This window comes from Rattus norvegicus, chromosome 3, assembly GCF_021556685.1.
Source record: "Rattus norvegicus strain SHRSP/BbbUtx chromosome 3, alternate assembly SHRSP_T2T, whole genome shotgun sequence".
NCBI classification, from domain to species: domain Eukaryota; kingdom Metazoa; phylum Chordata; class Mammalia; order Rodentia; family Muridae; genus Rattus; species Rattus norvegicus.
The window spans coordinates 118675972-118748060 of record NC_141536.1 but is presented as its reverse complement, the minus strand read 5'-3'; positions in this window follow the sequence as shown (position 1 = coordinate 118748060).

Sequence of the window (72089 nt, the reverse complement as noted above, 5' to 3'; positions counted from 1 at the left end):
TCCTGATCTTTCCAAGACTTTTATCATGAAGGGGTGTTGAATTTTGTCAAATGCTTTCTCAACATCTAGTGAGATGATCATGAGGTTTTTTTTTTCTTTGAGTTTGTTTATATAGTGGAAGCAAATGTTCCTTTAGTGTCACTGTCCTAGGCTGTGAGAACCAGGTTTGAGGTGCCCTCTTAGGGCAAAAGAAAGTAACAGAATTCTTGGTCACATTCCCAGATTTCTTAAAACACACAAACTGAAAAACCAAAACAGAACACCTAATAAGAAGTAAAATATAACCCTAGTCAGACACATATTCTCTCTCTCATCTTCCCATGACCCCTCTCTCCATTCTGCCAACTGCCTTTCCCTTCCTCTCTCTTTCTGCAGACACTGATTACTAGCTCCCTGGAGGGTGGAGTAAAGACCTGGTTTCCACTTCCCTCTTCTGAAGCAAAGAATGACCAAACTGGCAAGTGAGAGCCGTGTCACTGAGCACGTTGACAGAGGACACACTTGGAAAACAAACCATGGGCGCTAAGAAGGGAAAAGATAATTACCGAGTTCTGGGTGGTATTTATGGTGACCTGAGAGGGCTGGATTTTGGGCTGCCAACAAACACTCAAAGGAACCATCTCGTGGAAGGCTGTCCCAAGAACTCCTTGCTTGGCCATTTTTCCCCTCTTTTTGTTTGGCTTATCTGTACCATACCAGTTTTTTCTGTGTGGGTCTAAAGATCTAGAAGTCAACTTAATCTCACCCTTACCTTCTGCTATTTCACAGCAATGTTCCTAATGCATTAAGTGAGGAGTTAGCTTGTTCTTCAGAACAGTTGAAAGACAGCGACAGCATGAGCGAACTGAGTACTGAGTGTTCCAGGAGGGGCGTAGTCAAAGCTGCTTCCAAGTCCTTGCTGGCCTTGCTAGGGCTCTTGTAGCCCTCCTGGCCACTGCTGATACCTGAATGAAGATGGTGACTGACTGCCCAGAGCAAATGCATTTTCCTCTGAACCATGTGTCTTGGGCTGTCCACAGTGACTTGTCAGAAGATCATTCCCAGCATTCGATAGTTAACGAGGAACTGTGCTTTGAAACAGTGGGATAGCATGGAAAGGAACAATATTAGGTACTGGACCTAAGAGTGTTGGGAATATCATTCCCGTGGCCAAACTGATTTAATAAGGGATGGGGATACTGTGAAGCATCATGGGTAAGGTTGCATTCACAAGCTGAACTGGCTGTGAAAGAGGAACACCATGCTGTGAAGATGCATGATAAGACCAGAGTATCTGCATGCTGTCAAAAGCCTTTTCTACAGGGTGCCATCTGACTGAGACCTGACAGATGAGGGGGAGCTATGCAAACAGGCAGGATGAGGCAAGGAGAACACTCCATAACACATCAAGTAGCAGAGAGCATTGACAAGCTCAAGGAATTACAAACATCTTGAGTGTCAACAGCAGTGAAGCATGGTTAAGCTCAGGTTGGACATTGTCATAGTACAGCCCCCTGACCCATTCTCCTAAATCTTCTTCAGTATCATGAGAAGGACAGCCTTCAAGATCCTTGTGGAGGGAAGTGATAGAAAACGCCACTGTTTCCATTAGGAATCTTCATAAGCATGGCCTGGGAATTCCAATCTGGAGCCCTGATAAAGCATAGGAAGTGTGGTGGTGAGCATAGCTGTCATTCTACTTGGAGCATTGGGATACGGCACACACAGACACAGCCCAGTGCCCTGGGACCCAAACCTTTGAGTGGGATAGAACCTTGATCAACTAGGGTTGGGTGTCATTGATTTGCATGGCCTCTGTTAGCATAGCAGAGACCACACATCTGTTAATTACGCCTGTAACAGCTCATGCTGACCTCTCTGAAATGTATACAAGGCAATCTGGGCTGTACTCATATTGACTTTGGTTGGGTCTGCTAGACTAGTAAGTGTACATTTGTCTTTCTTCTTGGGTATTCTGAATATACTGGTTTGTTTGTTTGTTTTGAATTCTTCGCTGCCCAAGGATTAACACATGCATGATTGTAGGCCTTAAGTGCATACAGAGTTCGAACTGTGGAAAGTTGAGTCAGTAAAGGGAAGTTAAGGGAATAAGAAGTGAGAAAAAGAGAGGAAAGAGGGGTGTGGTAAGAGAAAAGGAAGGCTTCCCATTAAAATGATTGTTGTCATTTCCACAGGTCTTATGTGGTGCTTACTAAGGCTGAGCCTGGAAGTTTGAGTTGAATTAGGGGCTTCCTGCAAGGACAGCTTGTATCGGGCACCATACCCTTGAGCTGGCTCTGGCCTGAATCTGGGGTTCTGGTTAGGGGAACCACCAGTCTTGATTTCACAACCTCAACAAGACCCTGGCTCTTTAGGGTCTGAGATTAGAGCCTGGTTAATTGTCATTTAGTATAGTTTATAACATAACTAAACATTTTATCTTGTACTAATTATGCTTATCTTAGAATTAAAATCTTTTAAAAGTATCCAAAACTTGGAAATAAGATGAAAGAATGACTGTTGTTCTTTCGGGACCCTTCTAGAGCTTCAAGTACCAAGGACTCTGTGTGGAAATGTAACATTGCTTGACTTGGTGATGGTGCATGACCCAACCTCCACAAAGGACATGCTGTCCTGTCCAGGTGGTCTGCCTTGCACATGTCTCAGGGTAGCATTTCACCGCCACTGAATGTCCTACACCCAGAGAATTTTACCCCCGTTAAACCTCTCTGAGGAAATCTGCCTTTTTATATTAGGCTCTGTTTCTAATTGAGGACTTGATGTCGACTTTAATTATTATTTGGACAAGTTACTGAACTTACTGGAGTTACTAAAAGAACCTGTCTCTTGTCCAACAGTAATTATGGGAACAAAATCAGCCTTAAGACATACTATTTACTTGAATCTCTTTATAGGGCTGCCACAGTGACACAAGACAGGGGCAATGTCGTTTTATGTGCAAAAAAGAATGGAAATATGGCACACCTCTCCCTCTTCCCATTTGCCTGCAGACGAGACTCATTCTAGCTTGTGTATTTGAAACATTCATTTGAAGAGAGCAGTGATTTCTCTCAGGCATGAGCAGGAGTCAGGAGTAAAATTCAATTTGAGTCCACTTTTTCCACCACATTGACTAATTTAGAAAATGAATTGTGTGTGAACTGGCCATTGGCCTAGGGGTTCTGGATACAACCTGCACCCTGGACCCTGATACCACAATTTCTGACAGCAAATAAATGCCATGACTTTTGTGCAAAATCAAGCCAGTCACATGGACTCCCTGCTACTGCTGTGGAGGGCTGACCTGGACCATTGCTGATTTCAGAGAATGAGGATGGGGGGGTGTATCATGCTCATGATGATGATTCAAAGTGATAATTTTGGTCCCCCTATAATTGAACTGACCAGATATTTCAGTATGATCTGGCCCAAATTACAGCATGGCTATAGTTCATCTCGGTGTAGTTTCTTATTGTAAACAGAGTGAGAGCAGTACTGTAGACTCTATGTGTCCCTCTCAGAATTCCTATGTTGAAACCCAGCCCTTAGTCTGATGATGTTAGGTGGAGCTTGAGCTCTAGGTTGGTGATTGGACTATGGAGTGATATCCCTCTGAATGGGATTGATGCTTAGAAGAGAGCATTTTCTACCTCTTGTCATGTGAAGATATAGGAAGATGCCCTCTGTGAACCTGACCACACACCATATATGCTGGCACCATAGTCTTCAACTTCCCAGCCTATGCTGCAGTGAACAGAAATTTCTGTTTTATATAATCACCTGGTCTATGGTATGTTGTTATAGTAACCCAAGAGGTCCAAGGCAGATACCCCTTTACTCCCCTCCAATGAGACACATGAAGAAGAATGTAAGTTAACACTACACAATCGGGCTGGAAAATCACTATAAAAGTCCTCACTTAAGGAGAAAGAAGACAGATTTTTCAGCAGCAGTGACAAGCCCAGCACAGACAAACCACAGACTCTGACCTGAAGCTGCAAGGATGCACTTCCTTGGTCATCTGAAGTGGATGCTGGGAACACACCATTCTTGGAAGTAGCAGAACGTCCACAGAACTTCCATTCGGGCCCATGTACCAGAAACACGCCTCTATATTCTTCCCCAGACATTTTTATTCTTTGTTTCCTAATCCCACGATTCACTGGGGCTGAGCATGCTGTGATTAGTTGTTCTCTGGATTTGGACCAGTTGTGGTTTTCTGTGATGGTTGCCATGTGCTTTGAAGAGGAGCTTCTTTGCTGAGATGTGAGAATTACACTTATCTGTGGGTATAAAAATAAGCATTTCAATCCAGTTAGGAACAATGCTGGTCCAGGGAAGTGGTGGTAGTACGCGCTCTTCTGAGACCCATGACTTCACTGACGCCAGGTAGTTGGCTGTATTTGCAGTATGAGGTATGATTTTCCACCTGTTGATCAGGCCAATTAGATCGCTGTTGGTTACCAAGATATGAGTGCCACCATTACAGGTTAGAAGTATCTTGCAGGGCTGGCCATTGTTGGGGTTCATATTGACACAGCTGGGTAGGACTATTGATTACATCCTTTGGCAGCTTGCACAGCACCGTGTGATGTTATGAAGGCTAGTTCCCAAGGAGGGAGTTTTTAATCAGATCTGTCTGAAGTACATGGTATCTTTAGTACACGGTGACTTCAGCAATAGGAGACAACCAACAGCGACAGCATTAGGAGCTTACTGTTTGGGAAGTCTCTTGAAATCAAAAAAGGTTTTACATGTCTGGCTCTGGATTTCTTGTTAGATGATTTGTGACTCTTTCTGGGAACAGTCAGCCCAAGTGACATATGTCATAACTTCATTTAATATCTGTCTGCCCATCAGTCAGTCTGTCTATCTATCTATCTATCTATCTATCTATCTATCTATCTATCTATCTATCTATCTATCTAACTGTTTATCTATGTATCTGTGCATGTGTGTATAATTATACTTATGGTACTATGTGTAATTCCAGGTAAACATCTTAAAGCTTTTCAAACATCCCTAGTTTTCTTTATTTCTCTGCCCTACATATCCTTCTGTATCGACCCCTTTCCTCTCCCAGTTAAAACTTCCTTTCTATTTCTCACCATCCCTGTCTTCATTACTAACATCACCTTGTTCCACTCATTGTGACACAGTTCTATATTGTAATATGGCCACATCCCAGTTCTGGTTACTGTTACTTAGGCTAGTGTACACCAAACCAACAAAAAGACTCAAATATCTAATGATTCTGCTCTTGGACACTTATTTCCAAGTGACAAAATAGTCCAAGGATATTTTACATCAGGAGGGAGGTGTGTGTGTGTGTGTGTGTGTGTGTGTGTGTGTGTGTGTGCGTGTGTGTGTGCATGCGTGTGTGTGTGTGTGTGTGTATACATGATTTTCACAGTCACTTTATGGGTGGGACATCACTGTCTTGGCTCGGTCAAAGAGGATCACATATAGGAGGTTTTGATGGACGAGTTTGAAGGTGGTAGATAGCAATGAAACTCACTCTCCATTAGCCAGAAATTAGTCATGTGGCCATAATAACAGTCAGAGAATCCTGGAAACATAGTCTACCTGTGCAACCAAGAACAAGTGGACTGTTGTAAACAATGAGCAGTGTCTGCTGTGTGCACATTTCTGAGCTCTCACAGCCTAACGTGTGGGGATTCTGACTGCACAGGTTTGTGTAGAGGATAAAGTGAGACTGAGCTAGGGGAAACACTTTGAAATGATATTGCATGGCTGAAACAGCTGATGGTTAGAGCATTGTAATATAGTTGAGCAGGGAAACTGTTTCCATTTGAACCATGTAACTATTTCTCTCTTTAGACTATTCCTTTATAGGAAAGAATACCTTGCCATCATCAGAAATAATCCCCAGATATATGTTTACACTCACCCACACACACTTTATACCCATAATAGAATTTCCTGCTGTCATGAGAAGGTGAGGTTTATACTGACATTGAGAGAGAATGTGTCAGCCTTTTGCAAGACAGCTTTGACAGTAATGTGATGGCTAAGTCATTGCCAGATACTCTGTCTACCATAAAAATACAAGCAAGAAAAATGAGTTGCATGCCCCATATCTATCCTGTGCCTCATAACAGAGACTCACGACAGAATCCAACTCCACAGGGAGCTGGTTTCAGTTTACCCCAGTGCTCTCCAGTTCCAGTGTGGGTCCAGGAAATATGGTGATGGAGGGATGTTAGATTTTGGGGGGATTAAAAAAAAGATGTGTCCCAGGGTTACTACTGCTGTAACAGAACACCATAACCAAAGCAACTTGTGGAGGAGAGGGCTTATTTTACTCACCATTCTATAAAACAGTTCATTGTCAAAAGTAATGAGAGTGGGAATTCAAGCAGGGCAGGAACCTAGAGGTAGGAGTCGATGCAGAGACCATGGATGGGTGCTGCTTACTGTTTTGTTCATCATGGCTTGCTCAGCCTGCTTTTTTATAGGACCCAGGACCACCAGTCCAGGGATGGCACCCTCCACAATGGGCTGGACCCTCCTCCATCATTCACTAATTAGGAAATGCCCTCAGCCACATCTTATGAAGGCATTATCTTAAATGAGGTCCCCTCAATTAAGAGGACAGACAGGCAGATCTTCTCCCAATAAAATTCATTATTTCCATCACTAATACACACTAATATACTCCTGAAGGATCTTCAAAGACCTGGATTGCCTCCTGTGCCAGCTAATCTTATGTCAACTTGACACAAGTTAAAATGCTCTGAGAGCCTCCTTTGATAAAGTCTCCTTTTTAAGGGACAAAAAGAGACTTGGTGACATGCAAAGTCATATGCAAAGGGTGGATCTTACTTCATTCTTTTAATTATGAAATAAAACTTTCACTCAGTCCTCTGGCCCATCCTGATTATAGTAACACAAACACCTGTGACTACCTTCCAAGATCAAAATGCTCTGTGTGTGTGTGTGTGTGTGTGTGTGTGTGTGTGTGTGTGTGTGTGTATGCAGCCATGGACATATGCATGTGTGAGTGAATATGTGTTCATGTATGCATATGCATGTGCATCTGTGCATGTATGTGCACATGTGTGTCTCTCAGTGTGTGTGTATATATGTATGGGACATGTGTGTACATGTGCGATTCTAAATAATCTGGAATTCTTCTCTATCTTTACCTTGAAGTCATTCCCAGGTGCAAGTAGTACCTATCTTATCTTTAGTTGATTCTTTCTCTCCTCCACCCCTTTGCTCTTTCCTTACCAGTCCAAGGTTTTCCTAGCTTCAAACTTGTTACAGCTTGTCATTCTCCTACCTCAGTTACCCCTGTGTGTGTGTGTGTGTGTGTGTGTGTGTGAGAGAGAGAGAGAGACAGAGACAGAGAGAGACAGAGAGAGAGAGGAGAGAGAGAGAGAGAGAGAGAGAGAGAGAGAGAGAGAGAGAGAATATTTGTTCAGGGTTTTTAAACCTGGGCTTCCTGGTGTAGTTGTATAGACTTGCACTAATGATAAACCTTTCCCTGGAAATGACTGTTCTCTGGCTTTCATAAGACTCTAAAAGGGAGTTCATAATCCTAGATGGTTAGGCTCATGATTTAACACTGGAGATGGACATAAACAAGTTCACCTTTGGTAATTCCACTGCAAAGCTCAAGTCCAAGTGATCAAGAACCTCTCTATAAAACCAGATACACTGAAACTAATAGAAGAGAAAGTGGGAGAGCCTCGAACACATCGGCACAGGGGGAGTTTGCTGAACAGAACACCAATGGCTTATGTTCTAAGATTAACAATTAACAAATGGGACCTCATAAAATTGAAAAGCTTCTGTAAGGCAAAGGACACTGTCAATAGGACAAATCGGCAACTAACTGGGAAAAAAATCTTTACCAACCCTACATCTTATAGGGGCTAATTTCTAAAATATATAAAGAACTCAAGAAATTAGACTCCAGAGAACCAAATAACCCTATTAAAATGGGGGTACAGAGCTAAACAAAGAATTTTCAACTGAGGAATATGGCCAAGCAGCACCTAAAGAAAAGTTCAACAACCTTAGTCATCAGGGAAATGCAAAACAAAACAACTCCAAGATTCCACCTCACACCAGTGAGAATGGCTAAGATCAAAATCTCAGGAGACAGAAGATGCTGACGAGGATGTGTAGAAAAGGAACACTCCTCCATTGTTGGTGGGATTGCAAGATGATAAAACCACGTTGGAAATGAATCTGGTGGTTCCTCAGAAAAATTGTAAATATTTCTTCCTGAAGACCCAACTATATCACTACTGGGCATACACCCAAAAGATGCTCCAAGATATATCAAGGACACATGCTCCACTGTGTTTATAACAGGCTTATTTATAATAGGCCGAAGCCAGAAACAACCCAGATGTCCCTCAACAGAAGAATGGATAAATTTACATAATGGAATACTACTCAGCTATTAAAAACAGTGACTTCATGAAATTCTCAGGCAAATGGATGGAACTGGAAAATATTATCCTGAGTGAGGTAATCCAGACACAAAAGGACACACATCGAGCACCGCACAGGCCCCGATGGACTCCCAAGAGGGAGAGCAAGGTGGAAACTAGAACCCCACCTGGGACTATGTTGGGGTTGGTTGAGCTTTGACAGAGGATTCTCACAGGCAATCATTCAGAGGAGCTAGGCAAAGAGAGAGCCCAAGATAGCTACCAGACTGGCACCATGGGGCCTGGACAGGGAGCTAGCCTGAGATGGCCACCAGTCCAGTGCTGTGTAGGCCTTGGGGAGCAGACCATGCCCAAGATGACCCCTGTCCATAATGCATGAGCAAGGCATAGCACTCCTGAGACCACTCCTGAGACGACACCAGACACTCTGAGACCCTGGGTGCCACTAAGAGGAACAAGTAAGTGGTGGAGAAATGGAAGAGAAAGAGAAACAGAAGGATGTAGGCACAACAAAGAGAGGCAGAACTGGAGACTGTGAGGAACAGCCTGAGCTGGTATTGCCACCTGGGACATAGTTGGGTCCTGGCCTGTGCTGTCACTGGGCGACCACATTTGTGTCCAGGACCTTGCAGCAGCAGAGTTCTGTTACAACCAAAGGCCAGGGGGATGTCCCTGGTCTGGGCTGCCACCCAGGGACATACTGATGCCTGAGCCAGACAAAACTGGCTCCCCCTTTATCTGAGCATCATGGGAAAGCTATCCCTGGATGTATGAAAGCAGGAGAACTGACACCATCCCTAGACAGCTGCATTACTCAGGAGAGTGGGCCCTGAACTCACTGGGGCAGCACAATGGAGCTGGCTCTGGGTATGGGGGTTGCAGGTAGGAGAGCTAACCCCAGGATCATGCCAGTGAGAGGACAGGCCATGTCTCTCATCAGATGCAACACTCAGGAGAGCATCTCGTACACCGTGTGTGTGTGTGTGTGTGTGTGTGTGTGTGTGTGTGTGTGTGTGTGTGTGTACAGAAAGACAGGTGGGGAGAGGGAGAGGAGTACCCTAAAAGTTCCTGATATACCTTCCAAGTGACTGATCTGATATGCTTCCAAGCCCATCTCCCTCTCCCCCTCACCCCTCCTCTCTCTCTGCCTTTCTTTCCTTCCTCTTTCTCTTGTCTCAAACATCTCAAACATGTGCATTGTCAGTCTCCGTGGTCCCTGACTGTGGACAGAGGGCTACAAAATTGTGAGAACTAAACCATCCATGTTCATTGTTTAGCCTGCATTCTATCTCTTCTTCATTTTCTCCAAGAATAAAATATTGACACATTAGGCTACTCTAGAATTCATGAGATTCCAAGCCTCTATATATGCTGCTGCAGTGATACCCCAGTTGCAATTTTACAAGTGTCCCAACCCATCGTGAGCAATCAGCATTAGTAATTAAAACACTCTGTTAGATGCACCATGTTGCTTCTCTGTGTTTCCTGAGGTGTCGTCCGAGCCTTGCCATACTGCTGAAGGCGTGCAGGAGAGGTCAGTCCCATAGTTCAGAGATGATACTATAGACCAGAACCTGAAGAGTTAAGTTCCTGATACACAGTCCAAAGTAAGTCAGAGGCACAGCCAAGAATAGAACAGAGGCTTAAATATCCCTCCCTGCTTCCTGCTACACTATACCTGTGTGTACATTTTTTGATGGCGAGTCAGATGTTATTTTAAGGCTCTCCAAGGCCCTTAACTGGCATTTAGTTTTAATTGTGCCTTTGGCAAACTAGATCTACTCTGTTTGCCAAAAGGAGATCTGACCATTTAAGGCACCACAGAGGAAAGTTCTGGAATTGGGTTTTTAATTAGATTGACTAAAGATCAATCAGACATAACTACATGTGAGTTTTTTAATTTCTATTTTATAGGCAAATGGAGTCAGATTTTACCCTTGCACACTGTGCTTACTAATCATTTTCTATTCTCAACCTTCTTCTTTTCTTCCCATTTTGATCATCTACTTAGCCCAGAGGACTAATGCTTTATGGAACAGAAACTTGGATTATTGCACTGATTTTATTATGCAAAAACCCTAGCACCAAAAGCAAGGGCACCTTTGTATCTTCTCCTGTTTCCTACTCCATGCGTGGCAAAGCCAGACCTCTGACACTGGACTGATCTAACGAGAGTATGAAATTTAAGAGCTATGGACCCAGAAGAGGAAGAAAAATAAACCCTAATATTAAAGTGTCCATGGCAGTGTGGAATGCATCTGGACTGATGAAAGGTTGTCTCAGTTTCTTTTCCTGTCAGTATTAGATGACCTGACTAAAGCAATTTAAGGGGAGGGGATTTATTTTAGCTCACAGTTCTGGGTTATAGAGCATTACAGCAGGGGAGTTACAGTAGCAGAAGCTTGAGAGAGCTGCTCACATCACATCCATAGTCAGGACCAGAGAGCAATGAATGCATATATGTGTACTTTTAGCTCACTTTCTCCATTTTATACAGTTCAGGATCCCAGTAGGGAATGGTACTACCCATAGTGGGCAAGTCTTCCCATTCAACCAATATAATAAGATAGCCACTCACAGATTCTCAGAGGCTTATCTCTCAGGTGATTCTAGATTTTTATCAAGTTAACCACACAATCACAGAGACCAAGAAAGCCCTACATTCACCATGATTATGGCAAACTATCTCCTGTGCTATCACTGTCTGCTGGTGCCATGCTGCCTGTTATATTAAACCAAGTGGGATCTCTCACGGTGAGTAACTGGGCAGAGAGTTAACAATTCTATGCATAGTTAATACCAAATATCCTACGGCCTGTGCTAGTTAATCTTCACTATCGACTTGACTAAATTTAGTAGGAAAGTGTTTCCTCTAGGAAGTGTGTGTGTGTGTGTGTGTGTGTGTGTGTGTGTGTGTGTGTGTGTGTGAGAGAGAGAGAGAGAGAGAGAGAGAGAGAGAGAGAGAGAGGTTTTCAGAGAGTTCCAGCTGAGAGGCAACACTCACCCTGAATATGGGGAGTGCCATCCCATAAGCGGAACTAAATAAAAAGAAGAAACTGACATGAGTGCAGCACTGTCCCTCTTTGCTTTTGGCACCTGGAACAGGTGGTACTGTGATACTGGGTTGCATACAAAACCAAACGAGTATGTAGCACTTCTCTGTAGTCTCTGTTTCAGTTCCTGCTTGAGATGGACAGTGACATGGGAATATAAGATTAAATAAATCCTCTCTGCCCCAGGTTTGCTTTAGCTAATGGTCTTTAGCACTGTAACTGTGAAACCAAACTAAGAGAGAAACTGGTACCAGGGAGTATGCACTGGTATGATGGATTTGATCATGTTGTTTGGGGGAAGGGCTATGGAAAGATTTTGGAGCTTTGGGTTAGGAAAGGCCACTGATACTCAGGGCTTACTGCCTTAATTTTCTGCCCCGACTTCCCTTTATGATGGACTGTAAAACACAAGATGAAATAAATCCTCTCCATGACGCTTTTGTTCAGTGTTTATCACAATAGAAAACAATCACTAAGAGATGTGGGCTAGAGACCCCGTAGAATGTTTATTGTGTGAACTTTTCCCAATGGTTTAAAATCACAACGACTCTATTAATCCAGATGGGACACCAAACACAGACCCACCCAGGATTCCACCCAAGTTCAACTTGGTAAACCAAGGAGTTAACTTGGATTACTAACAAAGAATGGGTGAAAGATCACTTGAAAGGAGCATGGGTGACCCTTAAACATCCACACCACAAACAACAAACAACAACAACGACGACAAAAACAACAACAACAACAGACCCGCGGATCCCGGCCCGCAGCAGCTCTCTGCTCCCAGACCCGGTGAGAGAGAGACCCAACCGCCTGGTCAGGTGGGCACTCCTGAGGCTGCAGAGCAGAAGAGACCACCAACACTGCTCACCCCTGCCCACATCCCTGGCCCAAGAGGAAACTGTATAAGGCTTCTGGGCTCCCGTGGGGGAGCGGCAGGACCCCTGCCAGAGACACCGCCGGACCCTGAAGGAAACAGACCGGATAAACAGTTCTCTGCACCCAAATCCCGTGGGAGGGAGAGCTAAACCTTCAGAGAGGCAGACAAGCCTGGGAAACCAGAAGAGACTGCTCCCTGCACACACATCTCGGACGCCAGAGGAAAAAGCCAAAGACCATCTGGAACCCTGGTGCACTGAAGCTCCCGGAAGGGGTGACACAGGTCTTCCTGGTTGCTGCCGCTGCAGAGAGCCCCTGGGCAGCACCCCACGAGCAAACCTGAGCCTCGGGACCACAGGTAAGACCAAATTTTCTGCTGCAAGAAAGCTGCCTGGTGAACTCAAGACACAGGCCCACAGGAACAGCTGAAGACCTGTAGAGAGGAAAAACTACACGCCCGAAAGCAGAACACTCTGTCCCCATAACTGACCGAAAGAGAGGAAAACAGGTCTACAGCACTCCTGACACACAGGCTTATAGGACAGTCTAGCCACTGTCAGAAATAGCAGAACAAAGTAACACTAGAGATAATCTGATGGCGAGAGGCAAGCGCAGGAACCCAAGCAACAGAAACCAAGACTACATGCCATCATCGGAGCCCAATTCTCCCACCAAAACAAACATGGAATATCCAAACACACCAGAAAAGCAAGATCTAGTTTCAAAATCATATTTGATCATGGTGCTGGAGGACTTCAAGAAAGACATGAACACACTTAGGGAAGCACAGGAAAACATTAATAAACAAGTAGAAGCCCATAGAGAGGAGACACAAAAATCCCTGAAAGAATCCCAGGAAAACACAATCAAACAGTTGAAGGAATTAAAAATGGAAATAGAAGCAATCAAGAAAGAACACATGGAAACAACCCTGGATATAGAAAACCAAAAGAAGAGACAAGGAGCTGTAGATACAAGCTTCACCAACAGAATACAAGAGATGGAAGAGAGAATCTCAGGAGCAGAAGATTCCATAGAAATCATTGACTCAACTGTCAAAGATAATGTAAAGCGGAAAAAGCTACTGGTCCAAAACATACAGGAAATCCAGGACTCAATGAGAAGATCAAACCTAAGGATAATAGGTATAGAAGAGAGTGAAGACTCCCAGCTCAAAGGACCAGTAAATATCTTCAACAAAATCATAGAAGAAAACTTCCCTAACCTAAAAAAAGATACCCATAGACATACAAGAAGCCTACAGAACTCCAAATAGATTGGACCAGAAAAGAAACACCTCCCGTCACATAATTGTCAAAACACCAAACGCACAAAATAAAGAAAGAATATTAAAAGCAGTAAGGGAAAAAGGTCAAGTAACATATAAAGGGAGACCTATCAGAATCACACCAGACTTCTCGCCAGAAACTATGAAGGCCAGAAGATCCTGGACTGATGTCATACAGACCCTAAGAGAACACAAATGCCAGCCCAGGTTACTGTATCCAGCAAAACTCTCAATTAACATTGATGGAGAAACCAAGATATTCCATGACAAAACCAAATTTACACAATATCTTTCTACAAATCCAGCACTACAAAGGATAATAAATGGTAAAGCCCAACATAAGGAGGCAAGCTATACCCTAGAAGAAGCAAGAAACTAATCGTCTTGGCAACAAAACAAAGAGAATGAAAGCACACAAACATAACCTCACATCCAAATATGAATATAACGGGAAGCAATAATCACTATTCCTTAATATCTCTCAATATCAATGGCCTCAACTCCCCAATAAAAAGACATAGATTAACAAACTGGATACGCAACGAGGACCCTGCATTCTGCTGCCTACAGGAAACACACCTCAGAGACAAAGACAGACACTACCTCAGAGTGAAAGGCTGGAAAACAACTTTCCAAGCAAATGGTCAGAAGAAGCAAGCTGGAGTAGCCATTCTAATATCAAATAAAATCAATTTCCAACTAAAAGTCATCAAAAAAGATAAGGAAGGACACTTCATATTCATCAAAGGAAAAATCAACCAAGATGAACTCTCAATCCTAAATATCTATGCCCCAAATACAAGGGCACCTATATACGTAAAAGAAACCTTACTAAAGCTCAAAACACACATTGCACCTCACACAATAATAGTGGGAGATTTCAACACCCCACTCTCATCAATGGACAGATCATGGAAACAGAAATTAAACAGTGATGTAGACAGACTAAGAGAAGTCATGAGCCAAATGGACTTAACGGATATTTATAGAACATTCTATCCTAAAGCAAAAGGATATACCTTCTTCTCAGCTCCTCATGGTACTTTCTCCAAAATTGACCATATAATTGGTCAAAAAACGGGCCTCAACAGGTATAGAAAGATAGAAATAATCCCATGCGTGCTATCGGACCACCACGGCCTAAAACTGGTCTTCAATAACAATAAGGGAAGAATGCCCACATATACGTGGAAATTGAACAATGCTCTACTCAATGATAACCTGGTCAAGGAAGAAATAAAGAAAGAAATTAAAAACTTTTTAGAATTTAATGAAAATGAAGATACAACATACTCAAACTTATGGGACACAATGAAAGCTGTGCTAAGAGGAAAACTCATAGCGCTGAGTGCCTGCAGAAAGAAACAGGAAAGAGCATATGTCAGCAGCTTGACAGCACACCTAAAAGCTCTAGAACAAAAAGAAGCAAATACACCCAGGAGGAGTAGAAGGCAGGAAATAATCAAACTCAGAGCTGAAATCAACCAAGTAGAAACAAAAAGGACCATAGAAAGAATCAACAGAACCAAAAGTTGGTTCTTTGAGAAAATCAACAAGATAGATAAACCCTTAGCCAGACTAACGAGAGGACACAGAGAGTGTGTCCAAATTAACAAAATCAGAAATGAAAAGGGAGACATAACTACAGATTCGGAGGAAATTCAAAAAATCATCAGATCTTACTATAAAAACCTATATTCAACAAAACTTGAAAATCTTCAGGAAATGGACAATTTCCTAGACAGATACCAGGTATCGAAGTTAAATCAGGAACAGATAAACCAGTTAAACAACCCCATAACTCCTAAGGAAATAGAAGCAGTCATTAAAGGTCTCCCAACCAAAAAGAGCCCAGGTCCAGACGGGTTTAGTGCAGAATTCTATCAAACCTTCATAGAAGACCTCATACCAATATTATCCAAACTATTCCACAAAATTGAAACAGATGGAGCACTACCGAATTCCTTCTACGAAGCCACAATTACTCTTATACCTAAACCACACAAAGACACAACAAAGAAAGAGAACTTCAGACCAATTTCCCTTATGAATATCGACGCAAAAATACTCAATAAAATTCTGGCAAACCGAATTCAAGAGCACATCAAAACAATCATCCACCATGATCAAGTAGGCTTCATCCCAGGCATGCAGGGATGGTTTAATATACGGAAAACCATCAACGTGATCCATTATATAAACAAACTGAAAGAACAAAACCACATGATCATTTCATTAGATGCTGAGAAAGCATTTGACAAAATTCAACACCCCTTCATGATAAAAGTCCTGGAAAGAATAGGAATTCAAGGCCCATACCTAAACATAGTAAAAGCCATATACAGCAAACCAGTCGCTAACATTAAACTAAATGGAGAGAAACTTGAAGCAATCCCACTAAAATCAGGGACTAGACAAGGCTGCCCACTCTCTCCCTACTTATTCAATATAGTTCTTGAAGTTCTAGCCAGAGCAATCAGACAACAAAAGGAGATCAAAGGGATACAGATCGGAAAAGAAGAGGTCAAAATATCACTATTTGCAGATGACATGATAGTATATTTAAGTGATCCCAAAAGTTCCACCAGAGAACTACTAAAGCTGATAAACAACTTCAGCAAAGTGGCTGGGTATAAAATTAACTCAAATAAATCAGTTGCCTTCCTCTATACAAAAGAGAAACAAGCCGAGAAAGAAATTAGGGAAACGACACCCTTCATAATAGACCCAAATAATATAAAGTACCTCGGTGTGACTTTAACCAAGCAAGTAAAAGATCTGTACAATAAGAACTTCAAGACACTGAGGAAAGAAATTGAAGAAGACCTCAGAAGATGGAAAGATCTCCCATGCTCATGGATTGGCAGGATTAATATAGTAAAAATGGCCATTTTACCAAAAGCAATCTACAGATTCAATGCAATCCCCATCAAAATACCAATCCAATTCTTCAAAGAGTTAGACAGAACAATTTGCAAATTCATCTGGAATAACAAAAAACCCAGGATAGCTAAAGCTATCCTCAACAATAAAAGGACTTCAGGGGGAATCACTATCCCTGAACTCAAGCAGTATTACAGAGCAATAGTGATAAAAACTGCATGGTATTGGTACAGAGACAGACAGATAGACCAATGGAATAGAATTGAAGACCCAGAAATGAACCCACACACCTATGGTCACTTGATTTTTGACAAAGGAGCCAAAACCATCCAATGGAAAAAAGATAGCATTTTCAGCAAATGGTGCTGGTTCAACTGGAGGGCAACATGTAGAAGAATGCAGATCGATCCATGCTTATCACCCTGTACAAAGCTTAAGTCCAAGTGGATCAAGGACCTCCACATCAAACCAGACACACTCAAACTAATAGAAGAAAAACTAGGGAAGCATCTGGAACACATGGGCACTGGAAAAAATTTCCTGAACAAAACACCAATGGCTTATGCTCTAAGATCAAGAATCGACAAATGGGATCTCATAAAACTGCAAAGCTTCTGTAAGGCAAAGGACACTGTGGTTAGGACAAAACGGCAACCAACAGATTGGGAAAAGATCTTTACCAATCCTACAACAGATAAAGGCCTTATATCCAAAATATACAAAGAACTCAAGAAGTTAGACCGCAGGGAAACAAATAACCCTATTAAAAATGGGGTTCAGAGCTAAACAAAGAATTCACAGCTGAGGAATGCCGAATGGCTGAGAAACACCTAAAGAAATGTTCAACATCTTTAGTCATAAGGGAAATGCAAATCAAAACAACCCTGAGATTTCACCTCACACCAGTGCGATTGGCTAAGATCAAAAACTCAGGTGACAGCAGATGCTGGCGAGGATGTGGAGAAAGAGGAACACTCCTCCATTGTTGGTGGGATTGCAGACTGGTAAAACCATTCTGGAAATCAGTCTGGAGGTTCCTCAGAAAATTGGACATTGAACTGCCTGAGGATCCAGCTATACCTCTCTTGGGCATATACCCAAAAGATGCCCCAACATATAAAAGAGACACGTGCTCCACTATGTTCATCGCAGCCTTATTTATAATAGCCAGAAAATGGAAAGAACCCAGATGCCCTTCAACAGAGGAATGGATACAGAAAATGTGGTACATCTACACAATGGAATATTACTCAGCTATCAAAAACAACGAGTTTATGAAATTCGTAGGCAAATGGTTGGAACTGGAAAATATCATCCTGAGTGAGCTAACCCAATCACAGAAAGACATACATGGTATGCACTCATTGATAAGTGGCTATTAGCCCAAATGCTTGAATTACCCTAGATCCCTAGAACAAACGAAACTCAAGACGGATGATCAAAATGTGAATGCTTCACTCCTTCTTTAAATGAGGAAAAAGAATACCCTTGGCAGGGAAGGGAGAGGCAAAGATTAAAACAGAGACTGAAGGAACACCCATTCAGAGCCTGCCCCACATGTGGCCCATACATATACAGCCACCCAATTAGACAAGATGGATGAAGCAAAGAAGTGCAGACCGACAGGAGCCGGATGTAGATCGCTCCTGAGAGACACAGCCAGAATACAGCAAATATAGAGGCGAATGCCAGCAGCAAACCACTGAACTGAGAATAGGTCCCCTATTGAAGGAATCAGAGAAAGAACTGGAAGAGCTTGAAGGGGCTCGAGACCCCAAACGTACAACAATGCCAAGCAACCAGAGCTTCCAGGGACTAAGCCACTACCTAAAGACTATACATGGACTGACCCTGGACTCTGACCCCATAGGTAGCAATGAATATCCTAGTAAGAGCACCAGTGGAAGGGGAAGCCCTGGGTCCTGCTAAGACTGAACCCCCAGTGAACTAGTCTATGGGGGGAGGGCGGCAATGGGGGGAGGGTTGGGAGGGGAACACCCATAAGGAAGGGGAGGGGGGAGGGGGATGCTTGCCCGGAAACCTGGAAAGGGAATAACACTCGAAATGTATATAAGAAATACTCAAGTTAATAAAAAAAAAAGAAAAAGAAAAAAAAAAGAAAAAAAAGAAAAAAAAAAAAACAACAACAACAAAACCCCAACCCTCTCGCCCCAGCATGATGCCGTAAATGAAGTCACATCCCTCTCCCCTTCCCATCAATTGGATTTCCATCCTCTATATCCTGGAGGGCCTCCTGAGACCATGAGGCCAGGTGTAATCAGGACAGAATCACATACAGATGATGGAAGGAAGGGGCTGCAGCAGGAATATTTGGCTGAGATGTGAATTGATGATCTGATGACCCGCCTCCACCCCTGCCTTCTAGAGAGAATGTCAACAGGCCCAAACTTCGGAATAGTTCATGGTTGTTCACAGCCTCTTCTGAAGACAGTAATGGCTGCTGTACCCTGAGGACACATTCTACAGTGCTCTAGGCAAAGTTTAAAGGGCCATTCTGGTGGGATTTGGTGACATCAAAATGTCAAAAAGTCTACAGATACTAGAGGGGACCCAGCTCACAGTTTCAGAGGAGAACAAAGACTCTACTGGCTAGAAGCCATTCATGTTACATGTTTGCATAGAAATTTGGCTGCTTTCTGCCTGTGTTCTGGGAATTTGAGAGTATTAATTTGAAAACAATGGGCTGGTGTGTTTAGCAAAGGAAATGTCAAGACAAGACAGCATTCAGGCTGTGGCATGGCTATCACTTGCTGCTCTTGTCCAGAACCTTTCTGACTTAAGAAGAAAATGCCCAAAGAGCCATGGGTGATCTTGCAGGTACATTTGAGACAGAAGATGAATGTAAGCTTAAGGACCTATTCATAGTTCCACTGATAGATCTATTTTGAAATTCTCCAAAATTCAAGTAACAATTGGCTTATAAAATAGATGATCACCACGTTTATGTGACAAATCCCAGAAGGGTGAAGCAAAGCACAAGTACATGCAGTGATGCAGTGACACAAACCATCATCAGGGAGCACTGCAGTGATGCAGTGACACAAACCATTATCAGGGAGCACTGCAGTGATGCAGTGACACAAGCCATCATTAGGGAGCACTGCAGTGATGCAGTGACACAAACCATTATCAGGGAGTACTGCAGTGATGCAGTGACACAAGCCATCATCAGGGAGCACTGCAGTGATGCAGTGACACAAGCCATCATCAGGGAGCACTGCAGTGATGCAGTGACACAAGCCATCCTCAGGGAGCACTGCAGTGATGCAGTGACACAAACCATTATCAGGGAGCACTGCAGTGATGCAGTGTCACAAGCCATCCTCAGGGAGCACTGCAGTGATGCAGTGACACAAACCATTATCAGGGAGCACTGCAGTGATGCAGTGTCACAAGCCATCCTCAGGGAGCACTGCAGTGATGCAGTGACACAAACCATCATCAGGGAGCACTGCAGTGATGCAGTGACACAAACCATCCTCAGGGAGCATGTGCAGTGTTGCAGTGTCACTAACAATCACCAGGGAGCATGTGGAGAGATGCAGTGTCGCTAACCATCATCAGTGAGAGTAAGAGGCTGAAGTGTCCTCTTTACCAGGCAGCTAAGCCAACTCTTCTGAGAGCATCACAAGCCAAGAACAAGGGGAATGATTGTGAGGACAACATTGAAAGGGCTCTTCTTTTTCTTCTGCCAGATGCTAGCCTCTTGTCACCATCACAGCCTGCCAGCTGTCCTCATTGTCCTTCCCTCCCACATTCCCTTAAAGTGTGAGCCTAAATAAACCTTCCCTATTCTATGTCATGTGACAGTCACAGATTTCAACTCTCATTGATAATGTGATATTTGTTTTTAGTTATTAAACACAAAGGAGACTTTCTGTGTTGCTCAGACACTTGCCAGTTTTGTCCAGGGGTCTCGCCTGCCTATGATGGATCCTCCTTCATTTGCTTGTGCTTTTCCAGCACTGTGCTATACATTAAATCCCAGCACTGAGAGATATAGTCAACATTTCCAGGAGAGACCCACACAGCACAGAAAACAGTCATTATTATTTCATGGGTTAAGGACCAAGATGTGAGAAAATAATCAGCAGTGTGGGAATCACAAAGCCCAGATGTGCATCTCAGGTAAAGCTTCCTGAAGAGAATCAAAGATCCCTATAACACTCTATTGTACTGGCTGTCACGATTGTTCCATTTGTAAATCGAGTTGCCGTCTCTCTGCAAAGATATATGACTATGATGCTAACAAGCACATCTGTGCGCACATACTAAAGCTGCCCACTCCGACAGCTTGTTTTCATACCTAGTTATCACGAGTTGGCTCTCCAAGTCATCCCTGCAGGAAGGGCTGTACGTTGACATTATGCACAGAGACAAGTGACTGGAGTGCTGCATATTAGCCTCGGCACGGTAGCTGACCACAGAGTCAGTATGCGCTAACTGGGCTCCAAGGATTCGCTCCAGCACATTTTTGTGGCCTGATCAAGCAGAGAAAGTATGATGAATGACTGTGGATACTCTCGAACCAGTCCTGCCTGACATTTTTGCCTGCACATTTTGCCTCTTCCCCTCCCAATAATGCTTGTTTACAAAGATCTTAATTAGACTTTGCCACTCGGGACAAAACTTCAAGTTCGGGTAGTACAGGGCCGAGGACATGAGCAGGGGACAGAGATGGAGCAAGAGCCAAAGCAGAGAGCAGTATTAGGATGACTCCCCACACACACACACCCGATTTCAAGTATACAGCAGTGCCTGGGGTTATCTCTCCTGCCCAGCCTACAGCCTCCTGTTAATAACACACAACACAGACTGGGGATATGGTCGAGGAAAGAGGCTCATTTTCAGTTCTAGAGGACCAAAGTTGAGAAACACAGTGTTTCTTTAGAACATTTATTTCTGCCAGACTAGTCATTTAAGCCTTTGCCCTGCTTGCCTCAGCCATGGCCCTTCTCCTTGCCCTCATAACACTGGCCAGAGCTTGGGCATGCTTTCCTGAGCACCTTTTCCCACCCTTTCTAAAGCACCTCCCCAGTCCTTCCCAGCATGTGACCGCTTGTCCTGTGGGCACTTAGACACCATGGCTCTTACTCTTACTCCTGTCCAACTTCCTTCTCTCAGTAGCTTCTGAGACTTACAGCTTGCCTACCTTCTGTTTTTTTCTTATAATAATCTTATTATAATCCTTCCTTTTGTCTTTGCTTAATTTTTTTATTACTGAAGCCTAGAACCCCAATTTCTCCAGGGACATGACCACATTGGATAATTTCTCTCTCTCTCTCTCTCTCTCTCTCTCTCTCTCTCTCTCTCTCTCTCTCTCTGACTTTTTGCCTTTTTGCTATTACGTGTTTAATTGGCCTAACAAGGATGGGTTGCCAAAATTGGGAGCTGTTGGGGTTCACTCAAGCTATGACCCTAATGATAAATGTAAGACCTAGGCTCTTTTAAATATAAGAGATTTCCTTGTAACAGTGCATGATGTCTTACACCTCAGTGGCTAACTTTGGTGTGTGGTGGTTTGAATGATAATGGCCCCCCCCCATAGACTTGGATATTTGAATATTTGGTCCCCAGTAGGTAAAGTTGTTTGGAAAGGATTAGAAAATGTAGCCTTGTTGGAGGAGATGTGTGAGGGTGGGATGGGGGGAAGGCTTTGGTTTCAAAGGACTTGTGTCTTTCCTATTGTCTCTCTGTCTCCTTGCAGATCAAGATGTGAGCTCTCAGCTACTGCTCCAGACCACGGCTACCAGCTATTATGCTCCTGCCATGACAGTCATGAACTCTGACCTCGCAAACCTTAGATCTCAAATAAACTCTCTTCTGTAAGTTGCCTTGGTCATGGCGCTTTGTCACAGAAATAGAAAAGTAATTACGACATGTGGGTTGCAAGTTCTCCTCTACCATCTCTGATCTGAGGAGTTTAACCATTGTCACATATTTTTAGGTTTTGGAGAGTTGATTGCTCAGACCAATTCACAGGTTCTTAGAGGATCCAGGTCTATTTTGTATTTCAGGATCATTTTAAAACTTGTCCTCACGTAACTTTTACACCTATCTTGTAAGATGTATAGTAGGTATTTATATCTTGTATTACTAATAAAAATGAAACTATTGTATTTTTATATTTATTGACTTTTGAAGTGTTTTTAACATGTAATATATATTTTGATCATATTCTTTTCCCCTCTAAACCCTCTTAGATTCTTCCCATTTTCCAGCCTACCCAGCTTCCTGTTCTTCCTCTTTTATACAAAAATAAAAATAAAAAACTAATAATCAAAATAAACTCTATCAACAACAATGAAAACAACAACGAGCATTCAGACAACCAAAGAGAAAAAGACAAAAACTACCAAAGCAAAGTACAAATGGTGGAGTGCATTCTGTGTTGGTCAACTACTCCCGAGCATGGGTCCTGCCGGAAGTGGGATAATACTCAGTGTCACTGCATTGGGGAAAAAACCTATTATTTCCTGACTCTCAAAGGGTATAAGTTGCAAATAGATTCTTAGTTAGGGAATGGGACATTGTGTCTACTTCCCCTTCTCCATCGGGGAATTTCTCTGGCTTGCCCTTGTACAGATTTTAACTATGCTGTCACAATACTGTGAGCTCACATGTGCATCAGGTCTGGGCGATGTTTCCTCAGAGTCATCTAGCGCCTTTTACAATCTTTCAGCTTTCTCTTCTGAATAGATAAGGGATTCTTCTAAGCCTTAAGAGGAGGGATTTGATAATAACGTTCTATTTAGGAATGAGTGTTCCAAAGTCTCTCATTCTATGTGTTTTCTGTTGTGGTCTCCATGCTAATTACCATCTACTATAAAAACAAGCTTCTCTGATGAGGGTGAGGGATAACTTGTAGTAACCTGTCACCAGGAGTCATTTTATCGCTGTGTTCACTTAAGAAGAGTACTGTAGGTTTTCCCCTAGGTTCATGAGCTCATGAGCTGTCTAGTCTCAGGTTCTTGGCTACTTTAGCAGTGTCAGGTCTGGGTACCATATCTTGGAGTGTTCCTTAAATATTAAAAAACAACAACAAACCCCAAAAAACCCACAAAACCAAAAACCAAACCAAACAAAAACCTCTCCCCCCAAAATACCCAAAAAACAAAAAAAGGGTTGGTTACTGCCATAACATCTGCACCATTATTGCACCAGCACAGTTTCCAGGCAGGTTGCTGTTACAGGTCACAGTGTTCATAACTAGTCAATATTGATGACTACTTTCCTCCTCTGGTAGTGTGCATAGTACTTACTACCTTCTAGCACCATGAATACTAGTCAATAGGAATGAAGCTTCTAGTTAGGCATTAATTCAATGTTTCCGTGTTCAGTGACAAGTGATGTCTTCAACAATAGGACCTTAAAATCAGGTTGTGGAAGGTCATCAATAGTATGGGCAATATTTTACAGAGTGTCTATGAGACCCCCTTTGTCCAACGACTCAATAATATTTAAAACTTCTTCATACTGAGAGTTTTATTTGGAAGCATAAGATATTTAGTTAAGACATTGTCTCTCTGATTATATGATGACTCCATTTAAATCCCATATAATATATATGTCATATATAAAAAATATTCCAAATACATTATATATAACATTACTCAGTGGTGTGTGTGTGTGTGTGTGTGTGTGTGTGTGTGTGTGTGTGTGTGTGTATGGAAACTTCTGCTACAGTAGGTTTCTTCATGGCTTTTCCAAAGATCTTAATGTTGGTTACCACTATTCCCTCCTTTACCCTCCTGTCCCATCTCCTGTCCCATTTAATCCTCCTACTCTAGTTTCCCCTTTATCTTTTTCTAACACTGTACTCTATTTTCCCTTCCTTAGAAGATTTTCCTCCTATACCCCAATCCCTTACAAGCTACTACCTAACCTCTGTGGTTACTCTAAATGAAACACACATACCTGATGCTTAAAAACTAGCATTGACATACAAGAAAAAAGAAACAATATTTGGGCATTAATTCAGTCAACATGGATGTTTCTAGTTCCCTCCATTTACCTGCAATTTTCATTTTCCTTCACAGCTGAATAATAATATCCCATTGTATAAATGTGCCCCATTTTCATGATCCACCATCAAGTGATGGACAATCTAGGCTGTTTCCAATCTCTGGCTCTTATAAATAGAGTGCTGTATTGCATTCCTTGGGGCCTAATAGGGTTGCTGTCATCTAGAGCGGATATCTTGTCTTGTTTGTGCTTGTGTTTTTGTGCTGGGATCTCAGCATCTGGAGTTATGATGTTTGTGGTGTTTCTTGATGGACATAACTGGTCTTGCCTTTGGGGGGCGCTCTGTTCTTTGGTTGCTGTTGCACCAATCTGACAGCTTGTGTACCAGAGAATGTTTTGTTTTCAGTATTGGAGTCTCTAAGCAGTCCCAGCTTGGGGCAGTGGGTGTGGTGGGTGTCAGGCTAGCAGGCAGAGGAAGAGGACTGACCCTGGAGGTCTGTTAAGTGGGACTTAGCATCCAGATTCATGGAGGGTGGTAGAAACAGAGCTAGTTGCACCCTGGCTCTGGCTACACATGACAGTGTGTCCAAAGGGATGGAGATGGGCTAGGAGGAGGAGTGAGGCAGGCAGGCAGCAGCTACTCTAGACAGGTTAGAGTGGAGGAGGGAAGGGAAGACTTGGTAGCCCACCTGGATCCTGGCCAGTGTGGCTGGTAGAGACCAATTCCGGGGTCATTAGGGAGTCACAAAAGTATAGATCTAGGCTAGGAGGAATGGCTGAAGAGGGCAGTGAAGAAGAATTGGGGAACCCTGTATCTACACCGTGAGCCCATGTTCCCAGAAGGTGGATGTGAGCTAGAAGGAGAGGCTCAGACAGGAAGCAAGAGGAAATCCAAGAGTACTTCAGAGAATCCAGAATGGAGCATTGGAAAGAAAACACAGATAACCTACCTGGGTCCCACTCAGCCAAGTGTGGCAGCTGTGAGGTCCCAAGTAGGGAGTGGTTTTGCAGTTCTGTGGGGAGTCACAAAGGAAGGGACATGGGTTAGGAGAAACCACATTGTATCTTTTAGTTCATTGTTACTGTGTTACATGAAAGTTGCACATTTATACAGAATAATATTTGGAGACCCAATTTTAATTACAATCACTTTTTGTTTATAAAAAATTTGGGTTATTTTTCCTAGTGTTCCCAGGTTATACACAAAGAGTCATCTCTTTCCCCTCATAGATACATGAAGTGCCATTGTTTAGTTCAGTGGAACTGGATTATATCTTAATTTTTAGCATAATGTTAAATGGAAGACACAACGTTGAGTGTACCCGAACACAAAGAACTCTGGCCAGAATTGAAGTGGATGATTTCCCATTCATCATTCCCCAAAAAGCTTGGAAATCTTAATCCCCCAATGGCCATTTTGAACTGAATGTCTATTGCTATTTACTTGATCTCTAACTTGAATAAATTGGTCTCATCCATCAATTTATGCTCCCAGGTTTTGTTAGAGGCAAGTGGTAGTATAATATTTCTGGAAAGAGTGAAGATATCTGAAAGTCAGACACTCCGGCTGTAAGACAGCTGAATCTGTGGGCTCTAAGCAATGTGGGGAGAGGGGAAGGATGAAGCCTGGTGCCTACCAGAGAAGGGGATGCCTGCTAGGAAGAGAAGTTGCACAGTGCTGAGAACTTGCATGATAGACTGGGACCCAGAACAGAAACAAGGGTGAGTCAATGATGTGTGGGAACATGTCATGACAAGGACAGTTTAGCTAAGCCTCTTCACCCTCCGAAAAAACCCTAAACGTCATGCCAATTCCTCTTAGACAGTCTTGGGAGTCACTAAACTTCTCTCTTCACCATTCTCCACAATGGGGCCATGTTGAATAAGTCTCAACTCTTTGCTTTTCACTCTTACCTGTCTCTTTAATTGGTCTATTGAGGATGTGTGGGTGACCCTCAATTGCTTAGGTTAGTAGGGCCCAGGATTTGACTTTTAAAACTCCAATAAGAATTTTGTCATGCCAAGTCAGGATACAAGGCTACACTTGGGACTAGTCATTCACAGCCAGTTGACTCCCAATAGAGAAACAATAAAACAGTCTCTGGGTGGTTTGAATAAGAGTGGCCCAATAGGCTTATTTGAGTCCTTAGTCAACAGGGAGTGGCACTACTTAAAAGGGATTAGGTGTGGCCTTGTTGGGGGAAATGTGTCACTGGGGGTGGGCTCTGAGGCTTCAAAAGTCCAATCCAGGTCCAGTGTCAGTCTTTCTTCCTGTTGCCTGTGGATCTGGATGTAAAACTCCCAACTTTTCCCCAACACCATGTCTGTCTGCATGCTGTCATGCTTCCTACCATGATGATACCGGGCAAAACTTCTGTAAGCAAGATCCAATTAAATGTTTTCTTTTATAAGAATTGCCGTGGTCCTGGTGTCTCTTCACGGCAGTGGAAACCCTAACACAGTTGATGTGGTCATTTCACTCCAGGGACTTTCCCGTAATTTCTAAACTTCAGCATCAGTTGCATTGTACTTGTTTGCTAAGTAAAGCGGTAAGTGTTGGGATTCGATGGGCTCTGAAGTCCAACCTTTGGTAAGCTTCCCCTGGACTGGATGTGTATTGACTACTTTTCTCATTGCACAGACAAAATACCTGAGAAAAGTGAAATGGATGGAAAGGGGGAAGGGTATCATTGAGTGTGACAGAGATTTTCTTGTTTAAGGTGAGATTAACCCAGGGGTTTATGGTCACAGAAAATCGATGGTCACCAGAACAATGGCTTCCAAGTCCTTTATCTATGAACTCAAAATAGATTTCATGGGCAGCAGAAAGACTTAAAAAGTTCTATCACAGGTCTGAGTCTAAGAGAAAGCAAGCAAGCAGAGCTCCACTTAACAGGAGTGGCTCACATCTGAAAGTTGCCACCAAGGGTTTCTGTTAATAAGGCTTTACTGGGTTGAGGCATGGGAAGTTAGTGTATCAGTCCAGTTGGCCCACCCATGAGCTGTTTCTATTCCTCTTCATGGTGTTCTGAATGAGAATGGCCTCAACAGTCTCCTGTATTTGAATGCATGAACTTTAGCTGGTAGAACTATTTGAGAAGGGTTAGGAGATGTGGCTTAGTTGGAGGAGGCGTGTCCCTGGGGGTGAGCTTGATGTTTCAAAAGCCCATTCCATTCCCAGTTAGCTCTTTCCACTTCCTGCTTGTGGATCAAGATGTGAACTCTCAACTACTGCTCCAGCATGATGCCGGCTTGCCTGCTGCCATGCTCCCCACATGCTGGTCATAGGCTCTAACCTCTGAAACCTCAACCCAAAATAAGCTCTTTCTTCAAGTAGGTGCCTTGGCCATGGTGTCTTAATATGGCAATAAAGAAGTAACTAAGAACTGCTCTATCCAAGTGTCATACACATACTCAAGACCCACTGAAGTGTGTGGTCATGCAGAGCTTACAGGTATGTTCTCGTTAGGGGGCTATATAAAAGGAGAGAGAATAACAAGAAACCAGAACATGAAGCTGTTCTAAATGTTTCTATCATTTCTGGCCTCCAACCAAAGCCGAACTGCTAATAGGGACAAGAACATTTTCAGCTTCTGGGAAAGACAAAACAAGTTGTCAAGGACAAGGAATAGAAATGCTTGTTTTGAAGTCCCTGCCCTTCACTGCCCGGCTGGTTTCTTTCTGCTGTTCTCATCAAAAGCAGCTGAGAGGGGGAGGGGCTTATTTTCCTCACAGTTTTAGGGTGCAGTCCATAGGTGGGGAAAGAAGGGTGGAAGCTGCCATTTATAAAAATAATACGGGGGTTATAGAGATGACACAGTGGCTAACAGGACACTGCTCTTGCAGAGGCCCCAAGTTTGGGTCTCAGCACTCACATCAGATAACTCACAATCCAGTTCCAGAGGAGTCAACGCCCTCCTCTGGCCCGATGGGCATCACCGTCACATGCACATTACACCACACCTCCACTCAACACACACACATATAATTTAAATGTGAAATTTTTATGGCAAAATTTTCTTTTATGCATTCTGGAATAGTAAAAATAGCTTTGTTATGACCAATTCTTTAGAAATTTACTAGGGATTGGAAGAGAAATCATCTGGCCGCTGCACATTTTCTGTATCAATGAAGGTTTATTTGTTAAAAGGTGTTACTGTTAGACAGAGAGACTTGTGTAGGACATTTGTATCGGATATTTTAGTCACCCCACTTCTGATCCCTTTCTTCCTCCCACTGGAGCGCTTCTTCACAAGTCTTTCTACCACACTCTTTCATGCCTTCCCTTTGTGTGTAGTCCACTAAGTGTAGTTAGAGTTTCTTGCCTACATAGGTAGGAGGCTCTTCACTGGCACCAGGGTGACTTGTCAGTAAGTATCCTACTGAAGAAGACATCTCCTTTCCTAACGGCTGTTGATTGTCAATAATCCCTTAAAGTGATGCAGGACCTCATGGGCCCCTCTTCCACTCTTAATGAAATGGTGACAGACTCAGTCTTGTATGGATCTTGCACAGATAGCCACAGATGCATGTGTTCATAAGTGCAATGATTATGTCAGAGCTACAAACAGCTTCCTTAAAGAGAAAAAAACTGAGACAAGGTTTCTCTACACAGCTCTGCGTATCCTGGAACTTGTTATGTAGACCAGGCTGGCCTCAAACTCAGAGCTATGCCTGCCTCTGCCTACCGGGCTTTGGACTTAAAGGCCTGCGCCATTATGCCCGGCTCAGGAACATTTTTTCTGCCCATTTCTTTGTACTCTTACATCCTTTCTTCTCCCCTTTCATGATGTTCCCTGTGCCCCCGGAGGGGTATTACATCTGTTTTATTTAAGGACAAGCGTCCCACTGTCATTTATTTTCAGCACTTTGACCAGTTGTTGGTTTCTGCATTAGTAGCCACCTGCTGTAGTAAGAAAGTTTCTCTTCTGGAGGCTGGCTACAGCATAAATCTATGGATTTAAGTATGGCTGTTCTTGAAGTAGTGCGACAATGTAGCAAAATGTAGTGTGGCAATGTAGCAAAATAATATCAGTAGGTTCCCCCTAGGATCCATGACTTCCTTAACTACAGGGTCTTGACTGTTGCAAGTAGTTTTAAAACACTACGGGGCCATGCTACCAGCCCCACTCAGCTTCCCTTTCTACCTTAAGCCCTGGGAGGTGACCGCTCCCCCAGCCCACTCCCGAGACCCTTGAATCCACAGATAAAAGACACATACACAGCTTGTCACTTTATAACTTGCCTTCCAGGCAGTATTGCTGGGCACAGATATCTCCTGCCTGGAAAAGTGTGCCCTTACCAATTTATTATCTCTGTCTCTTCATCTGCCCTAAACTCAGTGGCTAGTCCCACCCAGTCCCTACCAAACATTTTTGGCCACCCTCATGTAGAGGATGCCGCAGGTCATAGCACTCCCTGCCCCCAGGCCTTACATGATTGCTGCATTCTTCTTCCTCCAAAGCAAGGCAGCAAAAAGTCTCTCTTTCCTTTCCTGCGTCTCCTTTTCCTCCCGGGTCCTGGAAGAGAAACACTATCCATTCACAAAGTGTACCTCTATTTAAATTCATCTTTTAGATTCTATTCTAATGGGCTTATAAAATAATAAGCTTCCATTTGACCTTCCCACAGATTTATTTTGAGTATTCACCGATTCTTCCCTGAATTCCCACCTCCATCCTTATTAGACCTTTCTACCCCCAGTATTCTGACCTCCGTTTCCATCTCCGGTGTATTCTGCTACAGCCCTCCTCCCTCTAGTGACTCCTTTATATCTTTCTGGCTGTAATCACACTCAATGTTAACCACAATCATACCAAACGTCATAGCTAGGATCTGGATATAAGTAAGAACATATGTGTGCGGTTAGCTTTTATCAACTTGATGCAAACAGGTGCCTGGGAAGAGGGAAGCTCAACTAAGGAATTGCCTCCATCAGATTGGCCTGTGGGCATGCTTCTGAGGCTTTTTCTTGATTAATGGTTAGCACAGGATGGCCCAGCCCACTGACCCTGGTATCTCTTACGTTTTGGAAGTGAGATGAATAAATTGAGATCGAAAGTTGTAAAGATTTTGATTTTCAACATGTTACCGAGTTGTTTATGGAATCAAGCCCAAAATCTATACCAAAATTGATAATGAAAATTGAACAGAAATGAGTGAATGGAGTGAAAACGTTTGCTGGATTTAATGGCTCATTTAAATGAGACGAGCATTTGATATTAATGTGAAAATCAATTTATTTGTGCAATGTTCTCAATCAAAACAGCATGCCAAATGAAGCTGACATCAGGACAAGCTCACGTTTAGACAAACAATTCTATACATTTTAACACACTGGGTAAACACAGTCCCCTGAGCAGAGGTCGGGGGTGGATAACATGGCATTGCTTTTCTATTTGATAGGAGAGTTTACAAACAGATTTCAAGATTCCCGGGAGATCGATATTTGGTATACTGTATCTCTGACATTAGTTAGAGATAAATTTGATATTGTCAATTTTCATTTTGCTCCTGTCTCTTTGCCAGTCAGGTCCTGTCTTCTTAGAGACAAACAGCCCTCATTTTGCAATCATGTCACCCTGGTTTGCCAGTGCCTACATTTGGGAGCAGCTATTTTTTTTTAAGAATGAAGCACAATGAATAAAATTAAACCCAAAATATCTGATGAGTACTGTGAGAATTCACTGAGAACTCTGACAGTCCGTCCAGCCAGTACTGATGTCCTAGTGTCAGAAACTCAATGTCAAATGTCCCACTAGGTTTAGGTTGCCCCTTTCACTTTTACAATTTAAAATGCAAAAAATCCCCTAAAAGTTTTATTGCATGTACCCATTCACTCAAAAATAAAACCACTGTTTAAAAAAGAGAAAGAGACCATAAAGAAAATAAAAGGAGAATTACTTTATAAGCTCAGAATTGGGAAGAATGTCTGAAAATAGCAATGGTAAAATAAAATTTTGAACAAATGATACTGGGTTAACAATACAAAACTACCACATAGCCAAAATAGGGTATAAAAAAGTGAAGAGACAATTGAAAAACATCCACAAATTATAACTCAGACCAAGGCTTAGTCTTCCTGTTATGGAGAGTGCTACTGGAAATCAAGAAAGACAATTTCAACAAACCAGTACACAATTGATCAAAAGAGGGGTTGGAGAGATGGCTCATCAGTTAAGAACATCTGAAGCGGTGTTATGTGACAGAATGGAAAGCGCAAAGGCTGCCTGAGGCTGGGATCAGAGCTATTTGCCCCACAGTTGATTGATCTTTAGGAGATCTACTCAGGATACCATTTCAGTATCCTGAAGAAAAACAGAAGAAAACTCGGGAAGACAAGATAGCGTCTGACCATGATCCAGCTCTTAGTACCATATATCTAGCCTGTACCGAAAGGACCTGAAAGCTGAAATGTATGAACAGATGGATCTGGTCCTAGAATCTTCTTAAGAGTCCCAAATCGGAAAAAACATAAATCATAAATTCAAAGTCATTTGCTCTATTTGAGAAGTTCAAGGCCAGCCTAGACAATACAGAGACCCTATCTGAAACTAAAAACCGGCAAACAAACAAAGGACTGGGGACTTAGCAGAACCCTTCCTCACTACCATGCCTGAGGTCATAGGCTCAACCTGGAGAACACAGAAGAAAAACACACCTATAAAACTGTCTCCTTCAACCTGAAGGAAACAGACCGGATAAACAGTTCTCTGCACCCAAATCCCGTGGGAGGGAGAGCTAAACCTACAGAGAGGCAGACAAGCCTGGGAAACCAGAAGAGACTGCACTCTGCGCACATCCAGACGCCAGAGGAAAACACCAAACGCCATCTGGAACCCTGGTGCACGGAGGCTCCCGGAAAGAGTGGCGCAGATCTCCTCAGTTGCTGCCGCCGCGGAGAGGACTTAGGCAGTACCCCACGAGCACACTTGAGCCTCGGAACCTCAGGTAGGACCAACTTTTCCCCTGCAAGTGACCTGCCTGGTGAACTCAAGACACAGGCCCACAGGAACAGCTAAAGACCTGTAGAGAGGAAAAACTACAAGCCCGAAAGCAGAACACTCTGTCCCCATAACTGGCTGAAAGAAAACAGGAAAACAGGTCTACAGCACTCCTGACACACAGGCTTATAGGACAGTCTAGCTACTGTCAGAAATAGCAGAACAAAGTAACACTAGAGATAATCTGATGGCGAGAGGCAAGCGCAGGAACCCAAGCAACAGAAACCAAGACTACATGGCATCATCGGAGCCCAATTCTCCCACCAAAATAAACATGGAATATCCAAACACACCAGAAAAGCAAGATCTAGTTTCAAAATCATATTTGATCATGATGCTGGAGGACTTCAAGAAAGACGTGAAGAACTCCCTTAGAGAACAAGTAGAAGCCTACAGAGAAGAATCGCAAAAATGCCTGAAAGAATTCCAGGAAAACACAATCAAACAGTTGAAGGAATTAAAAATGGAAATAGAAGCAATCAAGAAAGAACACATGGAAACAACCCTGGATATAGAAAATCAAAAGAAGAGACAAGGAGCTGTAGATAGAAGCCTCACCAACAGAATACAAGAGATGGAAGAGAGAATCTCGGGAGCAGAAGATTCCATAGAAATCATTGACTCAACTGTCAAAGATAATGTAAAGCGGAAAAAGCTACTGGTCCAAAACATACAGGAAATCCAGGACTCAATGAGAAGATCAAACCTAAGGATAATAGGTATAGAAGAGAGTGAAGACTCCCAGCTCAAAGGACCAGTAAATATCTTCAACAAAATCATAGAAGAAAACTTCCCTAACCTAAAAAAAGAGATACCCATAGGCATACAAGAAGCCTAGAGAACTCCAAATAGATTGGACCAGAAAAGAAACACCTCCCGTCACATAATAGTCAAAACACCAAATGCACAAAATAAAGAAAGAATATTAAAAGCAGTAAGGGAAAAAGGTCAAGTAACATATAAAGGCAGACCTATCAGAATCACACCAGACTTCTCGCCAGAAACTATGAAGGCCAGAAGATCCTGGACAGATGTCATACAGACCCTAAGAGAACACAAATGCCAGCCCAGGTTACTGTATCCTGCAAATCTCTCAATTAACATAGATGGAGAAACCAAGATATTCCATGACAAAACCAAATTTACACAATATCTTTCTACAAATCCAGCACTACAAAGGATAATAAAGGGTAAAGCCCAACACAAGGAGGCAAGCTATACCCTAGAAGAAGCAAGAAACTAATCGTCTTGGCAACAAAACAAAGAGAAGAAAAGCACACAAACATAACCTCACATCCAAATATGAATATAACAGGAAGCAATAATCACTATTCCTTAATATCTCTCAACATCAATGGCCTCAACTCCCCAATAAAAAGACATAGATTAACAAACTGGATACGCAACGAGGACCCTGCATTCTGCTGCCTACAGGAAACACACCTCAGAGACAAAGACAGGCACTACCTCAGGGTGAAAGGCTGGAAAACAACTTTCCAAGCAAATGGTCAGAAGAAGCAAGCTGGAGTAGCCATTCTAATATCAAATAAAATCAATTTTCAATTAAAAGTCATCAAAAAAGATAAGGAAGGACACTTCATATTCATCAAAGGAAAAATCAACCAAGATGAACTCTCAATCCTAAATATCTATGCCCCAAATACAAGGGCACCTACATACGTAAAAGAAAACTTACTGAAGCTCAAAACACACATTGCACCTCACACAATAATAGTGGGAGATTTCAACACCCCACTCTCATCAATGGACAGATCATGGAAACAGAAATTAAACAGTGATGTAGACAGACTAAGAGAAGTCATGAGCCAAATGGACTTAACGGATATTTATAGAACATTCTATCCTAAAGCAAAAGGATATACCTTCTTCTCAGCTCCTCATGGTACTTTCTCCAAAATTGACCATATAGTTGGTCAAAAAACGGGCCTCAACAGGTACAGAAAGATAGAAATAATCCCATGCGTGCTATCAGACCACCACGGCCTAAAACTGGTATTCATTAACAATAAGGGAAGAATGCCCACATATACGTGGAAATTGAACAATGCTCTACTCAATGATAACCTAGTCAAGGAAGAAATAAAGAAAGAAATTAAAAACTTTTTAGAATTTAATGAAAATGAAGGTACAACATACCCAAACTTATGGGACACAATGAAAGCTGTGCTAAGAGGAAAACTCATAGCGCTGAGTGCCTGCAGAAAGAAACAGGAAAGAGCATATGTCAGCAGCTTGACAGCACACCTAAAAGCTCTAGAGCAAAAAGAAGCAAATACACCCAGGAGGAGTAGAAGGCAGGAAATAATCAAACTCAGAGCTGAAATCAACCAAGTAGAAACAAAAAGGACCATAGAAAGAATCAACAGAACCAAAAGTTGGTTCTTTGAGAAAATCAACAAGATAGATAAACCCTTAGCCAGACTAACGAGAGGACCCAGAGAGTGTGTCCAAATTAACAAAATCAGAAATGAAAAGGGAGACATAACTACAGATTCAGAGGAAATTCAAAAAATCATCAGATCTTACTATAAAAGCCTATATTCAACAAAACTTGAAAATCTACAGGAAATGGACAATTTCCTAGACAAATATCAGGTACCGAAGTTAAATCAGGAACAGATAAACCAGTTAAACAACCCCATAACTCCTAAGGAAATAGAAGCAGTCATTAAAGGTCTCCCAACCAAAAAGAGCCCAGGTCCAGACGGGTTTAGTGCAGAATTCTATCAAACCTTCATAGAAGACCTCATACCAATATTATCCAAACTATTCCACAAAATTGAAACAGATGGAGCACTACCGAATTCCTTCTATGAAGCCACAATTACCCTTATACCTAAACCACACAAAGACCCAACAAAGAAAGAGAACTTCAGACCAATTTCCCTTATGAATATCGACGCAAAAAAATAAAATTCTGGCAAACCGAATCCAAGAGCACATCAAAACAATCATCCACCATGATCAAGTAGGCTTCATCCCAGGCATGCAGGGATGGTTTAATATACGGAAAACCATCAACGTGATCCATTATATAAACAAACTGAAAGAACAAAACCACATGATCATTTCATTAGATGCTGAGAAAGCATTTGACAAAATTCAACACCCCTTCATGATAAAAGTCCTGGAAAGAATAGGAATTCAAGGCCCATACCTAAACATAGTAAAAGCCATATACAGCAAACCAGTTGCTAACATTAAACTAAATGGAGAGAAACTTGAAGCAATCCCACTAAAATCAGGGACTAGACAAGGCTGCCCACTCTCTCCCTACTTATTCAATATAGTTCTTGAAGTTCTAGCCACAGCAATCAAACAACAAAAGGAGGTCAAGGGGATACAGATCGGAAAAGAAGAAGTCAAAATATTTTTTGCAGATGATATGATAGTTTATTTAAGTGATCCCAAAAGTTCCACCAGAGAACTACTAAAGCTGATAAACAACTTCAGCAAAGTGGCTGGGTATAAAATTAACTCAAATAAATCAGTAGCCTTCCTCTACACAAAAGAGAAACAAGCCGAGAAAGAAATTAGGGAAACGACACCCTTCATAATAGACCCAAATAATATAAAGTACCTTGGTGTGACTTTAACCAAGCAAGTAAAAGATCTGTACAATAAGAACTTCAAGACACTGAAGAAGGAAATTGAAGAAGACCTCAGAAGATGGAAAGATCTCCCATGCTCATGGATTGGCAGGATTGATATAGTAAAAATGGCCATTTTACCAAAAGCGATCTACAGATTCAATGCAATCCCCATCAAAATACCAATCCAATTCTTCAAAGAGTTAGACAGAACAATTTGCAAATTCATCTGGAATAACAAAAAACCCAGGATAGCTAAAACTATCCTCAACAATAAAAGGACTTCAGGGGGAATCACTATCCCTGAACTCAAGCAGTATTACAGAGCAATAGTGATAAAAACTGCATGGTATTGGTACAGAGACAGACAGATAGACCAATGGAATAGAATTGAAGACCCAGAAATGAACCCACACACCTATGGTCACTTGATTTTTGACAAAGGAGCCAAAACCATCCAATGGAAAAAAGATAGCATTTTCAGCAAATGGTGCTGGTTCAACTGGAGGGCAACATGTAGAAGAATGCAGATCGATCCATGCTTATCACCCTGTACAAAGCTTAAGTCCAAGTGGATCAAGGACCTCCACATCAAACCTGATACACTCAAACTTATAGAAGAAAAACTAGGGAAGCATCTGGAACACATGGGCACTGGAAAAAATTTCCTGAACAAAACACCAATGGCTTATGCTCTGAGATCAAGAATCGACAAATGGGATCTCATAAAACTGCAAAGCTTCTGTAAGGCAAAGGACACCGTGGTTAGGACAAATCGGCAACCAACAGATTGGGAAAAGATCTTTACCAATCCTATAACAGATAGAGGCCTTATATCCAAAATATACAAAGAACTCAAGAAGTTAGACCGCAGGGAGACAAATAACCCTATTAAAAAATGGGGTTCAGAGCTAAGCAAAGAATTCACAGCTGAGGAATGCCGAATGGCTGAGAAACACCTAAAGAAATGTTCAACATCTTTAGTCATAAGGGAAATGCAAATCAAAACAACCCTGAGATTTCACCTCACACCAGTGAGAATGGCTAAGATCAAAAACTCAGGTGACAGCAGATGCTGGCGAGGATGCGGAGAAAGAGGAACACTCCTCCATTGTTGGTGGGATTGCAGACTGGTACAACCATTCTGGAAATCAGTCTGGAGGTTCCTCAGAAAATTGGACATTGAACTGCCTAAGGATCCAGCTATACCTCTCTTGGGCATATACCCAAAAGATGCCCCAACATATACAAAAGGCACGTGCTCCACTATGTTCATCGCAGCCTTATTTATAATAGCCAGAAGCTGGAAAGAACCCAGATGCCCTTCAACAGAGGAATGGATACAGAAAATATGGTACATCTACACAATGGAATATTACTCAGCTATCAAAAACAACGACTTTATGAAATTCGTAGGCACATGGTTGGAACTGGAAAATATCATCCTGAGTGAGCTAACCCAAACACAGAAAGACATACATGGTATGCACTCACTGATAAGTGGCTATTAGCCCAAATGCTTGAATTACCCTAGATGCCTGGAACAAATGAAACTCGAGACGGATGATCAAAATGTGAATGCTTCACTCCTTCTCTAAAAGGGGAACAAGAATACCCTTGGCAGGGAAGAGAGAGGCAAAGATTAAAACAGAGACTGAAGGAACTCCCATTCAGAGCCTGCCCCACATGTGGCCCATACATATACAGCCACCCAATTAGACAAGATGGATGAAGCAAAGAAGTGCAGACCGACAGGAGCCGGATGTAGATCTCTCCTGAGAGACACAGCCAGAATACAGCAAATACAGAGGCGAATGCCAGCAGCAAACCACTAAACTGAGAATAGGACCCCTTTTGAAGGAATCAGAGAAAGAACTGGAAGAGCTTGAAGGGGCTCGAGACCCCATATGTACAACAATGCCAAGCAACCAGAGCTTCCAGGGACTAAGCCACTACCTAAAGACTATGCATGGACTGATCCTGGACTCTGACCTCATAGGTAGCAATGAATATCCTAGTAAGAGCACCAGTGGAAGGGGAAGCCCTGGGTCCTGCTAAGACTGAACCCCCAGTGAACTAGACTGTTGGGGGGAGGGCGGCAATGGGGGGATGGTTGGGAGGGGAACACCCATAAGGAAGGGGAGGGGGGAGGGGGATGTTTACCCGGAAACCAAAGAATTATTATTACGTATTAAATAAATTAAAAAACAACAACAAAACAACAACAAAAAGAACATCTGAAGCTCTTCCAAAAGGCTCCTGGGTAGGTTTCTAGCAACCCCATTGGGTGGCTCACAACCATCTATAACTCAGGCTCCAGGAAATCCGAAGCCCACTTCTGGCCTTCATGAACATATGAGAACACAGTCACAAACATAATTAAAAATACATCTTTAAAAAACTGATCAGAAGAAGTGAAGAAAATCTGTTATGACATAAATGGTTCTTAAAATATGGAAAGATGCCCAGCTTTACTCACAGTACAGGAATCCACATGAAAGCTAAGCTGAGGTAACTTTGATGTTGCCCTCCCTGCTTCCTGTCCTTCCTGCAACCCATATGTTTTTACGCAGACTAAGTATTGTTCTGCTTTCACATGTTAACCTTATACAAACATTACATCACTTACAGTTGCATACTGCAGCATATTATTGTGACATTTCTCATTTTACTTTTTGTTTTTCTCCAAAGTTAATAATTGCCTTGCTTTTTATTAGTTTAGAATTATTAACTTTTAATTTTTCTAACAACTTTCCCCATAGCTTCCAATAGCATCTCAGTGTATTTGTCCACAAAGTTAATAACATTAAATAACTGATCATTCCTACTCTTCTTAGAGACATGATCTCTGGGAATCCCAGTCTTTTTTTTTTCCTGAATTAGGGGTAACTGTATCCCAAGGCTTCTCCTTATTATCACTTGCAAGCTCCACTCCTCTGCTGGATTGTGTGTTACTAGGATCTCATGCTTTGTTGGAGCAGAGACGAGGGACTTGATCAAGAGGATGAGAATAGAGTCCCACTTCAGGGGTTGTGAACTGTTCACATGAGATTGCATCTCTAATCTACAGCAGCGACTAACACCTCTGCATAAGGGGATGTGGTGACTGCAATATCTGAAAAAGGTGATGTGAAAACGCAAAAATATTTGGAAAAGAATATTGTGGTCGTAGATGGTTTTTATCTTGGACTTTGCCACTTCCAGAGTCAACTTTGTCACCTTTAGTGTGTTCAGTACAAAGCATCGGTCCATCATAGCTGGATGTTCTGGGCTATGGCAGATCTGTCAAGAGTCTCAGGCTGAAGAGGCTCTAGAGGGAACCAGGGGTGATATAAGTGAGATAGGTCTTTGGAGTGCTACTAAAGTCTGTCATTGGGTCCCTGTAAGCAGTCGTCTTTAAAAGTTGACAAAAGGAACAAATATCTTCCTCCATTGACAGACTTCTTCTCTAAACAAATTCCTTGATAGCTGTTTTGACAATATTACCCTCAGATTAAAAAGAGGATCAATCACTATTCCAAGAAAGTTGATTCCACCTTTGAATTCAGCTTGGTCAAACCAAGGCTCAGGAGGGAAGCATCAATGTGGTAAAAGGAAAGGAAATGCCAGAGACAATTTCCTAGGAAGAAATGAAGGACAGATGTAAGAACACACTGAGTTCCGTAGACTATTCAGGGGTTGTTCAACAGGCCAGGGCTAGACCCTTCTGCAGTAAACACTCACTCGTGTCAAAATGAAATGTAGGCTGGCTTTCCCCTCTGGAATGACCTTGAAATGTGGGGTGGGTTGACCTTGTTAGCAGGCATTCGGATGGAATGCGACCCATGGCGTTTTTGTACAAGCACTCGCTGTTGGAGCAGAAGGCTAAAGGGCACATTTTCTTCTCTCAGAGAATTCACAATTTAGGAGATAAAGATAAGTTAGCAACATAAAATCAGATGAAACCAGGACTGTGTGACAGAACCAGAGGAATGCCTTCTGCCTGGGAGACAGGGACGAATTCCCAACAGACCTGGAATCTGTTACTGGGCAGCTCTGAAGTGTGTCCCAAAGGCTCATATGCTAAAGCAATGGTTCTCAACCCTCCTAATGCCTCAACCCTGAATAGGCTTCCTCATGCTGTGGTGAATAAAATTATTTTCATGCTACATTATAACTGTGATTTTGCTACTGTTATGAATCATAACATAAATATTTGTGTTTTCCAATGGTCTTATGTGACTCCTGTGTAAGGGTCATTCAATCCCCAGAGGGATCACGAACCATGGGTTGAGAACGACTGTACTAAAGGCTGTACCATGTCACCAGGACAACTACCTTAAGGAGGTAGAGACCGATGGAAGGAAAGTAGATACTAGGACTCTACTTACTCTCATTCTTGCCCCACCCCGCCCCTGCCTGCTCCTTTCCTCTGGGTTCTGTTTCTCTGGAGACTTCTTACTTCTGTACTTTGCACTTCTGTATAGTTCTCAAAATTGAGAAACTTAGTTAAATAAAAAACTCCAACCTCTATGAATTTCCATCTCTTGGTGCTAGAAAACAGTCATAATAAAAAATTAGCATTTATTCTTTTGTGTGAAGTTTGATATTTAGGCACAGATACCAGGGTGACTTTTTCTCCAAGAGTATTGGGCAAGAAATCTTCAGTTGGGGATGTTTTCCTTTAATGTGCCTGTGGTGATTTGGGTATTATTAGGAGGTATGACCCTGTTGGAGTACATATAGCCTTGTGGAGGAAGTGTGTCACTGTGTGTGGGGTGGGAGGGGTTGAGTTCTCCTATGGTCAGGCTCTGTTCAGTGTGGAAGAAAGCCTCCTCCTGGCTGCCTTTGGATCAAGATGTAGAGCTCTCAGCTCCTTCTCTAACACCATGCTTCCTGCCATGATGATAATGGACTGAACCTCTGAAACTAAAATTGTAAGCCAGCCCAACTAAATGTTTGCCTTTAAAAGAGTTGCCTTAGTAATTGTGTCTCTTCACAGCAATAAAATTCAAACTATAATGGAAATTGGTACCAAGGGCTGGGGTATTGTTGTGATAGGTTTGGAGGAATATGGATTTTTTTTTTTTGGACTTTGGATTTGGAAAGTGTTATGCTTTAAATGGGGCTCAATTGGCCAGCATAGAAGGAATATGGAAGAAATTGGTGCTTAGGGTGATTTGAACTTTGAAGGCCCAACTCAGAGGTTTCAGAGGAGAAGAATTTTAGTATGTTGCCTAGAGATCATTATTGTGATATTTTGGTGAAGACTGTGGCTGCTTTTTGCCCATGTCTGAAGTGTCTGCCTAAGGCTGAGGTAATAAGATTTAGATTAATTGCACTGACAAAGAAAGTCTCAAAAATAAACAAACAAAAAACCAAAACCCTAGTTTAGACTTTATCCTGTTGTTCACTTTTATGAGAAACACTTTGATCAAACATAGCAAGCTTAGAAAGGAAAAATACAAAATGTGTGGTTTAAGTATTAAAGGGGCACCAGAAAATGGAATAGAACTAAATCCTGAGTTCAAGGATATTAAATGTAATTAAGAGAGTGGTGTGCTCGCTTCGGCAGCACATATACTAAAATTGGAAAGAGAGTGGTGACTTCAGGGCAAGATCCCACCCAGCTAAGCTTATTGCTTATGCATTTGCAGTTCAATGAGGGATAATTAAATCATGTTATGTGCTATTATTACCTAGCTATTGTTTTTATTTGGACAGAAGAAGATATGATTATGTTTCAAGTTGAAAAGGGAGGGATAGATTGCGATGGTTATTCTCAGTTGTCAACTTGACTACATCTGGAATGAACTACAATCCAGAACTTATAAAGATCTGTGGAAAGGTAAAGAAAGGCTTAGGTCTAGGCATGGTAGTACACATCTTTACTTCCAGCACTCAGGAGACAGAAACATGCAAATCTTTGAGTTCAAGATCAGTCTACAGAGCAAGTTCCAGGGCAACAAAGCTTAGGCAGTGAAGGAGTTGGAATTTTGTAAAGGTAATGTATATCTTGTGATGTTGAAAGTATGTGATCTACCTTTTTAATTTTGATTTTATAGGAATTACAGTTAAGAGACTGCATGAATCTCAGAAGAGACTTTGAATTTTTAAACATTGTTGAAACTGTGATAGACTATGGGGACTTTTGAAGTTGGACTAAATATTGTTGCATTATGCTATGGCTAGATATGGCCTCCATGGACTCATATGTTTGAAAAAGCCAATGGAGGCCAGAGAGTATAAATGGTCATATGACTATGCATAGCTCATGGGAAGTAGCAATACTAGGAGGTATAGACTTATTGGAGGAAGTATGTCACTGTGTAGGTAGGCTTTGGGTTCTCTTAGTTCTCAAGCCCCACCCAGTGAAAAAGAGAACCTCCTTCTGGTTTCCTGTGGAAGGAAGTCTTCTGGCTGCCTTCAGATCAAGATGTAGAGCTCTTAGCTCCTTCTCTAGTACCATGTCTGTCTGCCTACTGCCATGCTTTCCACCATGGTGATAATGGACTGAAACTGTAAACCAGCCGCAGTTAAATGTTTGCCTTTATAAGAGTTGCCTTGGTCATGGTGTCTCTTCACAGCAACCCAAACTAAGGTAGTACCCAAGTGAGACATTTTAATCTGGTGATATCCCAACTGAACTATTGTGGTCTGCTTGCTCAAGTGAGCCTTTTCAAAATATAAAACCTGAGTCATTCTTTAAGGGGAAGTTTCTTGTTCCATTGACTTGTTTCCAATATTGTCATCAATTTTAACAGTATACTACTGCCTAAGAATGGAGGAAAGACAGGCCTATTTTTAAGGTATAAAATATATTCCATATAGTGATTGCATGTAGAATTTTGCTTAGTTATAAATCTATGTTAAAATCACTGAACAACTTGTTAAAAAAGAATTGCTGATAGTCTAAGAAAAGAGAGAAAACGGGATAAGATAAAATGTTTAATTAAAGCCATAAATGAAATAACAAGAAGATAAAAACAGAAAAAAGAAAATAATAACCAATATGAAATAGTAATAATATGACAGATCTCACACTTCTATATCAACAATTACCTTACTATCATGTCTCGTGTATGCTGGTGCTATATTGCTAGGTTCACATACCAAGAGCTGGCATGTAGATGCTGACAATATTTATCATACAATGATCATTGTCTTACTCAGTCTTCCATTGCTGTGAAGAGACACCATGACCACAGCAACTCTTATAAGAGAAAGCATTTAACTGGGGCTTGTTTATGATTTCAGAGATTTAGTCCATTGTCATCATAGCAGGGAACGTGGATGCATGCAGGCAGACATGGTGCTGGAGAAGTTTGAGAGTTCTACATCACTTGATTTGAACTTTTGGAAACCCAAAGCCCATCCCCAGTGACACACTTGCCCCAACAATACCACACCTACCCCCAAAAAGCCATCTCTACTCAAAAAAGCCTCATCTCCTAATCTCTCCAGTAGTGCCACTCCCTGATAACTAAGCATTCGAATACATGAGCCTATAAGGGTCATCGTAATTTAAGCCACCACACTTCTCTTTAATTCCTAATAACTTTCTGTGTTCTAAAGCTCACTTATATGAAGTTAGCACAGTTTATTCCACTTCTTTTGATTGGTGTCAGTGTAGTATATATTATTAGCCCTTTTATTTGTAATCTATATGTGTTTTTAATACTTAAAACGTGTTTCTTACATCCAACCTAGAGTTGGATCTAGTGTTTTTATTCATTCTGATAATTTCTGTCTTTTAATTGATATGTTTAGACTAATTTTTAAACACAAAGGAAGGACCAAGGTATGAAAAGGAGAAACTTTAGAGGCATTTACTTTAAAAAAAGACATAGACCTAAAAGGTCACTTACTGTGTGCTTCTAACTACATAGCACTCTGGAAAGGAAATATCATGAAGGTAGTAAATGGGTCAAGAGATGTCAGAGATGAGAGAGAAAGCAGGGCAAAAGAGAAAGAGCTTTTAGGACAGCGAAAGCTACTCTATGTTAATACTGGTCAGAGTCACGTGTGTTATATATCTGCCCAAACTCACAGAATATGTAACCCTGATTTAAACTAAAGACTCTGGAGATTATTGTATGCCGATAAATGCTCATTAATTGCAACAAACAGACCTCTCTGGTATGGAGTTCAGATAGTGTAGGAGAGATGGATATACTGGAGTATGGAATATGTGGGAAATCTCTGTGCCTTCTACTCAAAATTTTTTGTGAACCTTCCATTATGTTTAAAATATAGTTTATTAAGTGTATGAACACATGAACACATGCCCACACATATGCATGTACACACACACACACACACACACACACACACACACACACACACACACCAAACAACAAACTTTGCCTAAGAGTATCTCACATTCCCTGAATATCTGCTGGGATAAGTTGGCCTCTAGAAGGAAGCAAGATGGGGAAAGAAACAAAGACAACTCTACCGGAAAGTATCCCAGTGACTCCAGTGAACCCCTGGCTAATCAAGGCTGTCCCAGGTCTCGGCTCATCACCGCTCTCAGATCTGGCATTGTCTCTCTGGGTCTCGGATATTCTAGTGCATGGAGGCTTTCTGTGGAAATGCTTCATACTTATCAGGAAACCACAGGCTGCATGGTGACCAGAGAGCAGAGCCAAGCGGGGGGGTGCAGACGTCCCTTCCAAATGCTAAAGACACGCTCCATAATGGATGCTTACTTTGCCCATATGTAGCTGGTTCTAAATATGAATCCCACCCAGAACTCCCTGCATTATCAGTCACAGAATGAAGGGAGAGGTCGGGAATTGAAGATACAAAGGGACAAACAAAGCAAAACAAAACAGATATTGGTCTTTCCTGTTGTAAATACCACTAGAAGAGAAACGAGGACTGAATGCAAAAATCAATGGAGGGCATTGTACATCATTCAGACGAGACCTGCGGCCACCTCTGCTTCTCCCTCCTGCTTTGGCCCTGCGTGTTTGTTTGTATTGGCTTAGATTCCCCCATCCCATTTTGCCAGCTGCCCCCAAGTATGAACTTACACAGCGGAGCTGAGGCACTAGTTCTATCTTTGGAAGTCCTTCCTCTCTCACCACTAAATATAACTCACCCCAGCTGTCCAATGCGATTTGTGATAGACCCTCACAGTGACCCACTCGTGCAACCAAGGAAAACAGAGATGATCTATTGAATGTGACTGTGCTCTCCCAAGCATTGAGTCATTCTTTTGCTATCACAACCCACTTCTCTGTAAAGATTTCTTGAACACATTTGGTTCCAGTGAGAGTCTTTAGGTTTTTAAGTCAGGTGTAGTTGGTATCTCGAATGTTCTACTGTTAGGATACTCAAGACTAAGATAATGTATCATGTTCAGACATGTGTTTCTTGTAGTTCTTGAACAGAGAAGCTCAAGATAAAGATGCTGTGTCTGGTAAGGGCCTTTTTGCTATATCATCATCTCATGCCAGAAAAACACAGACAAGCAGATAAAGGGTCTGACGTGTCTTGTTAGAACACTGGTATTCTCACCATAAGGGTGGAACCCTGATACTTAATTATCTTTGAAAGGTGCCATAGTACTGTGCCAATTAAATACCATGAATTTTGGAGAAGATAGATATTCAAATCACAGCACACCATTGGTGTTGCCTGGGATTTGGGGTTCACACTCAAAATTCAGGGAAGAATAGAAAAGCTATTAAGCAAATACCAATACACTCTTTCCTCTGGCAACAAGGCCCATTATCAATGGGACAGCACAGTGACCTTGAACTGTGCTCATACATGGTTGCTTTTCCTCTGGCCAGCCATCCTAAGCAAGAGCCATTTGAGAACATGTGATTCATTTGCGCACATTATTCTAACCTGAGCTTTTAATTTTAGACCAGGGATCCAAGTTAAATATTTCATGTGAACAGACCAAGAATAGAAAATGAGGTGAAAAGAAAAATAGAAAAGCCGCCATTAGCCAAATTACAACCTTCAGTGGAGCACTGGTGACAGATCAGGCGCTGTGCAGCACATGTCTTCCGCACCTGCTAGTCCCCAGCCCACCTCAGTATTCAAACCCTTGCCTTCTTGGGTTCTACTTCCTTCACAAGAAGACTACTCGTGCCAACATGCTCTCAAAGCTGTTCTGAGTGAGTTACAACCCTTAGGTGGCATTTCGTCCTTACTATAGCTAAGTCCAAAGAAAATCACTTCCAATAGTGATGAAGTCCTCCATAATATGGATAAGAGCAGCCTCCAGGGCTTTCATTTCATCTGGCTAGTTGTGATCCCTGACCAGGAAGATGATATCAACCAACAGAACAATGATATCAACCAACCAGACCCCCCAGAGCTTCCAGGGACTAAACCACCAACTAAAGAGTACACATGGAGCCACCCATGGCTCCAGCTGCATATGTATCAGGGGATGGACCTTGTTAGGCATCAATGGAAGGAAAGGCCCTTGGTCCTATGAAGGCTCAGTGCCTCAGTGTAGGGGAATGCCAGGGCAGAGAGGTGGGTAGGGGTGGAGGGATGGGTGGATGGGGGAACACTCTCATAGAAGCAGGGGAAGGGGGAATGGGATGAGGGTTTCCTGAGAGAAAACCAGGAAAGGTGATAGATAACATTTGAAATGTAAATAAATAAAATATTCAACTTTTTTTTTAAAGAAGAAAGAACATGGTGGTCAGTTTTAGCCTGTCTCCCTTGGGAGTTTGTTTAAAGCCCTATCATCATCAATGATCTTGAAGTATTCTATCTTCTGGTTGGTCCCTCTGTCGGTGGATAAATTTGTAGGTCATTCTTCCTCTTGGTCCTGGCTCAAATAACAGCCTGAAGTATGATTTAGGTATCTATGGGCACCTCGTAGTGGTGGAGATGGACTGTTGCCTTTCTCCAAACTTCCTCTCATGATGTGTGTGTATTGAAATCTATTACCACGGTGACACAGAAGGTAGAGCCGCTAGGAAGTGCTTAGGTCATGAGGGCTGTAATCAGGATTGAGATTCATGTTCTTTTAAATGAACAGCAGAGAGATGTTCCCAGTCCCTCTCATCTGTCATGTAAAGGGACAGCATTCATTCATCAGGAGGATGCAGGAGCACAGACCCATGCTGGACATGAAACATTGAGCCGGCCACTTCCTTGATCTTGGTGTTCTCCGCCCCCCAGAAGTAAGCCCTTGATTGTGAATGATGGAGTGTGAGGTATCTCATGTGGCAACAGGGATGGATTACTTCCTGGTTCCATACCCACACTGGGATGATAATTTCCCACAGTTTCTTCTTGTTGAGGAGTCCGAGGGTTCAGGTGTTCTGGTGCTAACTTCTGGACTTTAATGAATGAGTTTTATGTTATGCTCATAAGATTTAACTTAGAATAGAATTTGCCATACCTTAGTCACATTCAATCTTTCCAAATTTGCAGTTTGGGAGACCTCTGGGCTAGAAGCCTCTATAACACGAAAACCTCATACTTCTTTGCCCACCCAGGCTGAGAGAATCTGATTGCTGAAGAATGCCATTCCCACCCCTGGCTCTCCACTGATACCAGTCCCAGCTCAGCCTCCAGGAAAATGCTAGACAAGGCTCCAGCATGCTGATTAATGTTTCCTAGACCAGACATGGACAAATTCTACGGTAAGACCAGTCCTATTACAGTCTATCACCACAGGACTTTATAAATCCCACCACTGAAATGCATGTCCTATTTATAGAGTGAGCTAAATCCTGTGGCATAGTTATTCATCAAACCCCATGTGGATCTCCCATTCCCCGAGTGAGGTCAGTGAGCAGGAAACACAAGTGGCAGAAATAGTTTAGTTGGAGGGCTTCAGCTGCAGAGACTTCCTCCCACACTGCCTTCTAGGACGTTAGAGATGTGGACTGAAGCTTTTGGGTAATAATCCAAGACAAGATTCGGTAGCTGCTTAATGCTTCATAGACAGGCTATATTTAGATAACAAGGGAAGGGCATAAGGAAAAAGAATTCTTATAGTCTGATGGAAATAACAAAAGCTCTTTTATACTTAGAAGCAAGGTCATGTTATATGCATATAAAAACTGAATGTCAAAAAGTTAGGATATGCTTACCAGAGCCAGGCATTGTGGTGTATACCTTTAATCCCAGAGTTTAGAGGCAGAAGCAGGTGAGTTCAAGGCTAGCCTGGTCTACATAAAAGGTTCTAGGGCAATCAGAGCTCCAAAACCTTGTCTCATTTTTTTTCTCACAGTAAGAAGTTCACAAGTTCTAAGTCCTGATCCCTACGTGCCGTGCCACAGTGTCTAGAATGCATGAGATCATGGTCAAGTTTCAGTAAAACTGTGGACTAGTCAAACTTTGTCTCCTGGTCCCTAAACATCCTTTTCCTCACCTTGGGCACTAACTTCTGCTGAGTTTCACACCTAACAGCCATTATCCCTCAACAACTTAAGCTGTGGAGCATATATATATATAAGAGAGAGAGAGAGAGAGAGAGAGAGAGAGAGAGAGAGAGAGAGAGAGAGAGAGAGAGCATTTCAGACCCATGCACCAGTGGGACTGGTTAGAACCTCCACTGCTGCCTCATAGTCTGAGAGTTTAATAATCCACCCTTAGGCTTCCAACAACTAGAACCAAACTGTCTTTGCTAGAGCCCACATTTGTACTTTCTGGTTATGTGTCTGTAGAACCCAATTAGTGCTACTCAAATCTATCCTGGCAGAGGTGGCTGCATACGTTCCTGACTGCCCTCAATGTTCTGGTTCCCAAATGAAAGGTGTACACACACACACACACACACACACACACACACACACACACACACACACACACACAGAGAGAGAGAGAGGTTTTATATTTAGACATGCCTTAAACAGTTCAATGGCTAGGCCACCTCCTAACCTCCACATGGCTGATGTGCATTTCTTCAATATTCCCGAGTTATTACTTACTAAAATCTATTTTCCATCTTTGCTGCCCTGGTCTCAGACCTGTGGCCCCCTGGCTGCATTCCCTGGCACCTACATGATGACTATCTCTGTCTTCTGTACCTCTCAGGTCTGGTGTCTCTTTTCCTTTCCCAGCATGGCGGCTCTATCTTTCCTTCTTCCTAGGTCCCTTGCCTGGGAATCCTAAAAGTCCCACCTCTGTCTCCCTGTCCATCCATTGGTGTACAGCAACTTTATCAATCAAAGCCAACTGGGGGCAGGGTCCCGCAAACATGTAGATTCTTTTGCAATTTGGGGGACCAGATGAACGTAATACAAGTGGCATTAGGTCAAATCCACAACACGTGTCTTATCCCTATTGTGGTGGTTTGAATGAAAAATGGCCCCCATAGATCCATAGGAAGTGGCACTATTAGGAGGTGTACCCTTGTTGGAGTAAATATGGCTTTGTTGGAGGAACTGTGTCACCAAGTTTGGGCTTTAAGGTCTCAGATGCTCAAATCAAGCTCCCAGTTCTCTCTTTCTTCCTGCCAATCCGGATGTAGAACTCTCAGCTACCTCTCTAGCACCATGTCTACCCATGTGCTACCACGATGGCAATGGACTTAACCTCTGAACTGTAAGTCAGTCCCAACTAAATGGTTTCCTTGGAAAGAGTTGCCATGGTGACTCTTCACAGCAATAGAATACTGACTAACACACCTATAAAGCTTGGGGTCCAGAAATAGACAACTTTTTCTCTAATCACTCTAGGCTCCTTCATTCTCTACAGATCTTACCTTAATCCTTTTCCTGGGTCCCCTCAATAAGAGTCTTACCTAACCCTATTACCTGTCTAGCATCTGGCCTTCTGCCTCCCCTTTCATGCAAAAATGATCATTTAGGGTCAATAAGACAAAACTCCTTTCTCTGCTTCCACAGCTAAAAGTTACAGGAAACACTCAGGTCATCACAAATACAAACACTCTCAACTAGGTGCATCCTTGGTGCCTCCGCTAGGAAATGCTGCTTCTTACTCTTCAGTGTGTTGGGGGAAGGCGTGTTACCTTCCACTACCATTGTTCTATCGCTATGTTAAGACATTTTAACCAAAGAACTTAAAGGTGGAAAGGGTTGAGTTGGTTTCTGTTTTCTACATCATAGTCCATCACTGGGGGATGTTAGTGCAGGAACTTGAAATAATACTTTTATTGCTTGAGAATTTCACACATGTATCTAATGTGCTCTTTATCAAATCTATCCCCATTCCCTCTCCCCTCCAACTCCCCTCCTATCTTTCACCACTTTTCCGTCCCAACTTCAAATACTCTCGTTTTCAAAACCTACCGAGTCCACCTAGTCTGTATGTGCGCGGGTCCAGGATCATTTGCTGAGCAAGGATGGTCCCTCAGGGGCCACATTCCCAAAGAACACTGACTCCCTGGGAAGCTGCCATTTGCCAATGGCTCCTCAGACAGGTGTAGGATTTCGAGAGCTGGGATCTAGGCTGGCTGGATCTTGCGCAGACCTTGTCACAGCTGCTGTTTGTTCCTTTGTCCAGCGGCCCTGCCACGTCCAGAAAATATAGTTCCCTGCAGCCATTCATTGCTTTTGGGTCCTGCAATCTTTCTGCTCCCTCTTCCATGATGATCTCTGAGCCCTGGAGAAGGAGGTATGATGTAGACATTTTACTTAGAGTTTCTTACTCTCTGTATACTGTCCAGTTGTAACCTCTGTATAAATCTGCCTCTTTCAAAATGAAGCTCTTCTGATAAGGGTGGAGAAATATACTAATCCATGGCTATAAAAATAAGAATGTAAGGCCAGTTTATTACTAAGAACCTTGAGCAGAAGAGTAGTATTAGGTTATGACCTATGACCTAGACAGCCACAGGTTTGGGCACAGTGAACAGTACCAGGCCTGCATTTCAAAATGTGGAACAGGATTTAAATCTAATCAAAAAGTGGTTGGTTTGTTCTATAATATTCCCTCCGGTATTGTACCAGCAGGTACAGGAACTTGAAACCGAAACCGTAACCGTGCAAGAACACTGCTGGCTGGCATACTCTCGGACTAGCTCACAGGTTCACGATTAGCATTCTTATATAGGCCAGAATTACCTGCGCAGAAAATAGTATGGTCCACAGTGGGCGGGACCCTCTGCATTAGTTAAGCTAGTCAGGACAGGTCCTCACAGACCAACCTGATAAAGATGATTACTCAAGTGAGACTTTTCCTGGTGATTCTGTGCCAAGCTGACAGTCAATGCTATCTAGGGCATCCATCAAAACAATTCTAGTCTCAAACCCATGTCTGTCTCCTCCCTGCCTCTTACCATCAGCAGGTGGCTTCGTCTACTCTGTGAAGAAAACCTGACTTAGTAGTCAGGAATGCCAACTTCCTGCCATCACGGTTATCTACTTCACAGCCAGCCAACCATCCCTTTCCCCCAGTACTTCCTCCTCCTCATTCTCTTCCAGCAGCTTCCTCTTGGCTCTGAGCAGCTGGCATCCTAAGCAATAACACGTATTTCAGGTCGCTCCTTTCCTGTTCTGTCTCCTTCCTGTCTGACTCATCTCCCTCCCAGAAGACTTGATCTTATTCTAACTTGTGAAGTCACACCTTGTCTTGACCAGCTTACTCTCACCCCTTCCTGCAGAAGACGTACCTTGCCTCTGTTTGTTGCCTCTGTACTCTTTTTAGCCATCAACTTGCTGGATTTCTTTGCATCTTTAATGCACTGTGTCTATTAGGGCCAACGTTTGGAAATACCAGATTGTGTATCTTAAATGAACAGAAATTTGTTTCTTGTAGTGGTCAATGCTTGGAAGTTTTAAGATCTAGGTATCAGGGCTGGAGAGATGGCTCAGTGGTTAAGAGCACTGGCTGCTCTTCCGAAGGTTCTGAGTTCAATTCCCAGCAACCACATGGTGGCTCACAACCATCTGTAATGGGATCTGATACCCTCTTCTGATGTGTCTGAAGCTACAGTGAAGATAAATATATATTTTAAAAAATCTAGGTATCAGTCACTTGGTGTTTAGGACTTTAACAGATGTGTTTGGAGGACACAGTCAGCGCTTAAGATGCTCCTTCTCCCTTGAAAATTCTCTTCCCACTCTTTTGACTGTCTCTCCTGAGAGAGCCAAATGGCTCTTTCCCCACTGTGGGTCACTTTGCCTTTGCATGACCCTTGAATAGTACCCATCCTTGACTACTTGTGTGTGTGTGTGTGTGTGTGTGTGTGTGTGTGTGTGTATGTGTGTGTGTGGTGTGTGTGTGTGTGTGGTGTGTGTGTGGTGTGTGTGTGTGTGTGTGTGTGTGTGTGTGTGTGTTTTATGCACACAAGGAGGTTCGGTTGAGATCAGAGGTCTCATTGGGGTCCTTCTCTATCACTCTGTGCCTTATTCCTTTGAGAAAGGATCTTTTATTGAAACTGGAGTCAGGCTGAGAGCCAGCAAACCCCAGCTATACCCTCCTTAACCCCTAGTGCCAGGGTTACAGGTACATGGTTACACGTGTACACATGTAACACTTCACACTTGCCCAGCGTGAGTCCTTATCATCTTGCAGTGTTAGCTACCTTGTGCTGATCACTTAGCATCTACCCCTCCAGGTCTGACCCTCACTCATTCACAGGGCAGTCACCAGGTACTCAGGTGGATGCCCTATGACTGCCTGGTACCAAGAGATCAGTCATGAATTTCATTTCTTTCCCATCTCTAGATTGCTACGTGCTCTGGATTCTCTCTGATGGGGTGGCCCCAATATATTCCAGTCAGCAGAGTAGAAGCTCTGTGGCCACCCAGAGCCCTTACTATTCTCGACAAGCTGCATTCTTTTGCTGAATTCAACAAATCTGACCTCAAAACCATTGCTAGGCAGTGGTGTGACAGATGGAGTACCTGTGGCATTTTAAAGTTATCACAGCCATCCTTAATAAACTAAAGTAGTTTTGTGTCTCCAACTAATTTTAACTTTCTTATACTTTGGCCTACATTTTAATTTCTGTATTTGCTTTTATTGGTTTTTTAAGTTAGCATACAAAAATGGGTTTCACTAAGACATCTTCATGAATATGTGCTCCTATTTGTCCCCAACCCCAGTGCTCTCCCAAAACCTCCTCTGCTCCCTCTTGTTGGTCTCCTTCCTCCTTCTATCCCACAGATAGTTTCTCCTGCTTTTACTCCACATACATTCCTGGGCTCTCTCCCAGACCTGGTCCTCTCCTTTCATAATGCTTTCTACTTTCATACCCAAAACTCATACATATTTGTACATACAAACTCATGCACACACAGATACTCATACATGTGCACACAGTACCTATACACATGCACACATTTGTATACACACATATATACACAGGCAAACACATATGCATTTAAGTCTAGATTATATATATGAGGGAAAAATGTTTTCCTGCCTTCAACAGCTTTCTTTTCATTACAAACATAATGTTTTCCTACAAACATATTTATAGCAAAGAAAATCAAACCTACAGTCTCAATATTTAAAGTTGCATTCCTGTGCAAAACAAATTTAAGACAATGCCAAGAAACTAACCTTTGCAGAGGTTCCCAGACAAGGAGTAGCGTGAGTCGTGCATCATTGTGTTGATGTGAAAGGGAAACTTCTCTTACCTGTGAGAGCACTACCTGTACCTGTTCTATCCAATGGGGCCATGGTTCAGAACAGAATAAGAGCAGCAAATGTTGTGGTTATACAGAGGATGACATATAGCTTCCCTCAAGAACAGTTGACTCAACTGTCCTTGTGCCGGAAGGAGTGGTACATTAGGGTCCTCCAGTCTGCATTCCTCAGATCCCCCAGCAGAGCTGTTTTGCCTGCACCACAATGAGTTACAGCACTGTGTAGCTGCTCTTTCTATAGATGATACACTGGTGGACACCAAGGTCAGTTCAGTGTCTGGAACACAGAAGGTTCTCAGTTTATAACTACTGAATGCATACAAGAAGTGAACCAATCAGGATTCAGGGAACTGGCAAAGAAATAGGGCTGCTTCTTCAGAAACAAACTAGAGGCATTTTGCACACTTCCCTGGGTAGCACTCTATGTCCTCTCCAAAAGAGAATTAGAATTTCAAGGCCTTGGAGGAAAGCTGATAGTCCAAGTAGGTGGACTCTGGTCTGAGCACAAATCATTCACAGGAGATAGCTCTGCCAGGTAGCTCCCTTCTTGAACAGGGCAGTGGCAAAAAGAAAGAAAGGACAGATCCCTAGGCATTCTCTTTCTAACCCCTCTTCTCTTTCCCCCTCTTCTCTTCTTGCCCCTCCCCCTCCCCATCTCCCTCTCTTTCCCCACCCTGCTCCTGAAAATTTCTTGATCAAAGGAGGAAGAATGCAGTCTATCTTCAATGTCACTGCTAACATTCACCAATGCTGCAATTCTACCCTGACCCCAAAGCCACCTCTCTGATTAGCACTTAAACCCCAGGAGATTCGCTCTGCCCTTCCATTGCCTTTTACCTTCACAGCAACCAGTGCCAGCTCGTCGCAGGCTTCTGGTGACACACACGGGTGGGTAAAATGAGGCTAGAGCACCTTGCTATTGCTTTTCTTAGTGGCACTGCCAGGGTCAGGTCTTTCTGCAGACAAGTGCATGCAACAGGAATTTTCTTGTCTTCCCAGTTTGCACACTGGGAGCAGGAATCCTAGGTACATTCTCCAGATTCTTCCTCTGAGGCTGCAATATAGGAACAAATGCTGTGTTTGCTGACTGCTGCCCTACAAAAGCAGAAAACGGAAGTGGAAGGCACCACACATGGATCCAGTCTCTGGAGAGTTCCCCAGCCTTGGTGTGAATTTGGCTGCAGATTCCATTTCAGAGCAAATAGCTTCCAGACATTCACTCGTCACTGGCTACAGGAGGATGTCAATTTCCAGGCACTTTCAATTCTTACCAAGACTAGGTGAATAGGTCCCAAAGTTTGATTCAACCCTCTGAGAAGGCCCAGGCCGTTAGGAGCAAAGTAAATTTGTAAGTAGATCCACTGAGGAAGCTTGACTGGAACTGTGACAGCATCCTTCGTGACAGGACACAGCACAGCCATGTATTAGCTGCACGCCACGTCACTGATTAAACTTTCATTGGGGAGATTTATGGATGGCTAATGAGTTCTTAATATCCGTGGTTTGGCCTTTTGAAGACAGTGTCAGAACCCAAGCTTTCATTAGGGTTGACTCTACTGGAGAAGGTCCTGAGAAAATGGAATCCCATTCGTTTGGTTTAAATAGCTCCTAAGTTCTCTGAGCTTCTTTGTCAACTCTGACAAAACATAGCACAAGAAGTCACCCATGCCCCGATAGACCAGGCTCTGTGATGTCAGCCAGCTTATGTCTTGAAAGAACTGGGTAGGGAAGATAAAACGTGATAGGAAATAGGTATATATCCATCTCCTATCCTGCTGCAGATACTGGGACTCCTGGAGGAATAGTCTCATTGCATCTGTAAGAACATAGCACACCAGGGCTAAAGATCGGCGTCCCCAGCCTCTGTGTAAAGCTATACGCAAGGGATAGGCTGGACCCCAGGACTCAGCCCCATGCCCCTCTGCCTGTCTCTGATGGCCAGCATTGCTGTGAGTGTCTGAAAGATTAACAAGCCTCTAACTGTCATGATAATACACTCATTTCCACATTTCTTCTCTGACAAGATCAATTTCGTTTCCTCAAAAAGTTATACTGCTTCCTAGAGTCAAAAATGGTGAGAGAGAGAAGGCAGCTGTGATCTGAGAGGAACATGGAATTAGCTGAGTTCAAAAGCTTGTCAAATGCCTCTAACTCAAACACTTTGTTTTTAATGATGAGCTCAGGAAGAAAAAAAAAAGAAAGAAAGAAAACCCTACTTGTTTTTTGCCTCCAGGCTCTGACTTACTTCTTTTAGAAACCCCATCTGGCTTTGAAGGGGAATATAATCCATATGTTTGAATTCCTATTAATCTAACTCATCCCCATCATGTTTATGAGAAGGATTTACTGCCTGTGAACACTTAGCCTCTTGAATAAGGCTGTCCGCTATTTCTCTCCTCTGCTCTCTGTCTCCAGCGTCTCTTTTCTTCCTTATTTGTCTCTCCTTTCTGTTCTTTTGCTTTATTGCTTCATGATTCATTCTCTCTCTCTCTCTCTCTCTCTCTCTCTCTCTCTCTCTCTCTCTCTCTCTCTCTCCTTCTCCCTCTCCTTTTTCAATTAAAAAATCTTCTAATATCTTTTGGTGACACAATATCATATGTATTTCATATGCTCAAGCCATGCTTTGAAGTCCAAGCTATGCATTGTGGGATGGCCACATCTATGGTTGTACATTCTTTGACTGACTATCGCTCCTGCCACACTACCCACACCAGCCCACAGCAAGGACCATCTGTTCTCTGCTTCTCCTCCTGATCACCTCCTGATCCAACATTTGACTGAGATCATGCAACCTTCCTTTCTACAGTAATGCTCCCTGCAAGAGCCATAGACTAAGAAAACCCAGGTGCCAGACACAGGAAAACTTCTCGAGTTTTTGATTTAGGGAGTCTAGGACACCCTCCCCCCAAAAACCACAGGCTGTTGCTTTGCCCTTTGTTGCCTCCCAGAACCTGAAGGTAAGTCTTGATTGCTGAAGACACCACACACTTAGGTATATTAATTAGAAGAATAAAGGTGAAGTTGACCCAGTAGCCTTCCCCTAACTCTCACAGTACCTGAGGGGCTATGCAAACTGCCAAGGTTAAAAGGCAGTGGAAATATATTCACCTGTAAAGGCTGCACACCACCACAGCAAAGCATGATATTATCAATGGTACAATAGTGGCATTTATATCTTAGGGGTAACCAACAGCTACCTAGCTGGATTTAAGGCCAACCCTGAGAGAATTCATGCCTGGTGCAGTAAACCTAGCCATCTAGGCATGGCGGGTAAGGTCAGGACCACTGAGGAGAACCTACTACTGCCCTGGTCTGAAACCAATATAACCCCAGCTTCATTCTAAATGTCTATCCTCATCTCCACAGGTAGCTGTATTTCCAACCCCTTACCAAAGAAACTTCTGTTTTACAACACAATCACAGAGATTCACAACTGTCCAAAATGTAAAGAATATGTAACCGTGGGGATCTTAACCCCAACTGATACATACATTTACAACACAGCCTCTACACCCAAACCTCAGGGGACATGGTGGAGGGCTGTAAGAGACAGAGGACCAGGGCATCTGCTGTGAGGTTGTATCTTAAGCTACATTTATAAAATGTTAACAACACGGTCACCTGAACAAGACCTGCACAATGAAAACACCAGGTGCTTAGTATGACCTATAGATAGAAACCCACTGTTTGTTCAATTACCAAATTTGAGCAATGTAGAATCAATAAAAAAATAACAATCCTTTAGCCTATGGTAAAAATGTAAATCCTGTGAATCCCCAGTGAACATTCCAAGTACAAAACAAGGTACACATACATTTAGTGGAAACATAGATGTCTATTTAAATAGGGCTAAAATGGGCTTGTTATGGGCAGCATGGTAAAGCATTAAAACATCTAAAAGGGAACAAGAAAAAATGATAGAAAACAGAGCATTTGTTACCCTAAGGATATCTGCCTATCTCATTTCACAGTCTAGATTCCTTTGTCATACTAAATAAAACAAAACAGCACATAACACATGGGGAATGTAAAATACACTGAAATGCTCTTCTTAAAACAAAGCAGCTGGTCAGGTGGGCACTCCTGAGGCTGCAGAGCGGAAGAGACCACCAACACTGCCCACCCCTGCCCACATCCCTGGCCCAAGAGGAAACTGTATAAGGCCTCTGGGCTCCCGTGGGGGAGGGCCCAGGAGCAGCAGGACCCCTGCCTGAGACACCTCCAGAACCTGAAGGAAACAGACCGGATAAACAGTTCTCTGCACCCAAATCCCATGGGAGGGAGAGCTGAACCTTCAGAGAGGCAGACAAGCCTGGGAAACCAGAAGAGACTGCTCTCTGTGCACACATCTCAGACGCCAGAGGAAAACACCAAAGGCCATCTGGAACCCTGGTGCACTGAAGCTCCTGGAAGGGGCGGCACAGGTCTTCCTGGTTGCTGCCGCTGCAGAGAGCCCGTGGGCAGCACCCCACGAGCGAACTTGAGCCTCGGGACCACAGGTAAGACCAACTTTTCTGCTGCAAGAAAGCTGCCTGGTGAACTCAGACACAGGCCCACAGGAACAGCTGAAGACCTGTAGAGAGGAAAAACTACACGCCCGAAAGCAGAACACTCTGTCCCCATAACTGACTGAAAGAGAGGAAAACAGGTCTACAGCACTCCTGACACACAGGCTTATAGGACAGTCTAGCCACTGTCAGAAATAGCAGAACAAAGTAACACTAGAGATAAGCTGATGGCGAGAGGCAAGCGCAGGAACCCAAGCAACAGAAACCAAGACTACATGGCATGATCAGAGCCCAATTCTCCCACCAAAACAAACATGGAATATCCAAACACACCAGAAAAGCAAGATCTAGTTTCAAAATCATATTTGATCATGATGCTGGAGGACTTCAAGAAAGACGTGAAGAACTCCCTTAGAGAACAAGTAGAAGCCTACAGAGAGGAATCGCAAAAATCCCTGAAAGAATTCCAGGAAAACACAATCAAACAGTTGAAGGAATTAAAAATGGAAATAGAAGCAATCAAGAAAGAACACATGGAAACAACCCTGGATATAGAAAACCAAAAGAAGAGATAGGAGCTGTAGATACAAGCTTCCCCAACAGAATACAAGAGATGGAAGAGAGAATCTCAGGAGCAGAAGATTCCATAGAAATCATTGACTCAACTGTAAAAGATAATGTAAAGCGGAAAAAGCTACTGGTCCAAAACATACAGGAAATCCAGGACTCAATGAGAAGATCAAACCTAAGGATAATAGGTATAGAAGAGAGTGAAGACTCCCAGCTCAAAGGACCAGTAAATATCTTCAACAAAATCATAGAAGAAAACTTCCCTAACCTAAAAAAAGAGATACCCATAGGCATACAAGAAGCCTACAGAACTCCAAATAGATTGGACCAGAAAAGAAACACATCCCGTCACATAATAGTCAAAACACCAAATGCACAAAATAAAGAAAGAATATTAAAAGCAGTAAGGGAAAAAGGTCAAGTAACATATAAAGGCAGACCTATCAGAATCACACCAGACTTCTCGCCAGAAACTATGAAGGCCAGAAGATCCTGGACTGATGTCATACAGACCCTAAGAGAACACAAATGCCAGCCCAGGTTACTGTATCCTGCAAAACTCTCAATTAACATAGATGGAGAAACCAAGATATTCCATGACAAAACCAAATTTACACAATATCTTTCTACAAATCCAGCACTACAAAGGGTAATAAATGGTAAAGCCCAACCTAAGGAGGCAAGCTATACCCTAGAAGAAGCAAGAAACTAATCGTCTTGGCAACAAAACAAAGAGAATGAAAGCACACAAACATAACCTCACATCCAAATATGAATATAACGGGAAGCAATAATCACTATTCCTTAATATCTCTCAACATCAATGGCCTCAACTCCCCAATAAAAAGACATAGATTAACAAACTGGATACGCAATGAGGACCCTGCATTCTGCTGCCTACAGGAAACACACCTCAGAGACAAAGACAGACATTACCTCAGAGTGAAAGGCTGGAAAACAATTTTCCAAGCAAATGGTCAGAAGAAGCAAGCTGGAGTGGCCATTCTAATATCAAATAAAATCAATTTTCAACTAAAAGTCATCAAAAAAGATAAGGAAGGACACTTCATATTCATCAAAGGAAAAATCCATCAAGATGAACTCTCAATCCTAAATATCTATGCCCCAAATACAAGGGCACCTACATATGTAAAAGAAACCTTACTAAAGCTCAAATCACACATTGCACCTCACACAATAATAGTGGGAGATTTCAACACCCCACTCTCATCAATGGACAGATCATGGAAACAGAAATTAAACAGAGATGTAGACAGACTAAGAGAAGTCATGAGCCAAATGGACTTAACGGATATTTATAGAACATTCTATCCTAAAGCAAAAGGATATACCTTCTTCTCAGCTCCTCATGGTACTTTCTCCAAAATTGACCATATAATTGGTCAAAAAACGGGCCTCAACAGGTATAGAAAGATAGAAATAATCCCATGCGTGGTATCGGACCACCATGGCCTAAAACTGGTCTTCAATAACAATCAAGGAAGAATGCCCACATATACTTGGAAATTGAACAATGCTCTACTCAATGATAACCTGGTCAAGGAAGAAATAAAGAAAGAAATTAAAAACTTTTTAGAATTTAATGAAAATAAAGGTACAACATACCCAAACTTATGGGACACAATGAAAGCTGTGCTAAGAGGAAAACTCATAGCGCTGAGTGCCTGCAGAAAGAAACAGGAAAGAGCATATGTCAGCAGCTTGACAGCACACCTAAAAGCTCTAGAACAAAAAGAAGCAAATACACCCAGGAGGAGTAGAAGGCCGGAAATAATCAAACTCAGAGCAGAAATCAACCAAGTAGAAACAAAAAGGACCATAGAAAGAATCAACAGAACCAAAAGTTGGTTCTTTGAGAAAATCAACAAGATAGATAAACCCTTAGCCAGACTAACGAGAGGACACAGAGAGTGCGTCCAAATTAACAAAATCAGAAATGAAAAGGGAGACATAACAACAGATTCAGAGGAAATTCAAAAAATCATCAGATCTTACTATAAAAGCCTATATTCAACAAAACTTGAAAATCTTCAGGAAATGGACAATTTCCTAGACAGATACCAGGTACCGAAGTTAAATCATGAACAGATAAACCAGTTAAACAACCCCATAACTCCTAAGGAAATAGAAGCAGTCATTAAAGGTCTCCCAACCAAAAAGAGCCCAGGTCCAGACGGGTTTAGTGCAGAATTCTATCAAACCTTCATAGAAGACCTCATACCAATATTATCCAAACTATTCCACAAAATTGAAACAGATGGAGCACTACCGAATTCCTTCTATGAAGCCACAATTATTCTATAATTAAACCACACAAAGACCCAACAAAGAAAGAGAACTTCAGACCAATTTCCCTTATGAATATCGACGCAAAAATACTCAATAAAATTCTGGCAAACCGAATCCAAGAGCACATCAAAACAATCATCCACCATGACCAAGTAGGCTTCATCCCAGGCATGCAGGGATGGTTTAATATACGGAAAACCATCAACGTGATCCATTATATAAACAAACTGAAAGAACAAAACCACATGATCATTTCATTAGACGCTGAGAAAGCATTTGACAAAATTCAACACCCCTTCATGATAAAAGTCCTGGAAAGAATAGGAATTCAAGGCCCATACCTAAACATACTAAAAGCCATATACAGCAAACCAGTTGCTAACATTAAACTAAATGGAGAGAAACTTGAAGCAATCCCACTAAAATCAGGGACTAGACAAGGCTGCCCACTCTCTCCCTACTTATTCAATATAGTTCTTGAAGTTCTAGCCAGAGCAATCAGACAACAAAAGGAGGTCAAGGGGATACAGATCGGAAAAGAAGAAGTCAAAATATCACTATTTGCAGATGATATGATAGTATATTTAAGTGATCCCAAAAGTTCCACCAGAGAACTACTAAAGCTGATAGACAAGTTCAGCAAAGTGGCTGGGTATAAAATTAACTCAAATAAATCAGTTGCCTTCCTCTGTACAAAAGAGAAACAAGCCGAGAAAGAAATTAGGGAAACGACACCCTTCATAATAGACCCAAATAATATAAAGTACCTCGGTGTGACTTTAACAGAGCAAGTAAAAGATCTGTACAATAAGAACTTCAAGACACTGAAGAAGGAAATTGAAGAAGACCTCAGAAGATGGAAAGATCTTCCATGCTCATGGATTGGCAGGATTAATATAGTAAAAATGGCCATTTTACCAAAAGCAATCTACAGATTCAATGCAATCCCCATCAAAATACCAATCCAATTCTTCAAAGAGTTAGACAGAACAATTTGCAAATTCATCTGGAATAACAAAAAACCCAGGATAGCTAAAGCTATCCTCAACAATAAAAGGACTTCAGGGGGAATCACTATCCCTGAACTCAAGCAGTATTACAGAGCAATAGTGATAAAAACTGCATGGTATTGGTACAGAGACAGACAGATAGACCAATGGAATAGAATTGAAGACCCAGAAATGAACCCACACACCTATGGGCACTTGATTTTTGACAAAGGAGCCAAAACCATCAAATGGAAAAAAGATAGCATTTTCAGCAAATGGTGCTGGTTCAACTGGAGGTCAACATGTAGAAGAATGCAGATCGATCCATGCTCATCACCCTGTACAAAGCTTAAGTCCAAGTGGATCAAGGACCTCCACATCAAACCAGACACACTCAAATTAATAGAAGAAAAACTAGGGAAGCATCTGGAATACATGGGCACTGGAAAAAATTTCCTAAACAAAACACCAATGGCTTACGCTCTAAGATCAAGAATCGACAAATGGGATCTCATAAAACTGCAAAGCTTCTGTAAGGCAAAGGACACTGTGGTTAGGACAAAACGGCAACCAACAGATTGGGAAAAGATCTTTACCAATCCTACAACAGATAGAGGCCTTATATCCAAAATATACAAAGAACTCAAGAAGTTAGACCGCAGGGAAACAAATAACCCTATTAAAAAATGGGGTTCAGAGCTAAGCAAAGAATTCACAGCTGAGGAATGCCAAATGGCTGAGAAACACCTAAAGAAATGTTCAACATCTTTAGTCATAAGGGAAATGCAAATCAAAACAACCCTGAGATTTCACCTCACACCAGTGAGAATGGCTATGATCAAAAACTCAGGGGACAACAGATGCTGGCGAGGATGTGGAGAAAGAGGAACACTCCTCCATTGTTGGTGGGATTGCAAACTGGTACAACCATTCTGGAAATCAGTCTGGAGGATCCTCTGAAAATTGGACATTGAACTGCCTGAGGATCCAGCTATACCTCTCTTGGGCATATACCCAAAAGATGCCCCAACATATAAAAAAGACACGTGCTCCACTATGTTCTTTGCAGCCTTATTTATAATAGCCAGAAGCTGGAAAGAACCCAGATGCCCTTCAACAGAGGAATGGATACAGAAAATGTGGTACATCTACACAATGGAATATTACTCAGCTATCAAAAACAACGACTTTATGAAATTCGTAGGCAAATGGTTGGAACTGGAAAACATCATCCTGAGTGAGCTAACCCAATCACAGAACGACATACATGGTATGCATTCATTGATAAGTGGCTATTAGCCCAAATGCTTGAATTACCCTAGATGCATAGAACAAATGAAACTCAAGACGGATGATCAAAATGTGAATGCTTCACTCCTTCTTTAAAAGGGGAACAAGAATACCCTTGGCAGGGAAGAGAGAGGCAAAGATTAAAACAGAGACTGAAGGAACACCCATTCAGAGCCTGCCCCACATGTGGCCCATACATATACAGCAACCCAATTAGACAAGATGGATGAAGCAAAGAAGTGCAGGCCGACAGGAGCCGGATGTAGATCTCTCCCGAGAGACACAGCCAGAATACAGCAAATACAGAGGCAAATGCCAGCAGCAAAGCACTGAATTGAGAATAGGACCCCCGTTGAAGGAATCAGAGAAAGAACTGGAAGAGCTTGTAGGGGCTCGAGACCCCATATGTACAACAATGCCAAGCAACCAGAGCTTCCAGGGACTAAGCCACTACCTAAAGACTATACATGGACTGACCCTGGACTCTGACCTCATAGGTAGCAATGAATATCCTAGTAAGAGCACCAGTGGAAGGAGAAACCCTGGGTCCTGCTAAGACTGAACCCCCAGTGAACTAGACTGTTGGGGGGAGGGCGGCAATGGGGGGAGGGTCGGGAGGGGAACACCCATAAGGAAGGGGAGGGGGGAGGGGGATGTTTGCCCGGATACCGGGAAAGGGAATAACACTCGAAATGTATATAAGAAATACTCAAGTTAATAAAAAAAAAAACAAAGCAAAGCATCCTTCTATAAATTAATATGCAGTTAATTTTGAACTTCACTTTGAAGTCAGCATATTTTTATATTTTATAAAATATCCTGTGTGCTACTTAGTTCTTACTTGATTACTAGAATCTATGATTGATTGACACCTCAAATTTATTATGACAAGCAGAGAAATTTGTACAAAAAGTTAAATAATGATTTATAAAGGATCAATAATACTAAGATATGCAACATATTGTTCAAAGGGGATATGATCAAAACAGCTTCTTATAAAACATTAACTATTGTCACACAGAAAATATACGCTACTGTAGTACCTGCAAAATTTCATAACGCTGTCTATGAAAGGCTTTCTTCTGTGTCTATGGAGAATTATTAAGGTAGAGGGGTTTCACATACATACCACTGACACAGGTGCATCAGTGATCCTCAGCCACAGATGAGAATATTGTATGCCCAAGCTATATGGGCACAAGGGAAGTTGCAATGTGCCTTTCTGTGCTCATCTGCAAACTGCAGAAGATTTCCCTATGAATGTTCCATAGCAATTCTCTCTCTCTCTCTCTCTCTCTCTCTCTCTCTCTCTCTCTCTCTCTCTCTATCCCTTCCCTCCCTCCTTCCTTCCCTCCCTCCCTCTCCCTCTCCCTCTCCTTCTCTCACCACACACACACACACACACACACACACACACACACACACACGCACACAGACCAGGTCATAAAGTTGAGAGGGAGTAGGAGTGACTAGGAGAATAGCTGGAGACAGAAGAGTGTGAGTGGAAGTGTTGTAACTGTATTTCGTGTATTAAATTCCCCAAAATAACAATAAAATTAATGTTAAAAAGGAAGAAATGATTATGTTTCCATAAAATTGTGTAAAAATGTTGATTTCCTTGTTAACACTAGGTAAGATAGATTTTTAACTGTTTCTCCAATCTCATTGCTCAAAACCATGTTTTACCTGTTATCTTGGTTATTCTTCATTATGAGAGAGGTTGTGGTCACGGAGATGTGGACTGAGAAAGGGTCACAAGGCTCATCTCATCTTAGTTTTCTGTCATGAAAGAAAAAGAGAAGCTGTGGTGGGCGTCAGGACTTAGGAAGACATGTAGGTCAGGGGCAGAAAAGAGAGATGACTGGGGGGAAGATCACGCCTGGAGGAGGACTTTGCTAACCAAGAAGGGGCTAGTCATGCAGGCGTGCAGCTGCTGTTCTGGGAAGGAGACAAGAGTGGGCCTGGATGCTTCTGACCATGACTCAGGTCAGGGACATGTGTAACAGTCCCACAACTTGTCATCTCTTTGTCTTGGCCGCATGGGTCATAGAGATGATACTTGTAACACCAACAACAATTTTCTACTGTAGTAAAATTTTAACACACTGTTTCTGACAAGACAGTCAATATTGTTGCAAATTGAAATGAAAATAGTTGCAGCATGTGTCAGTCCCCACTATGGAAATCCTTTTATTTACTTACATATTTATTTATTAATTGACAATTTCACTCACACAATGTATTTTTACCATATGCATTGCCAATTATACAATAAGTAAATTTGAAATGATCTGTGTCTCAAGGAAAGGAGTAGAAGGTGCTGGAATCTACTCTCTTAGTTCACAGACCTCGGCTCTATGCGTTTATTTTCCATCTGTTCTAAAACTGCTACTCCAAACCAGCCAGCCCTGTCCTTGCCGACCTTGGAGATGTGTCTTATACACAAGCTTGTCTCCTCCCAAGCCCAGCCACTTTCTGCTAAAACTGTCCCTCTTTAGGTGCTTTTTGTGACTGGACACTGTCCTGAAAGACCAGTAGTTGACCCTCACCAGAGCTAGCCTCGCACACATTATCAGACTGGAAGTCTAGCTGTCTTGTGTAGATGAAGTTGGCTCTTGGTGTTTCCATTTCTAACCTGCAAAAGGCGGACTCCCAGACATGGATACAGTATCAACACCATGACACCCTGTCTAACCAACAAACCAAAGTACCCTTGGCTACACCAAGCCTGCACTCTAGTCTTTCCTGGGTGAGGTATCCTGGTGGAAGCCATGCTCTTCTGCAAACCAAACTACACTTACCTGGGCCATGCTGACTAGACTTGGTCTGTGACCGGTCAGGCCTAGAATGAGCCAGGGATGAGTCCAAGGTAAGTCAGAACAAACACATCATCATGTCTACCCCAACTGAAGTGTGTATGTGTGTGTGTGTGTGTGTGTGTGTGTGTGTGTGTGTGTGTGTGTGTGTGTGTGTGTTAACCTGGTGCTGACCTCTTCTGAGCTCACAGATCTGGACTCCACATGGACACCAGAAAATCTTCCCAGAGCAGTGTGAAAAAGTGTTCCAAATAAAATTCTCCCACCATCACAGACTGGAGGAAGCAGACCAGCAATGAGAGGAAGAAGGTTCCTGGTTTCTCCCATCTCATGGTTCTCACCACACAGGATCTACAGTGACTTCACATCCACCCCATGCCTCCTTTATAGGCCCTGTCGCTGTTGAGTACTGACCTTGGTTTCCATATTTCCATGCACAGGTGCTGCTTGCTGAGATGGGAAGAACCTGGCCTCTGATCTCTAGCAGCCCAGGATTGGGGTAGTGGAACGGGACCCTAGAACAGACTCCGCTTTCTAAACAGGACTGAGTGGGCACGAATGGCAAGAGCAATGGTGGAGGCTGCTCTGCTGTCCACATCTTTCACCCACTGGAGATTTGTAAGGCAACAAGTGGAGCCCCTAGGGTATCACAAGGGAGAACTTGTAAACCACTGGCTGAAGCCAGACCCCAAATCACAGTGCTGAGTGAAACAATTAAGATAGACTGATATATAAATTAGTAACATGTGCCATGTGCCGGAACTGGTGTTGCTACTTCACAATACTCACTTTGTAAGAACCGAACAGGTACACAATTCAATAGGAATGTCCTACTCTTGCTCTCTTGTTCTTGCTCTCTTCCCCTCTTCCTCTTTGTCCCTTCTTTCCCCTTCCCCTACCCCCTTCCCTCCATGTGCTTATGGCCGGCCTCTATTCCTCTCCTCTTCTAATCTTCTTCTCTCTCTCGTCCCTCTCCCTTGTCTTGTCCTCTCATTAAACCTTTCCATGTGGAAAAAAATTAATAGGAATGATTGTAGTTCTCCCCTCTCTCATGGATCATCTGCCAATATAGTCCACACGGGCAGTGGGAGCAGAGTCATTCAATGGGGGTTCAGGAGCCCTGTGAGTACACATAGTGAATGACCACACTGGGACCAGCTATCCGGAGACAGATCAACTTTACTTAGGGTGATTCAATGCTTATAATGTTTGGGAAGACTCAGGGTAGGAATATCCAGGATGGGCAAAAGCTGAGGGCTTAGGATAGTGAAATGCTTCATAGGCATGGGGAAGCATTTGAGGAATCTCCGGTGCTGGCTGAACAGGCTCTCATCAGGAGAAAGGAGATTGATCCTGTCATCTAAGTAAGGCTAGGCTACATTCCCCAGGTAGAGGCACATGTGGGGGCTTAGAATTCCCCAGACAAGGTCAGAGAAGGAGACACCCTGCTAATGAACGAAGTCACCCATATTGCACCAAGCCCAGAGGCTATCCAGTCATAGCGAACTTTGACCTCATTTAGCAGTTTTCCCATAAGTGATGCTTGTTGTATGAAAAGAAAAACAATGAGACATCAGAAGGATGGAGGTTTTTAAAGGTAGTTAATGAGACAAGATACCGGGTTGGTTTGAAATAAAGAGAACTCTCTGGCTAGCGAGGGCAAGCCACTCATTTCACTGAGCCTGAAGCTAAGGGGCTCAAAGCCACATGGTAATGGATTCTGGGTAGGAGCTTGGATCTGGTCATGGAGGCTTAGTACTCTTCTCAAAATCCTTCTTTGGCAAGTCTTGTTTTCTCTGTGTCCTTGTTATGTGCCCTGGGGTGTTCCCCAGGATGTTGATTGGCTGAGCTGTATTTTCTCCCTCTTTTTCCTTTGCATGCTCCACTGTGCTCACCCTCAGACTGGCTGCATGGCCTAGATTGAATTCTTGTCCCCAGACTCATGATTTCTGACTAGAATGTGAGTTGGTTTCTTCTGGGCCTTGAGCATTTTACCTGACAGACATCATTTCATTCATCAATTATGTCCAAGAAGAACCTGAGAGGTCGTGCTGTGGACCTGCCCCCTTATTTATAGAAAATGGACATTTGGAAAAGGCCACTTCTAAATGGGCTAAGGTCACTGCACTGAGGGAGAGTGCTAGGGATTGAACATAATGCCTGGTGCATGCTGGGAAGGCTACATTTTTGTCCAGTTAAAGATTGAACTGTTAACCTTGAGAAAAAATTCCCCCAATAACAACTACCAGAGATGCAATTACACTGAGGACAGAGAGAGCTGAGACTGAAGGAGGTCTGTGGTGAGCATTCAGGAAACACAGAGAGCAGGGATATTTTGGTGAAATGTTTTCCTGAAGATTTAATTTTTGCACTTTATATCAACGATTACTTGCTAATTTTTGACAACTCATTGCCCATAACGCATGGGTTATCCATTATTATGGTTTAAATGGAAACGTCTCCCATGAGTTCCCATATGTTTGCACACTAGTTCATCAGCTGCTGAGCTCTTTGGGAAGGTGGTGGAATCGTTAGGAGGTGGAGCCTCACTTGAGGTAGGACTTGAGACCTTATAGCCCAGCCCACTTCTTCACTGCTTCCAGACTGCCACTACCTATGCAGTGTGGTGGGTGGGCTTCCTGTCCCCTCCTTGACCTGTGAGTCTACATAAACCTCCCTTGATCACTTCTTTTGAGTTATTGGGTTACAGCCTTGAGAAAACTAATAAACAAATATACCACCAACACATTCAAGAAACTACATATTGAGAATATTAGAAAATAAGATTCCTGGAGGCTCTGTAGAGCAAACCTCAAGCTTGCCAAACACACTGCTGAATCCATGAAGGTGAAGCAATGTATTGGTACAGCCTGCCTCTGCCTTCTGCCTCTGCACAGCACCTTTGCCTCTTCCAGAGCTCAATGAAGCATTGCTCACCAGAGTCTTTTCAGCAACCGTGTAGTTGGGCTTACAATGCTCGCATCTATACAGAACACTCGAAGGCTTTTTCTTGTTCTTTTCTTAACACTGTAGCTATTTATGGAGAATTTACATTATATTAGGCATATCAATAATCTACAGAGCATTCCAAATATACAGGTACATGTGCCTAAGTTACAGGCAAATGCTATACCATTGTGTATAACAGGCTAGAATACCACCTGAGGATTCTGGGATCTGCTGGAGATCAGAAACCAATCCCCTATGCATGCCGAAGGGTGAGGTATGAGGTAGGGACTGGGGTCTGTTTTTTTCAATCACATATGCTGCTGGTTTAGGACTATTTGTTGAAAAGACCGTCTGTCCACCACAGGATTAGGCTTGTTTGCGTGAATGAGATTCTGTTTCTGGGCTAAGTGTTCTATTCCACACATCTGTGCCTAACTTCCTTACATTCTGATCTTGATAGTGTATGTTAACGGTGCTGAAGAAGTCATATAATGTAAACTCTCCATTTCACTCTCTTCCAAGATCACTTCAGATACTCTAGGCTCTTTGGTTCCATATACACATTAGAAACAACTTGATAATTTCTGTAAAAAGGAAATAAATAAGAGAGGTCCTGTTGGGATTATAGCTGAATAATAAACCCTTGAGGCTTCAAAAGTCATATTTCAAATTTTCATCCTTATATTTATTTAGTAACAAATGAAATTCAAACCTAATGACTAAGGCCACAATTTATGCTGAAGCCATGGTGCCATGCAGCATCCCATGCCCAGCTGTTGGTGGGTTCCACACAGTGTCTTATCCAATAAACGCTCAGTATCTCACAGGTGACCAGCAACCATGGGACAAAGGACTGTAACTGGCAAATGCCTCAGTCAGAGCGATCTTTTCTACTTGCCAAATGGTTTTCCTATAGGGAAAAAAGTGTTCACATGACAAATGTGTATCTTTGTTGTCATGGAAACACATCTTCAGGCATTTTGACTGCCTTCTTTCTTGAGATTGCTTTACTTCCAAGTTTCCCAGGCCTGACTGCACAGTCTGGAGCCCACTGAGGGAGGCCAGAGGATGAAAAGAAGGGTTATGTCTTCAGGCTTCACACACGAAGGAACCTTGTTGGAAAAACAGGGTTCTCAGAAACTACATGTGGGTTGTGAGGGCTAGATGTTAGGTTCTGAGAACTTCCTAGATATAGGCTTGGAGTTGATGTACATTGGTTCAAATGCATAATTCTTGCCCCCAGATTCCTTTCCATTAATAAGAATTAAGTTTTTAAGAAGCCAAATTGTCACTTGAAGGACCTGGAAATTTTAGAATCTTTGACATTCTCATCTTATGACTTTCCAAAGATGGCAGGTCATGGTCAAAATATGTCTGAACACAGAACTTGATCTAGAAACATGATCATTTGTGTTCTCTTCCAGGAACCTCTACATCCCTACACGACATGGGACCATTCGTCTTTTATATAATCTATAGGTGAAATGTAAACATTTCTTTGTCTTTATGAAAGATCCTTTATTAAGAATGTTTGTTGTTATGCTAGCAGCAAACCAATGAACTGAGAATGAGACCCCCTTGGGGGGGAATTAGAGGAAGTATTGAAAGAGTTGAAGGAGCTTGCAACCCCACAAGAGCAACAATGCCAACCAACCAGAGCCTCCAGGGACTAAACCACTACCCAAAGACTATACATGGACTGACCCAGGGCTCCAACTGCATGTGTAGCAGAGAATAGCCTTGTTGGGGCACCAGTGGAAGGGGAAGCCCTTGGTCCTGCTAAAGTTGGACCCCCAATACAGGGGAATATGGGAGTCAGTAAGGGGGATGAATGGGGGGAATACCTGTATGGGGGAAGGAGAGGGGATGGGGGTTAGGCACAGGAAACTAGGAAAGGGAATAACATTTGAAATGTAAGTAAGGAAATGTACCTAATTAAAAAGAAAGAATATTTGTTGTTGAGCTGAGGAGATAGCTCTAAGGATAAAAGCATCTGCCATCAAGCCTGATAACCTCAGTTTGGTCCCCAGGATTCACATGGTGGATAGAGAATCAACTCACTCACATTGTCTTCACACACACACACACACACACACACACACACACACACACCAGAGCAAGTGCATTCCCCCCACCATAAATATATACAGTAAGAATATTCATTGTTTATACTCATGACGTACTCTTTTATATCCATGAAATACTCATTTATATGAAGAAACTATCTTGATAATGCCTGCTCCAGGAATAACTCACAAAGTTTGGTGTCCTTAACTTGAAGGTTCACAATGATCCTCACTTGGATGGTGTACATTTAAATGACACTGTCCTTTAATATGAAACCTTTGTAGAAAGACATACAACAGGGCTGACAAGATGGCTCGGTAGATAAACTGGTCACTGAAAATCTGACAACCTGAGCTCTATCACTAAGACCCACACGGTGCAAGGAGAGGACCTACCCCTGTGAGTTATCCTCCGACCTCCATATACAGGGTGTAGAATTTGCATCCCATCCCCCACCTCCAGAAATCAGTGCATGAATATACAAATAAGGCTTAAAACAAAGAGACATGGAGAATTTTGTGACAAATGCTCAAATCTGATCAAGATGAATAGGAGAAGTCCCATAGAAACAGTGTTGGGGAGTTAGGGCGAGTCTCTGTCAAGGCTGACCCAGGAGTACATTTCCTATGTCATGTGGTCCCATGGCGAGATTTCTATTTTGTGCTCTTCCAGTTGAACAAAGGACAGAAAGCATTTCCTTAGCAGGAGTAACTGGTGCACTTTGAATCTTTAATCAAGGTCCAAACAAAATAAAAGGCAGACACACATAGTTAGAAACACTCTGTGTGAGCCTCTATCTGTTTAACCAGGAGCTCACTGCCCTGCTCCTTCAGCCCTGTTCCTCAGCCCTGCTGTCTGCCACTTGGAATTCCTCTGTAGCAGAACATTCCCTGTACGTGGTCATTCTAGGGAGGAACAGGCCGAACTCAAAGTCACTAACTCCATCTGACA